At 42.3% G+C, this 72,089-nt stretch overlaps 1 protein-coding gene and 1 long non-coding RNA gene across 5 annotated transcripts; one reads left to right on the top strand and one right to left on the bottom strand.

Moving 5' to 3' along the window:
- The first annotated feature begins 17,367 nt into the window (after positions 1-17,367).
- Positions 17,368-23,488, top strand: LOC147435431 (putative trehalose-phosphate phosphatase H). 3 transcript variants are annotated; one of them, XM_086488494.1, is made up of 13 exons: positions 17,368-17,608; positions 17,719-17,766; positions 18,460-19,435; positions 20,386-20,526; positions 20,828-20,899; positions 21,163-21,276; positions 21,725-21,781; positions 21,885-21,986; positions 22,139-22,216; positions 22,452-22,521; positions 22,602-22,672; positions 22,768-22,860; positions 23,053-23,488. In XM_086488494.1, exons 3-13 carry the CDS (start codon positions 18,569-18,571, stop codon positions 23,113-23,115), a joined length of 1,728 nt encoding a protein of 575 aa, XP_086344620.1. In that variant the 5' UTR covers positions 17,368-17,608; positions 17,719-17,766; positions 18,460-18,568; the 3' UTR covers positions 23,116-23,488. The 3 variants fall into 3 exon arrangements, with proteins under 3 accessions (XP_086344620.1, XP_086344621.1, XP_086344622.1); XM_086488495.1 differs by having other exon boundaries at positions 17,368-17,569; XM_086488496.1 differs by lacking the exons at positions 17,368-17,608; positions 17,719-17,766 and adding an exon at positions 17,813-18,362.
- LOC147435432 (uncharacterized) lies at positions 23,041-30,354 on the bottom strand. 2 transcript variants are annotated; one of them, XR_015185084.1, is made up of 5 exons: positions 30,134-30,354; positions 29,593-29,809; positions 24,386-24,553; positions 23,760-24,286; positions 23,041-23,175 (listed from the first exon to the last, which is right to left on the bottom strand). It is a non-coding gene; the product is annotated as an uncharacterized LOC147435432 (long non-coding RNA). The 2 variants fall into 2 exon arrangements; XR_015185083.1 differs by lacking the exon at positions 29,593-29,809.
- Between the last annotated feature and the right edge of the window lie 41,735 nt (positions 30,355-72,089).

The raw sequence follows: 72,089 nt of genomic DNA on the forward strand, positions 1-72,089 counted from the left end.
GGGTAGCTAAGAATCTTGAGTGGACTGGACATGAATTGTCAGAGAGACTTGAAGATTTAGAAAAGCTAGATGAGCAAAGGCTAACTGCTGTAGCTCACATCTATGCACAAAAGCGGAAACAAAAACAGTTTTCTGATTCCCATCTAATTACAAAAATCTTCAAAAAAGGGGACTTAGTTTTAGTCTATTCCCTTAAGCAACACATTCCCAAGTTTAAGAAAAAGGAAAACGGACCGTTTATCATTGAAGATGTATCTCCAAGTGGAGCAGTTAAGTTGTCCATGCTAGATGGTGAACAAATGGCTAATTGGATTAGCGGATGTTGATTAAAGAAGTACAATTTGCCACTAACCAATGAATTGCTAGAAAGGGTGCATGTAGCTAAGCAAAGAACGATAGAACGACAACAGTTTATTGATGAAGCCCAAGAAGCAGCTCGGCTTTGAGTACTCAAAAGGAAAGCTGCTCTCAAGAATCAACAAATACCTATTCCCATCAACACTCTAGAAATAGATGACCAACAATGGGAATTGCAGAAAGATGCCGTGTCAACAGATGATGAATGGTTAGATAGAATGAACCTTCGCATCAAAGTACATCTAAACAATCATAGCACAAATGCATTGGTCGAAGGAGATTAAGTAAATGCAGTCATTTATTCCACCTACAAGAAAACCACGAGGCAAGTTTTAATAGCAGGAATAGCGATTATCAAAGGATGCAACAAGAATCCAACACCAACATTGGGAGTAGTCAACTTAAATGTGATAGTGCATGGATATTCATGTCCTCATCAATTTGTATGCTTGCCCGATGAACACATGAATGAGACAATGATTCTTGGAATCCCATGGATACGGACGTACAAGGCAGTACTAGATTGGGATACCAATCAGCTCAAGCTATCACCTAAAGGCGGACAACTCATTGTTCCAATTTCACCAAGCAAGGAGGAATGGAAAGGGAGTTACCAGCAAAGCAAACCACAAAACAATCAATCTTCTCCATCCTATCGACAAGAAAATGCTACAAGTAGCATGCAAGGAGTAAGGAAAATTTGGGTACCAAAAGCACAGCTTAAGGACAAGCGAATCAAATTTGGGTGGCCAAAACATCATCGGAAGTACCAAAGACGGTTCCACCGTTCAAAACACAAAGAAGAGCATCTCCGAGAAAGGAACCTAACAGGAAATGGATTTGGAAGAAGAAAGAGAACTTATTTGCTCCGAAAACTGTAAAACCGATCAAACAATGGAGAGTTAAGTCTCAGAAGACTCGACCACACCATTCTGACCAAGACAAAACAAGATATCAATGGCGGGTAAAAGCTTGACAACAATCATTATTGATACCAACAGCTCAGGAAATCAGCGTGCCAAAGCATCCTGATGTTACAATCAAGCAAAGAGCACACAAGCTACAAGATTTTCTCTTTGGAAGACAGCCAAGGAATACCTCGACATCAAAAACCCTTGAGTAATTACTCAAGACCCAACTCATGCACAATATAATGGTTTGAACTGCGTTGATCTTCAAAGCATGGTAGAGCCAACCGAGACTATGCATAGACACGATTTTTCAACCCATGCACACAATCGTCCCGGAGTACGCCATCTAGGAGGGGTGGAAGGGAACTAAGTAATTAAGGGCAATATTTGAAGAGAGACGAAAAAGTTTGATGTTAACGTGTGATTTTTTGCAAATTACCTAATAATCCCCTTATAAATCATCAACAAGGGAAATTTAACTGATAATATCTCCCCGAGAGTGTGAATAGTGTATATACTATCAAAAAATAGTCATTTTTACTGATTTTTCATCATTTTTCTTGATATTGAGACTTAAAAATGGAAAAATCCAACAAAAAACAATAAAGCTGTGTTTTTCAATGGATTTCTTAATTATTGGATTTTCACTTTTCTTTTTTAGCGTATTTTGTTATCTTCTTTGATTTTTTCAATAAACAGGTCAAAAGTTAATAATAAACAGGTCAAAAGTTAATAATAAATAGCAAATAAGTTCAGATGGAAAAACTGTAGATACGCTGATGATCAGATGAAAAAGATAGACAAACACAAAAAATTTCAATCAAATCGGCAGATGGAAGCGGGAAGCCTAAATTAGGCGGCCATACCAAAATTCTTGCAGAATGAGCTACAGGAATCCGATTGGGAAAATTTTTGAGTCTAACATAAATTTCACGGCCTAGTAGGATTAAAGGGGAATTTAGGGGAAAATGGTTTGAGAAGTCCGAGTATGGATACCCATGGTAGGCTAAAATCACCTCATTTCCACTTGTTGCCTTTGGAGAGAGAGCTTTTCAACCTTCTTCGCGTGCATTTTTTGGAGTCCACAGTCGCCTGTTTACAGCGCCGTGTCACATGAGACATGAGGGATAAGTTCTATACTTATCAATGTTCCATTCTGTACGGCCGGTAAGTAGTCTAAACCCCAGGAAAAAAACCCTAGAATCCGAGAAGTGCACGAAGCCTATGACCAAAAACTAACCATAGCAACCTGTGAGCTCAATCAAATCAGACGAGACTTGAATTGTAGGATGCCCCTAGATGATAGAACACTTCTATATCAACAATTGACCATTTGGTAAGGGTCGAGAGGGGTCCCAAGTAGAAAAGCTAGGTTTTTGGCAGATGCCAGAATTGGATTCTGACTCCACACATAGCTTATATACGAGGTATATATACAATGTATATGGTTGGTTTCATAAAATCAATCAAGCCAAGCCCTTGGAAGGTTGAAAACAACTCGAAGGCTACAAAGCGTCAAATTTGACATACGAGATCAAACTGACTCCAAATGGACCAAAACTGGATGAGTTGCGTCAGGACTATGTAGTGGACAAGTCCATAGCTTCAAAAGTGACTAACCAACTATACAGGCCACGTAGTCACAAAAATCGGTGATTTCATAGTCGACAAAGCACGAAGTGATGCCGGCAACACAAAACTTTACCAAAATTCAATTTAGGACTTGTTTTAGGTGTATAGAAAATGTTTAGGTCACGATTCTCAAGTTTTGCAAGAAAAAGTTGAGTGCTGTAAATAATTGCGATTATTTACTTTTGTAAAATTTTGGCTTGAAAATGGTATCATCACCTCACCTATCACTTGTGTACACCTATTACATGCCACATTTCAAGTATGAGCCAAAATGATCAATGATAACTTGGAAAATTGCCAAAAAAACACAAAGAAGTCCTTTCAAACCAATTTTTAAGTTATCTGTCACATTTTTTGATCCAAATCACCTCAAATCTCTTACACACAATCTACATCATGCATAGAACCAAGTTGCTTCAAAAAATGTCCATTTTGATGAGAAAGTTAATAATCGTACTTTTTGGCCAAGATGGGGGGAAATTGCAACTTTGACTTCATGGGACCAAAGCACGTGGTGTCCTAAGCCCACTGACCAAGTTTGAACAAATTTGGAGCTCAAAATCTCAAAATTCCTTTATATCTACTATTTCAGAGACGAAAAGCCTAAATCTGGCACCATTTTCACCTTGTGCACTCAAATGATCCCACACTTCACTCAGAGTATCTATTTGATATATACTTCAGACCTATAATACCAAAATTGCAAAAAGTTGTAAAAATTCCTCAGCTGTATTTTGTGCAAATTTTTGCTTGAACTTCAAGAATTTGATCTTTACATGATTTTTATGCATCTATGCATGCTCAAATATTAATTTGAAGCAAATTGGACTCAATTTGTCAGCAATTCAGACTGAAGGACATTTCCGAGTGGAATTTGCCAAATTTTCTAACTTTGACACTCTATTCACTTAACAGGAGCCATGCACGCTGCGAAAAAGGCCAAGAAGAGGGTCTCTCAAAAGGAGAAGCTGCAAGAGCTGCCACCATACCAACTGGACCCTAGTTGAGTAAAGACAGCCAAAGCAACCTATCTATCTAAAGAACAGCTTGAGAAGAACAACACAACGATTTTCACAGGTAGATTAAAAAGTGAGATCTTTTTCTAGGTGGGGAGAGGGCTAGAATTAGTAAGTCCAAAGGGTAAGTGTAAAGGGGATGGTGGAGGACTTGAGAAACTTGTTCCACATGCCCTCCCTTCACTTGAGGTCCTAGTCTTTATATATAAAGTAGTGTGAATAGTATATCATAGGACTGAGGCTTGGGGGAAGATCCCAATCCCTTCCTTTTAAAGTGAGAAATTTCTTTTTTGTTTGTTTTCAGATTTCTTTTTTGTTCCAGATATCCCGAGCATTTTTTTCTCTCTTTTTTTTTAAAAAAAACATTTTTTGTTAAAAAACTTTTTCCTGAGGATAATGTTGTCGCGTGGGCGACAAGCTCACACGCGCACACAAAAGCTCCTAACTGCTCTGCCTAACCTCCTTGTAGCTAAAATAGCTAATTACCACTAATTACCTCTGCTCACACACTGTCTAACACAGAACTACACACTCACAAACAGTCCACTCTACAACTCACTGTCTACTCTATTGTTCACTGTCTACACTAACTAACACAGCAAAACTACTCACTCACATAGTACTCAATCTAATCACAGAGAACATTACAGATTCACACCAGCTAACAGATCTACTAACACCTGCACATTATAGATCTTAGTAAATTTAACACAAAACCTGCACATTTCAACACTAATAGATTCTACCAAACTTGCTAAACATGTGCATTATCATCACTTAACAAATCTACACAAACTCAGACAAAAATTGAAAACAGATGAACGAAAGGCTTCCAGAGGTAGCATTGAGTGCTCCTCAAGCTTTAGTGCAAGGCAGTCCCTGGCAACGGCGCCAAAAAATGTGCGCTTTGCCGCATGTGTCAAAGACTGGGAACTTGCTTGCACTGTGTGCGAGCCTCGAAAGGCTGCAAGCACACAACTAGACAATCCTAGCAAGCTCAAAGAAACAATGGTGTGGTGTCACTCACCGCTCAATGCTTCCGTCCAAGGATCCTGTGCTACAAAGAAGAAGGAGCCGTTGTCGATGCCGCCGCAATGCTCTCTCTCTCTCTCTCTCTCTCTCTCTCTCTCTCTCTCTCTCTCTCTCTCTCTCTCAAGCATACACACACACACATACACGCGTGAGCACACGAAGGAGAAGGAGACAAAGATGGATCAAGAGCACTTCTTAGTTTGTACCTCCAAGAATGAGGATTTTTAAGTCAAATAGACCTTTTTTTAGAGTTTGATCCATTCACACATGGGCGCCCACAGTTGGCAGGTCGTTGCAAAACTACTATAAAAATAAGATAAGTGGTGCGCCTCTCATCGGCGATCACCTACACACCTATTGGACCGACAATCCCGGTCATGATTCAATCAAATAAATAATAAGGCGTCCGTTGAAGGTGATAGGGTGTTCGTGAGGGTTAACAACGAGCATAACATAAACTTTGTAGAAAGCATTAACTATCCCAACCCTCAGTCCCAAAGCCTCAAACACCTTCGAAGGTGGAGAGAGCTAGTGGAGAATGAGGGTAGGGAACAAGAAGAAGCTAGAAACATTTCATAGGAGAAAGAATTAGTTCCTCACTTATCATCACTCTTCTTGCATAATAGCATAGTAATAAAGATGGAGAAGATGGCAAGCTTAAGCATTGAAGCATGGCTCTTGCTTGGATTTGCATTCCATAGCCAAGAGTGTTGGTGTAGGCTTTCAGCTTCTCTATTAGCCTAGAGAAGGAGATGGAGCTCTTGCACTTTGCACTTCACACAATGAGTGTGTGTGTGTATGTATGTTTGTGTGTGTGGGAGAGTATACCCCTCAAGCAGTCCCCTAGCTTGCTTTGGTCGAACCCCCCCCCCCCCTCTCGTAGCTCATGCGTGAGGCATATCAAGCAAGCATGCTAGTCTTGGGACAAGTGTCCCCCTTTCCCCTTTGAGAGAGAGGACTTGATAAATGCAAAAAAAATTAATTAAATTAACTAATTTATCATTGGACCCCTTGGGAGGCCAACCAATAGGCTTTAGGCACACCATGAGGGTAGCCTAGCTAGGGGCTTGACATGTGTCCCACTTGTCTCTTGACCAAGGGGTACCCTCCTTTGGGGGAGAGAGTGGTCAAGAAACCACCTTCCCTACTTGCATGGCTTGCTCCCTCTTTGTAGGGATAATATTTGACTTTTGTGACACCTCAAGCCCCTCAACCTTGGGCCCAGTTCTCACCACAAGCTTTTCCATTAAGCCCCTCAAGCTTGGGTTGGGTTTTCACCTTAAGTAAAACCCTAGCATCTCAAGCATGACAAGCACCTCAAGAATCTCAGTCATCAATCACCTCAAGCATCTCAGTCATCAAGCACGACAAGCACCTCAAGCTTGGGCCGAGTTCCCACCTCAAGCTTAGCCCTAGCTTAACTAAGGTCAAAGGACTTTTTAACATTAACCTTTGGAGGTCTTTAATGAAGCTAACCCTAAGGTATTTAAGCTCCATTAGCTAGCCTTGCTCTTTGACAAACCATCTCTCATTTGGACCCCTTTACCATTGGCCACGTGTTTAGATACATCTGAAGCACATGTCTATATTCACACCCTTGTTCCCGTTTATTCTCCCACATTAATGATCAATTTAATATGAAAAAATCATTTGGGTTGGATAGATATTAGATTTTATGACACTTATTATTAAAAAAACTTACAAAAGGCAAAAAAAAATCTGGCTTTTATACCTTAGCCATAGGGTTTTAAACTGTGCAAAGTCCGAGCGTCCAAGGCCTTTAGGGCTCCACAAGTTACTGTATCTGCAAACTAAGCACACTAACTGACATATTCTTCATAGCTTGGGACTCTCATTGAGCACGAAACACACTAAAATTATCACAATGGCTTGAAATAAATTGTAAATTTACATTACACGGCTATATTGGAAAAATGTGTAACTCCAATCTTAACTGTTGTTCTGTTGACATTGGCTCAGTTAACAACACTCAATTCAAAAATTGCTAAATTTGGTTGAATCTGTGAAGGAAGAAGATCTTGTGAGGAATTCATAAGAAGCTATTGAAGAAAAAATGAATAAAAGGTGATCATGTTCGATATCAAAGAGTCTTGAACAAGTTTGGAAGAACCAATTTTGGCTTAGGAAGAGAAAAGAAGAGTGGAAAGCTTCAAATTCATTCAAAAAAGAATCTAGCAAACATTTGGCAAGGCATTAGAGATTCTACCAAGACCAAGGGTTGAATTTTCATTGTTCAAGACTCTGAAGATGCACTTTGGCAAGCTGACTTCAAGTTCATGAGGCTTCAATTACTTATTCAAGAGGCCTCAAGCTCAAGAGGGAATTGGATTCCTGATGTCGAAATAGAGAGAAATTTGCAATCCATGACATCTTCTATGTAAAAGAGGTGGGAGGCCTCTTTGTTGTTGCTAGAGATGCTTTTTTGTGTCGCTTAAATGAAGAAAACCACGTCTCTAGGGATGTCACTTCAAGGATATTGTTTAAGCGATGTCCTTAATTTTTATATGCATTGCCTAAGCGACACATATTCATTACGTGTTGCTTAAGCAATGTTATACCGTTTTTTTTCATTTGAAAGTTAGGATCTTGGAGCTCTCGACTATCGGTTCTATATATACTTACACAAGGCTCTCTCTCTCTCTCTCTCTCTCTCTCTCTCTCTCTCTCTCTCTCTCTCTCTCTCTCTCTCTCTCTCTCTCTCTCTCTCTCTACATAATCACGCTCAACAAGAAGAATTGAAGTGTAAAGTGCACACTTGGGAGCATTCTAAATACAATACAATAGAAAAAAATTTGGTGAATTTGCGCAAAAACAAAATCAAAAGTATGAATTATAACAGTATGGTTTTTTCCTTGACACTATGCAAATAAACAAAAACAATTGAAACAAACTAAACATGAATGGATAAACTTAAGAGTACTATACAAGTCAAGTAGAACTGGGTAAAGCAGACTGAATATTTGAATATATAGATCATCAATGAATATGAAGATATATATATATATATATATATATTGATCACCACCAAGATTAGGGAAGAGGAAGACCATTTTGGGTAGAGTTCTTAATGCTATTTGTTGCGAAGGAGAAGTTTTTTATTATGTCGAAGCTTAAAGAAGTAAGCATGAAGAAGTTGTTCATACCATGCAAATCATTCCAGTGCTCAACCAAGGGGAAGGTAGTGACCACTCTTTGGAAGGGTTATAATTTAGAGTATCATACGAACCCAATAACATAGCCTTAGGACACTAGGAATATGGAGAAGATAAACTATAATAGGATAGCACCAATCAATCATCAGAACTAGACATGTGCAAGAAGATCAAACACTACATAAGGTTCTATAACTCACATAGGATGATAAGTTGATCTTGCTAGATATATAGAGGTAGGTAGCCATAATGACTGTACAGCAGTAGCCAACTAGTTACAAGGAGCATCAACCAAGATTGGATAAGGTCACCTCCACAACATCCAATTCTAATCATAATTTGAATTTAGACTAGGCGAGAGACTATTTAGGAAGTCCCAAGCTAACATAATTGGTGGTCCCATTGATATAATATTAGGTGGTCACAATCCATTCATAAAGCAAAGAGAGCAAAAGAATGTGTGTGTGTGTGTGTGTGTGTGTGTGTGTGTGTAATATGAGAGAGAGAGAGAGAGAGAGAGAGAGAGAGCTAAGTTTATTATTTATGCATTATGAAAAGAGAGATTACAACCCTCTTATATAGGCATACATAGAGGGTGGCACCATGGGTACATCATCTTACCATGTGAGCAATCCAAGGTGGAAAGCTAGACATGCTATCACATGGATTATCACATGGTTTGTGCCACATAGGTTCCATCTAGATCAGAGAGTGAACATATGGTGCGTGGAGGAAATGCTCCAAGGTAGGGTTCTCCCAAGGTCATAGGACATAGTCCATCCGTTACATTGATTCCATTTGTTGTGACGTTGACAAGCAAGTAGCTGGCTAGTGCATAGTTAACGAAAAGCTCCAAAAACAACATTGAAGACTCTTAGCTAGCAATGAAACAGCAAACAATGAAAATTCACAGAAGAGTTTGTAGCATACTTCTTGGAAGAGCTAACATGTATCTTCAAATGAAGGCATCCAAACCTATTGTTTTATCATGACCCTTATGTGGGATCATTCCATGTTATGATTTGAAACAAAGACGTTATGACACCAAGAAGAATACCGATCGCAAAGTATCATCGACTTTTTGATGCATCCATGTTGGTCTTAAGTAGCTAGGTATATGAGTGTGCATTGTAAATCTTTGTGCATCAATTGACATCAATTATTTGACTTAGGATAGAATTGTGAAAGGAGAGAACACAAAAAATATATATATCTTATAGATTTGTGAGCATAGTCTTTGGATGTACATGATTGTATAACTAAGTCAGAATAAAGTTAATAAGTTAAGGACTTCCTTTAGCCTCCACAATGATGTGATTCCTCCACATGTGCTTGCACATACACTCGCATGATGACGTACTTCAATTTACTATAAAGTGCCAATAATGCATGTGAGAAGTCATTCCAAATTATTAAGGCCCTTGAAAGATCTTAGTTCTTATTCTTTCCTTGCCAATGTCATTTGATGATTTCAAAAGCTCAAAGTCTTTGGAAAAGATACATTAGCCATGTGAAGTTTTGAAACTTTTGCATAGCTATTTACTCTTTCAAGCTCTCAACTATGTATTTCATAGTGTATGCCAATTATTGTTACTTGCCAAAAACTAATTTAGGCAATGCCAACATATATATGGTTTGAATATATATGCAAAGGCACTTAAAAAGAGCATCATAAAGAGTAATCACTCTTTCAACTGTTTTATGACTTGGAGGATGCTTTAGGAGAGTAACAATATGCTCTAGCAAAAGCTATAAAGTTTGAAGTTCTTAGTAATCCATGGTGGATTCTAGGCTTGAAACATGACCACTATCTAGTCGAAGCAATTAAAATTTAGAAAGAGGTTCTCCACTATGTTGTATCTGTGAAGGTGATCTATCGACTTCCCCTTCCTCTTGTCTTAGATACGTGTGCCATCTGACATTGTGTGGTGATGATTGGCCTTGGAGAGTGCTTGTCTTGATTGGAGCAATAAGATGCATGTTCTTTTATTGGTTGTTGTGCATTCTTTTGAAACTAAATGCCATGGTTTGGACATCTAGTATGATGCCTTGTTGTGGCATGTCAAGAAGCGTGCAAGTAAGGTAATATTTTCTTGCATGGAGGAAGAGGAAAGTGTTGGTTGCATGTGTAAGTGTGAAATAAGGTGCTACTTTTTTTGGAGATCCATGTTTTGAGTTGTTCCTTTTTGTATACATGCAAAGTGGTATTGCCCCCTAGAGTATGTAGGTGGCATTCAAGTGAATGTGTACCACTGGGGTGTGCTATGTAGGAGCATGTTTATCGGATAGGGGATCAAGTCTTTGGCAGGAGAACAACACCCAGAGCATCTCTAAGAAGTGGAAGTGAGGTATGGCACGTTACCCTTAGAAAAGGTGACTAAAGACTTTGTAGATCCAAAGAGCATGTTACCAAGGGGAAAGGCAACCAAAACCCTAGTTAACATAACTTACATACAATGTTGTGAGTGCAAAAGAAGAATAAGAAAAGGTGGTGTCAAAGTGAGAATGAAAGTGGGAAGAAGTGAGATAATATGGTTATGGGTGAAGGCTCAAAATGCAAGGGGAAGAAATCCTAGGATAATTAGTACGGGTGGGGAGGGGGGCTCAAATTGTGGAGAAAGGAACCTTAGGTATATGGGTATGGGTGAGGGCTCAAAATGTGATGAGAGAAACCTCACTTTTAGGATGTTAAGTTTGGTTATGGAGATAATTGTAGCCATGGAAAGGAACCTTAGGTTCTAATGGAGGTTATGGTTATGGTGGAAAATGGAGCCATGGAAAAGAACCTATGGGTATAAAATAAATGTGGCTCAAAAAGTGATGGGAGGAAACCTTATCCTAAAGTAGTGGTAATTGTAGCCATGGAAAGGGTATGTAGTGTTTTGTTTTTTTGGGGGATAAGTAACACACATTTTCACATGCCAAAAGTGGGTATTTGCCCTAAAAAGGGTAACCCACTTATGATTATGGTTATAGTTTGTAAATAAGGCCATATTACACATATGGAGGAGGGAGAGGGGGAGAGGGGGGGAGGGGATGATTGCCTGGCAAGTTGCAAAGTAGAGGGGAGTACAATGGAAAAGGGGGGAGGGCCAATGGGGGAGAAGCCCTCCCAACAAGGTGTAGGGGGAGGAGTGCGCTTTTGTGGAGGTGTGTGCACTCACAGCTGTGTTCCAAAATGGACCACCTTAGTAAACTAGCAAAAAATTGCCCACAAAATGATAAAAGAGTACCTTCCCTCCTCCCTTTGGGTAGTTTACACCTTTAGAAGGGGAACCCAATTTAGAATTGGCCCAACTTTTTCATGAATGTGGGGGGCGGGGGGGGGGGGGGGGGTCCACGAGGCACGTGTAAGCATGCCATTTCTTGGGAAAAGGGAGGCCAACAGCAACAGAGAGTGTGACACGTGTCCTATGGGGCGTGTTGGCTTGCTATTTTGTCTTGTTGTGAATGTGAGAGTGTGTGTGTGTGTGTGTGTTGCTTTTATAAGGCTTCTACTACCTCCTCACTCTCACATCAAGCTTTTGTGTGTACTAGTTGTATGTAGTCTAAGTAGTGGTAGTGGTAGTGCTAGTCAAGACAAGTCTAGTTTGTACCCTCAAGCTCTCCATAGCTTTTGTTTATTGAGTGTTTCTTGCGTGTCGTTTCTCAACTCTTCTCTTTCTCACTAAATCACCCTACCTAGTACACACTCTCCCTCTCCCTTTCACTCACAGAGTCTCTCCCTCTCCCTTCCTTCCAAGTCCCCATTATGATCGTGCCACCTTTGACTACATGCAACTTTGGCAGGTACTCTGTTTTAACAAAAGTAAATTTTGTGCTTTTCTAAGTTTCTTTAGCAATTGTGGAAATTGTTTAGGGGAGTGAAAGAAGAGAGTGAATTTCTATGCACACATATGCCCTTTTATCTAGCGATGAAAAAGTGCACCTTGCTTCGACTTGACGCGCTTCTTGGGCACATGCGGCCCGATTGGCCGCCATTTTGCATTGACAAAGTGCAAGTGTGTTTTTACAACATTATATGCTTCTTGCGCTTGCACATGTACAATATTTGATGACTAATTATTGATTTTGGCACAATCACAGAGAGAAAAAAGAAAGGTCGTATGTGACCACCATTTTGAAAAATCCTCATTAATATCGTCAAAGGATTCCTTGTCGTCGCTTTGTGTGATCTTTCACAGAAAGGACACGTTGGCTAGCAGCATGAACACTGAGAGAGCTCACACTTCCTGCACGTAGAGCTCGAATGAATAGCATCGATAGTTGAGGGGCAATAGGAGAAGGGGGCAAGGTTAGGTCAACTTTCTCTTTTTTAAATAAACAAACCTAAGCAATAAATAGCTCACGCACGCAACCCGAATGGATAACTCAAAAGGCTTAGAAATGAGCAATCTCCACCCATGTTCAAACCCTGTAATAAGATTTTTGACTGAAGCTCAACACCAAAGGCATGTAGTAAAGGAATCTCTTGAAATTCCGAGGATTACAATAACAGTAGAGACAATATGTCTGCACCATAGCAAACATACTATGAGAAATGCATTGTTAGAAGGAATCTAGAAAGATCCTCTTGCGAGGTTTCTGAATGAAAAGAAAAGAAAAGTGACCATTCATATGCAAGACATGTGGCGAGTGGGGGAGGGAATGTGGGGCAAGTGACACGTGGTGGTAGGAGAGCGAGAATACAGAGCATGGGGCGCACGCAACCTTCACCAAGAGGAGGGAGTGGCAAGCAGCCACCAATCTATCCACCCTCCTCGAGTGCAAAGGGTGGTAGACATAGGGACAGGAGCCAATGCAACTATATGTTTTTTAGCTAAAGAAATTTCAAGCAAGAGCAGTGCACGAAGAGTGGTTTATTGGCTAGTGTTAAAGCAGTAAGGTCATGGGTGAGTCTGCCAATGTTCCAACGTCCAACTTGGATTTTGACCAACATGGAAAACTATACTCTTTGCCTTGCGAAGCTTAACAACAAACGGAATCTTGGAAGATTCCTGTGTGCTAATAAAACGTGAAACGAGCCCAATATTTTGGAGTGAAGGTAGAGAGAAGAAAAGAAGAGTTTTTACAATCATAAGACGTTGAAGTAATAAATCATTCTATTGGTCTTGACCTTGGGACTGTGCCAACCCTCGGGACTAAGTGGCACTGGCATGGGAGGGTGGGATCTACGATCGGGGGATTGTGGGCCGTAGATCTGTACCTTTTCGAATACTTTTGGAAAAAGTAATCTAAAGTACCCGAATTTTGAAAGTAATTTAAGGTATCCACTTTTGCAAGCGTGGGTTTGGAACCCGCGACCTCACCCATGAAAGGTGCATACGCCATGCGTGAATTTTGAAACGTGGGAGCCTTAATTTACTTAAAACATGTATGCACAAGGGCATCGCCATTGGGATCTACGGCCCACAATGCCCTCGTCGCAAATCCCACCCTCACATGTCCGTGCCACTTAGTCCTGAGGTATGTTGACGAAAGAACAATCCCAAGAGACCTTAGAGATCTCTACTACTAGTATTGACTCAAGACTTGTTGTGTGTGTGTGTGTGTGTGAGAGAGAGAGAGAGAGACAGGCACTTCTCAAAATGGCAAGAGATGATTGAGGAGGAATCTATGCCGTTGAATGGAGTTGGTGGGTTAGAGGTGAATTGAGAATGGTGGCCTAGTTCACCAACTTCACCCTCAATCGAACGGCAGAGACTGATATCAAACCTCAACCATAGATCTCAGAATGGGGGGTGGAGGGTCCATGTGACTTGTGTGGTTCGTGTGTAAAGGGCAGGGGCAGGTCATTGCCAGACTCGGGAGTCGGGAGTCGGGACTCGGGAGTGGAGAGTCTGGACTCCGGAGCCATGGTTGAACTAATTGGTGGGAAGGGTATCACATCAAGAGCTGCCTTTGGGGAGGAGTTTAACTGCTTCTCGCGTCCATGTCCATCCTTAAAGCTGGCATGTGGACTCCTTCCCTGCCCGGCATGTTGGGTAGGTTAGACTCTAGAGACTAGAGGTAAAAAAAGTCGTGTTGAGCCTTGAGGGAGACAGGAGGGGGCTCCATACACCGACAGCACAAAGAGGGCAGTACCACGACTTCCTTTAGGGTCTCTCGCCATTGCCCAATCAAACTGTAGTGTGTACCCTCTTATGTTCAAATCTTTGGTTGGTATGTTGTGAGTTTGTGCGTGGAAAATGTGTGGAGAGAGAGAGAGAGAAGAATTAGAGAGTTTTAACGTCGTAGGAAACTATCCCAACTTCCAAGAGACCTTAAAGATCTAGCAGACCGGGAGAGTTGAACAGAGAGAGAGCGAGAGAGAGAGAGAGTTGCAGAATCCCGACTAGACTCTGAGCTTGCCTTGAAGAAAACGGCGAAAATTCAATGTAAATACTGGCAAATTTTGGCCCAAAAACCAACGGAGCTTTGAGTGTGCCCTTATTTTCTTGGGATGGGAAAAAGGTTTTTGGCAAGCACTAGGTCCGCGACTGTGTGTGTGTGAGAGAGAGAGAGAGAGAGAGAGAGAGTACAATTGCAACCTTTGAAAGCTCTATAGCATCTACGTGTTTGCTGCCCCAGGCCTCCTATGAGTGAGGAAATTTTGGGGTAGCAGGTTGCAAGTTGCCAGGTGTTTTGTTCCTCCATCAATTGAGATGTAGATAGTACCCCTCACCAAGTAGGCTAGTTAAAATTCCTGCCCATGCTAGGAGATTGTCCAAATATCCTCGTGAATCTCCGTGATACCTAGGTCCTACTCCGTTTAGCTTTGTTCCCGGTGCTGAGTGCTCACACTACTATGAATGCAACAATCTACAAAAACACGTCCCACAACATCCGCTTGTCAATGAGGCAATTCCATGAGTATCAATCAAGATGCCATAGTTTTACCCCCATACCAAGTTTGGACATACATTCCAAACACAATTTTCATCGACCCCCAAGCTCACAAGAAGTTTTGGATAAATTCTTACATAATTCCCACATTGTGCCTTACCTCAAACATCATGAGCTTCCGTAAGGGAGGCACCCTATACCTAGTTAGCTACGATTGGGGGCAACGGACCGCCGGCCCAGTGGGGGGGCCGGTGGTCCCCTACCCCCAATCGTACCTAGCTAGGTATGCAGTGCCTCTCGAGCAAAAGCTCATAATGTTATGCATTGTATGAAAACACTGAAAAAGATTATTTTCCTACATGGATTGCTTGTGACTCAACTAGCTCAACTAGCTATAATATTTCTTTGCCAATGTCATAATCTTTTTAAGGGCCTTTTTAGAAACTGCATTTAACCATATAGGTAGTTAACAACAAAGTTTCTCAAAAATAAAATCAAAACAACTTACTCATGCATGATCTAGCAAGTCAAATAAGCTTGTTTTAGCACTATAGAGGCTATAGTACCCCCTAAGGTAGAGGCGTTTTTAATTCGCCTATTCGTTGTTGCTATGGGAGCGTGTTGGATAAAGGCCCATCTCAAAGATTAAATTGTTAATTAGTAAAATGATGTGTATAACCATATTTGGTTTCTCATGATCGAGATTCTAACCCAAGCATGTCGATTTCTTCAACGTTGAGTTTCTATGTCAAGACCTATTTTTGCTACAAAAGAGATACAGAGTTGATATGCAAAACCTGTTTCAGCTTCCCAATATCACATGTGTTCAAGAGAAAGTTTACACAAAGTCTAAACTATGAAGTTATTACATTTTCCCATATGGCATTTTAGGATGGCCATCTCAAGCCCATCTAAGAGAGCCGTGCCGGTTTTGGTGAGCACTTGTGGCTTTGGCTGGAAGAATGTTTTGGTGAGCACTCGTGGCTTTGGCCGGATTCTCGTGGGGCGGTGCGGTGGGCATGCAAGGGTTAGTTGGCAATTCCCCTAGTGTGGTGGCTTCCTCACGCTATTCAAGTTTGACTTTATGCTTGCTATTGGTATTTGTTGGTGCTATGGCTTGATTCGAGCATAGCTTTCCTTGTAACTCTTTTTGAGTTATATATATCATCTACTCATTGTTAATGAGTATTGCCTTGCCTTATAACACAAAAAGTGATTCGCATCGACAGATGTTTTATTCGCCAGAGCTAAACTTGCGCCAAAGAGCGCTTAACAACCCTAGGGCAACAAAGGTCATAAGTTGTCACTCGATCTTGTTTTTCCTAGGCCCATGAAGTTGATATTGATGCCTCTAGTTTTTCCTAGGCCCATGAAGTTGAGCTCCTGTGCCATCGCTCCCCATGTGCTCCATTCACCATTAAAGAGAAGGAAAGGAAGAGAGGACTTGCTATACGCATCACACCCATAAGGGGCCATACCAATTATATATAAGGGTTCTCCCTACTAGCTTCCCCACGTTGATGGTGTTTTTTTTTTTTAAAAAGGAGAGTCGAGAAAGCTTTTGGAAGTGTCATTTCTCGGAAATTCTCTCTCTCTCTCTCTCTCTCTCTCTCTCTCTCACTCAACCAAATCCATCGGTTATCTTAGTTCTTTGGAGCTCAACATTTATATTAGTTCCCTCCCTCTCGAGAACTAGGAGGCCTGTTTCACAGTCTAACACAAAGTCACACGTACACAATCATCAAGGGTGGTCATGGACTTAAGACCTTGTACGCCAGTCCTGTAAAAGAGAGAGAGAGAGAGAGAGAGCGCCTAGGCTTGTATTATGTAATGAGGGCGGATTATGAGGCTATGAGAGAGGATTGCAAATTAGAAATCTGCAGAAGGGGATTGGGAGGGGAGCCGCCCACGAGGTATCAATAGGAATACGTGGTGTAACTTGTGGCACGGAGGGCCGGGGGGGGGAGGGGAGGGGGAGAGAGAGAGAGAGTTATTGTCTATGAGAAGAGAGAGAGCGGTACCGGGCAGAAGGGGGAAGCCCATAGAAACTTAGAAAGAGATGATCAGTGCAAAGTGCACTAGTTTAGCTACTACAGTCTACTTGCACTTCAGGAGAAGGCGGTGCCTAAGACGCCAAACGGGGAACCATCACCCTCAATCTATGTCTTTGTCCCCCCTGGCCTCCCCCCCCCCCACCCCCCCCAAACAGTCTCCCTTCCCTTCTGAGCAGGTACGCCTCCCTCCCTTCCTCATGGAAATGACCAGCCTTGCCTCCCTCTTCTTCCCCCCCTCGAATCCTTTGTTGACACCACGGTCCTTGCGTCAGCATATTCTCTCTCTCTCTCTAACCCCCCCTCCCCACCCCAAAACCACCTTCTCTCTTAAAAATTTCTTTATATATATGGCACTATATGCTGCCAAGAATCATAAGGGCCCTTCCATTGTCTTTGGAACTCTCACTTTACATACATTCCTATCCTTACCCCACCCACAAAATCTTACATACTCTCTCTCTCTCTCTCTCTCTCTCTCTCTGTGTGTCGTGTATGGCAACCCTTGCTTAAGCCATCGCCCTCCCAACTTCGTTCGTTTGAAACCTTTAGCTTCTCTATAAGCTTGAAAAGTATGTGTTGGTTTTACTAGGTCCTTTCCATTTGAATTAGTAAGCTTTTCTCCTGTGCTTTTCGTTGAGTCTTGTTGAGGCTTCTTTCCAACAAAGACGGGGCTGATATGCTGGGGTTTTAACTCTATATTGGTGGGTTCTTTATGCAGGCTCAGGTGCTCTAAATCGCCAAGAATATAGTTAAAAACATTTCAAAGGTACTTAATTAGCAGTCGCCTACTTTCAACATAAGTCTTCTAAGGTTTCAAGTTCTATAAATTTAATTAAAGCTCACCTTCACTAGACCTTACCTTGGTCTTTTAAGGTTTAAGGATGAAACCTCTACATTGACCATGGCCTACTATGAGGATTGGTAATATGATGGGATGTTGGAATGCGACTTAAAACATCTCTCAGCTTCTACCACCCTCTTTTGTTTACTTTGGCCTTAATATCTTTAAAGAATAAGACAAATTTGTACTTTCCAGCCTTTGGATGGAGTCCATGAGGGGGTTACAGCTAAAGGGGTATAAAGCATTATTGGGCTCTTATGGAATAATGACTGCGAGCTTTTGGGGCAAGCTTAAGACGTGATTTGAAGAGACAAAAGAAGCCTGTATAGTAGCTGAAAGTTATGAATGTGAAGCCCCCCAGAGGCGCTCTCACCAAATGAGTACTAAATCAAAGTGGAGAGACAATGCAGGCTCTGATTGAGTAATCTAGTTTTTAGCATTTACATGCCATGGCAAGGCAGCACATTATGCATCCATTTCATAGCAAGCTGGCGCATTAGGCTTCCACTTCATTGCGTTTGGTGAGAAAATTGGCCTTGTGTATAGCAGGAAACTATATAAAAGAAACAAATTAGCAATGTGGTTTTCAGCTTATTTTCTGCTTTTTTATGATTACAGGCTGCAGTAGTAAGTAACTAAGCAGAGGGGCATAGGAGCTCTCAAGCATCCTCTTGGATGAAGAGCAGCTCCTGACTTATTAAGTTCCGTAAACAAACGAAATCCGAAAATGGCTACTACTTATCCTGTCGATCACATGAGCTCCACCATCGCTACTATCGACGATCTGCTTGGCATCAGCAGTAACTGTGGGGGCACTCAGCATGAGATGACAACGAGAGGTGTTATCATCACCCGTGCGTATGGCCGCCATTGCAAATCCGACATCCATGCCAAGAGTGCAGCTCCTCATAATTCCAATTTTAGGGGCACTATTGTGCCGCACAAATTTTACGTCCACAGTGGTCCACTTAATATCATGGTTGATACTGCAGAGGATAATACTATCGCCAACAGGCGACACACGGCTGCTGAGCCACAGCACAAGACAGACATTAAAATCAATAATGTGAAGAAGAATGCAGCTGCAGGCAATGATTCAGAAGATAATCATGGCCAATATGATCATGACAGTAGTGCTACGGTCCACTCTGGGGAACAGAAATGCGACCTCAATACTGCAGTTATTTTTAATGGCCCACGCAGCTGCGGAAGGGAAAGCAAGCATGTGAAGGAAGTGCAGGCAAAAGCAGCAAGCAATGAGCACGGTCAAGCAGCCACAGCAGCAGCAGACTCATGGAGTGCAAGAAGGGGTAGCCAGCGCACAGCCAAGCTGCATCCAGCACTAACAGTGGCACCATGCGACATAAACAAGAGCAAATGTGAAGATCAGCATGTGAAGATGATAGCAAACAGCAGCGGATACAACAATGATAATAACAATTATGTGGGTGCAGTGCTGCATGGGTGGTTGCAAGGAATGAGAGAGACTTCGCCTCCTCGGATGACGAGCCCCCCATGCTCTTCTTCCCCATTTGCACATGTTGATGCTGCAACGACTAATGAGGACTTGGAGCTCATGCACAGAGCTTGGATGGTATTCACCCATATCTCTTGTTCCTTGTGAAAGTATGTGAATATGTGAATAGCTCATTGGACACACATACACGTAGAGTGTCGTGCCAATTAGAAAGATAAGGCATGTGCCCCCAATTTCTTCCAAAGCTAATTGCAACTGAAAACCTACACATCACTCAAGCATGCTTTCATAAAGCATTAATGAAACAGATAAGACATGAAGGTGACTTCATGTCAATAATGGACTTAGAATATGCCTTAGTTAATGAGCTTTATTTAACAAAGTAAAGCACAGAAGAAAGGAGAGGTTCATTGTGATGATAAGCCCAATGAAGCACAGTTAAATGGGATCTCACTTACTCTAAAAACAATCGTCGTTGCTGCATGAAGACCCCTTTTGATCTCTAAGGAGGTAATGTGGGTATAGCATGTGGGTTTGATTAGGGTGTTTAATTAACCCAAAGCTACTAGTTTTCAGCGTACAAAAGGGTACCATTCACAAGGCACATTTTAGAGGTTGAGCTGAGAAAGGGTCTTCTTTCATAGACTTGAAATGCATCTCGGGGAGCTCACCTATACTATATGTACCTATCACATGGGTTCAACAGTTGGATATTTGCAATTCCAAATTGTCTTTTTTTTTTTTTTTTTGAGGAGAATTGTTCAAAGAGCTTTGAAGAAAATGGTGCTCACCGATTGAATTGGAAAATGGTGTGTTATAATTATAGCAAAATCACAGATAAAGGATTTTAATAACACCCCTTGAACGCACACAATAGGGTTGTTTTGCATAGAGTGAATTAAATGCCCTGATGAATGCATGTGATATAGAAAATTGATGTAAAATGTTATAATAGGAACACCCTGACGAATGCATGTGATATAGAGAATTTATGTAAAATGATCCTTTGATATGTGAATTCATGGGTTCAAACAAAGGAACTTAGAGATATGGTGGATGTGGTGCAGGTAAAGCATCCTTCAGCACTCGACAAGTTCGAGGAGATAGTGGAGGCAGCAAGCGGAAAAAGAGTAGCAATCTTCTTGGACTATGATGGCACTCTTTCCCCCATTGTGGAGGACCCTGATAGAGCCTTCATGTCACACCAAGTATGTATGCACTCACCTCGACAAGGAATAAACTTTTCTTCTTTACAAACAGCCAAATTCTTGAATCGCCAAAGCTTATCCTAACCAATTAACCAGAGCTTGTGATCAAGCTCAACCTTTGAATGGTATTTGGGGTGGTGGTTTTTGGAACGGGGGAATAGAGCACTCCAATACGCTATTCTAACTCAATCAATGCTTGCCATCTTTCTGCAGTGTATAGAGATAATTCGGACAGTAGCAAAAAGTATGTGCTAATCACAAACTGTGCGTGTTGAGCAACTCTCTTCATGAATTGTTTCAGATGCGAGCAACCGTCAAGGAAGTGGCAAATGTTTTCCCCACAGCAATCATATCTGGAAGATGCAAGGAAAAGGTCTCTCTAATTGTCTAATCTGCTAAGAATGTGTGTGTGTACCTGTGTGCTTCTCTAGCCACTCTTGCTTGCCATTCTTTCATAGATCCTTAGCCACAACCAGGCTCTGAAAAACATGTACCCTACAAACAAAAAAACAGAAGGAAAATGAAAGAAAATTGCAAAAAACAAAAAAAGAAATCAACAGAAGTAAGACATTATCTTTTCTTATAAACTCTTCATATACAATCTAAACTGACTTTTTGGAAGGGTGTGACTTGCAGCTACATGAGTTTGTACAGCTACCAGAGCTATATTACGCCGGAAGTCACGGAATGGAAATTATTGGACCAGCTAGACGTCGTGACTTGGAAGAAACAAGGCGGTCACACTCAAAGGTAGGCGTTGTGTTGTGTGGAGAGAGAGAGAGAGAGAGAGAGAGAGAGATGAAATGTAATATTAACATCTTCAAAAGGCCAAAATGACCTATGAGACCAAAAGGTTACATGTGGTGAATCTAATACCAGGTCTTGGTACAAACAGTACAAAGAACTGAAAAGAAAATAGTGGGTAGGGGTGGGGCGAAAGCTGATACAAGGGGGGAGAGAGGGAGAGAGAGAGAGGGGGGAGGCGGGGGGGGGGGGGGGGGGGGGGGGGGGGGTGTCTCCATGCCATACACACTGAGTATGCAAATGAGTATGAGTGCATTTGTCAATATGGTAAAATGTGTATTTACACAGATGACATACAGAGATAACAAATTCCTTTACCTTAATAAGGAGCACACACATATACTAATTGGCACTTGTCCGTTACCAAAACATGGTTATGGATTTTACCATGCAGGGAAACGAAGTAGCTCTTTTTCAACCCGCCAAAGAGTTCACCTACATCATTGACAAGGTAAGCAAACACTCTATTGATTTTGATTCCACTCTTCTGTTCAGAGATCTTGGCTGACATTAAATATGAGAGAAAACATATAACACTCACTCAACTCGCTCAGGTTTACAATTCCTTAGTGGAGAAGACTAAGGTAGTGCCCGGGGCAAGAGTTGAGCATAACAAGTTTTGCGTCTCCGTCCACTTTCGATGCGTCAAAGAACGGGTGAGAAAAGTTTGGCATCCCCAAGATTCTCATTCAAAAAAATTGTTACAACCTAGATGCCTACACACAAAGCTTGTCCTCCAACATAACCTCTATATTTGCTTTTACATATGTTGTTGGCCATCTGACACTCCGAATTTGCCTTGTTTTAGCATTGGATGGTGTTGGCCGAGCAGGTGCAGCAAGTCTTGCAATCGTTTCCTAACGTTCGACTCACCCAAGGACGCAAGGTAACCAGCTGTGGTTATATCATGAAATTCAAAAAGCTCCTTAAACCACTTCTTAACTAGGCAGATATTAACAAGAAAAGTTTGAATTACGGATTTGAATAGCAGAAGGGCTTTTAAATAACCATGAAATTTGATATACACATGCAAAGAATCCAAAAAATCTCAGTTTTACATGGGGAGAGAGCTCGTGATGTCCATAGTTGTACTTAGTTACCTTTGTCATTCTGCACATTAGGTTCTCGAAATTCGTCCGCTAATTGCATGGAACAAAGGGAAAGCTTTGGATTTTCTTCTAAAAGCACTGGGTAAGCTCCTGTGCAAGTATGGGCAAACCTCTTCAAAGAAACAGTGCGGTATAAAATGCTTCTTGATTTGCTTTCCACAGGTCTTAATGATCAGAACACAGTGTTTCCCATTTACTTGGGGGACGATCGCAGTGATGAAGATGCATTCAAGGTCAGTATGATGAATAGACAGTGCAAATCTATGAGTTAAGCATATAGATGAAAACCGGAGGAAAATCAAGTTTGCACCTTTCGCATCTTGTGCAGGTACTTAACAGGAAAAAACATGGACTTGGAATTCTTGTCACCACAGTTGCGAAAGAAACCAACGCAGTGTGTTCACTCCGTGACCCCTCTGAGGTACCCAAGATAAGCTTTGTTCGAGAATTTGATTTACAAATTGGTCCTTAGAAGTAAAGCTGCCAACTTGCATGCCTGCACATACATGCCTGCCTGACAGAGTGCTTGATAGGAACTAGTAGAACATGAGCATATAAGCATGCACAACGACATCTGAGTCTACAAATTTGATGATTTTCTTGTCATGGCAAGGTGGGTGAACTGTTGAAACGTCTTGTCAAGTGGAAGCACAGGCGCCTCAACAAGTATGTGTGAACTATACATACTTCCTGGCTTGGAATCTCTCCAGATGTAATCAAGGCCGTCATAAATTCCCTGTAAACAACCAGCAGACACTAACGCATTAAAATATGAAAGAAACAGCACAAACGCTTCTTACATTTTGCTTTCCTCCTGTACAAAGATAGCAAGGAGGCACTTTTGTGATACACCCTGAATTATTATTACTGCGGAGCTACCCTTTTTGCTGTCCTGTACAAAGCCTTCTTATATCAAGGGACCACCACCCCTATCAACATACCATAGGCAGCTTCTTCCATTCCCATTCATTAACATCGCACACGGCTGTTCTCAACACCAATATCAACGTTGTATACCCTTCTTATGTAATGAACTTTGTCAATCATAACCAGTATAATAGTTGTTTCTTGTATAATAACAAACCCTCACATCACTGTTAATGATATTAGGAAATAATAGTATCCAACCATAACTAATCACGCAGAGGATGCCAATTATCAGAAGTGATGGATCATGGAATTCATACTACTGCTTATGTGTTTTTTGAAGAGCTAATTATTGCTGTAGTATTGAAAAAGAACTCTAGAGCTTAAGGCTTCACTGATGTAGCCAAGTATAGTGCACAGCGTTTGGAACTCGACATTCCTGTGCCGACCCACCTCTGCATGACACAAACGCCTCATGTTTAGCTGCTACATGCTTCGCACAGCATTGGATACTCTACATTCCTGTGCTGACCCAAATCTGCAACAGTGGCAAGCAAAGTTTCTCAGGCTGGGGAAAAAATCAGCCTCAGAGTACAAAGCGGGTAGAAAGCTATACTGCAAGAGTCAAGACCTGCCTATCTCCTCCCCTCCGAGAGGCTGATCATTGATGCTCTGATGTCCCAAGCGTAGAGGAACCACACCAGTCCATCTCGAACTTGGTTGTGAAACTCTACTACAGTATCAGTAGGTATTGAAGGATGATGTGCTTTCTCTTTGAGTAGGTCTCATTGTGAGGAAGATTGGGAAGTATGGTTCCTCTTAGGTAGCCCTTGATCTTAAATGGCCCTCCATCAACGAACGTCGACAACTTTGCCTGATAAGGAGAGCAAAGTGTAGAGCAGGCAGCGAAGACAATGAAGGCATTATAGGAGTCATTGATTGACCGAGGCTTTGAGCTTGGGAGATCCAGACGCCCATGACTACGAGGGGCATCACGACATTGACAGAGATTACAATTTACAACAGAAGATTGGGCCTACTCTCCTGCAGCATGGGAGACACCCAGTTGGAGTACTTACCATGGAGGACATCGACGAGATCCGCCAGTGTGACTGATGTTGGACGTCCTGGGACACTGACAACGATGATGATGTTTCTACCCTCCTCAGAGTGGATCTCCATCTCCCATGCTTCCAAATGCTTTAAATCCATCTTCCTTGGTCCAAAGCAATCCCACTACCAATTATCTATAAACAAACAGCAAGGGATAGAGAAACATCAATTATGCACGTGCTAAAATTTCTACAAGAACCCTGATTTGCTAAGATTACGCCTACTTTGCTGCTAAAAACCCTAATTTTTGAAGTTGTCAAAATCAAAATCCGTTTTTATCAATATGTAGGGCTCATAAAGAGGATTAACTACTTTGTCTTTTGCTGCATCCCAAATTCTCATCCGTTGAAGAGATTTTTAGGGGTCTCTAAAACAAGGGCAAAAATGAGCTTCTTTGTTGTAATTTCTTTCGACTCCATAGCTTCCACTTGTAGCATATTGATGCGGTATCAATTTTCTTGTCAAGAAACCAAAGGACAAAGTGTGCTAGAGTCATAGCCCACAAGTCTCGGGATTGAAACCATAGTCACATGGGGGCGGGGATGGGTCTCAGGGATGTGGCGGATCCCGGGGACGAGGACGTGGCAAAACAGGGGACGGGGGAGGTGACAGGGGACACGCTTTAAAAAACACTAGTTCTTTGTAAATTTAATACTGAGACAACACTAAGAGCAAAAGATTGCAAAGAAAAAGTGGGTTTTGCACTCATATTACATAATACCGCCCTCGTCCGTCCCGCGTCCCATGTTGCCCCGTCACCGGGGACGTGCGTCCCGTCCCCGTCCCTTGTGAGGATGTGGTCTGCGTTGCAAAAACGCATCTCGTCCCCATTCCTGCGTCCCCCGTCGCGTCCTGACAGTTTAGGGCCGCGTCTCCCCGTCCCCTGTTTCTATGATTGAAACCTAGCTATGACACCTCTATAATTGGAAGGGCACCACGTGCCGATCGAAAAGAATTGGAAAGAACTTTAACAATTTAGCCTCGAACAAAAAAGAGAACTTCAAACTTCAAACAAGACACGGAGTGGCGGAGTTCCACTCCCAAATGCACTCCTCCTTAACTAGGTGCCTTTTCAGTATTTCTCTATTTAATATTATTGATCTTCACAAGTACAACTACCAAGAGGAGCCACGCACAACTTTGACTTAAAAATACGTCCTTCTAGGCATACCATAGTTACCTAGAATGGGAAATCGGAACGCGCAAAGGAGAAGGGCAACGGGCATGAAATGATTCTTTGTTAAGGATACTCATGTCTAACGCACGGAACAGGGATTCAAAACGGGAAGTTGGAATGGGAATGGGAACGAGAACGGAGACTTGAAAATGGCTATTCCCTATAAATAGGAGGCATACTCTTATAGGCCCTTGGCCTCTTGCTTTTACAAAGTCAAAAGCCCATTGCTGTTAATAACTGAAACTCCAAAAACTCAAAAAGTCAACTACTCTCATTTATAATTGATGACCAGGGGGTGCAAAGTTTTAGCACCCAAGCTGCCACATCCATCGCCGTACGGCTACCAGGTCATCAACTATGCACCGAAATTTTTGGCTATAGCCTCACCTTATTTTATAGGCAAAGAAATGTTCCCTTCTTGTGTATCCACTACTCAATTAATGATTCAAATGTGCATACCTTTGTAGATGAAAGAGATTTTCATTAAACTAGTATTGTACAATCTATAGACATAGCTATTTTATATTTTTCCATACAATTCCTTTTTTCTCAACCACCAAAAAGTGCTAAATGAGTTCTCAAAGTGGAGCACACACTCCCTCTCCATTATTGAGAGACCAGAATCACTTACAACTTCCTTTTGTTGGTCAACATAGTGGAGTGTTGAGAGTGCTTTAGGCTTTCTTTTATGATTTCCTTTGCATGCAAGTCTTCCACATAGTCTTATAGACAATGCAAAGCACAGGCTGACGATGTCCCTTTGTGGGATAAGGTTAAGTCTCTTAATGCTAGGGCAAAGCCCATTCTTCACCTCTTGGTGATCATCGATGCCATTGAGCCACGTAAATGAGGCCATGGATCAAATGATCGAGGAGATAGCGTCTAATGATAACCTCCACGAGGGTATCAAACCCTTGTGTGTCTCTAGAACTTTTGCTACATGCAACTGTATCAGTGTAACAGGGAACGGGGGGAACACAGCCCAAACGTTCCGAAACGGCGTTCCGGATGAGTCCCGTTCCCGAAACGGAGATGGGAACGGAACACTGTTCCGGAACGAGGTGTAACCGGAATGGGGGGAACGAGGCGAAACGGCGGAACGGCCGAACGCGGGGCGGAACGGGCAAAATTAGGCATTTGGGGGAAAAAAAGTGGGCTTTTGGGGGCAGATTTGGAACTGTTCGGGGAACATATTTGGTGCAGTTTGAGGGCAGGTTAGGGGGGCAATTTTGGGGTTGTTTAGGAGTTTATCTGGGACTAAGCTGAATGAAGGTAATTCAAGCCTTACTTTAGGTGGACCGTTCCGGCCCCGTTCCCGTTTCGCCCCCCCCCCCCCCCCCCCCCCCCCCCCCCCCCTCCCCGTCCCGTTCGGGACCCTCTCGTTCCCGTTCCCTGTTCCGGTTCCGGGTAACTATGAACTGTATATGTGCCCAACCCCTAGTGTCTTGGCAAATATCAAGAGAATCAGGAGGTGAGCAACAAATGGCACATGTCTAGGAGCCCCTTGTGCCAGTCCTTCCATTAGGAGTGTGGTTAGAGATTAACTCTCTCTCTTCGGATGTGTAGACACATATTGGAGGACTATGAATCAGATCCGTCTAAGTTGCAACGCTTGGTTATCTGTGTTCTTAGCCAAGTGGTGAGTGTGTTGGTTGGAGCAACTTTGGAGCATCTACAGTCACAATCTCTCTTTAAGTGGTTCCTACAACGTTAAATTTCTTTCTCTTACCTTTCTAGAAAGAGGAATCATGCTTCTTCTTGCTTTGCTAAATAAAAGAGATTTTTTCAAGGCAAAATAGTACTAAAAATAACAAAAATGCAACCTATGTGCCAATACACCGAGTATGTAGGAGACGTAGATGATTCAACCTGATCTCCAACCTACCGTACCCTGATGGTTATGCAGCTACTAGAAATTTACCAAAGCAACTATTTCACCAATTCCCCCTTGTTTGGAACACCATGGTTAGCACTCAGAGAGGCCACTTGGTTGGTAGTAGGCCTCATGTTTCCTGGGGTCCCATGGCAGAGGTCCAGCACGCACTTCAGGTGACTGGCTACAATTCTCAGGCTTGTCAGAGGAGCTACATGGCATCCAAGTATAGGGCATGAGAGGGGTGCAGAGCATGAGTCAAGACATCTCAAAGGCAATACCAGCTGAGTGGCTCGCTCCTCTCGAGTCTACAGCGCCCAGATGGATAGGGGCCTTCAAGCGATTGGAGGTTCTCATCGTAGTTCGGGCTTGCTCAGAGACTATACCCTCCCTGTTTTTCGAGCTACAGGGTGAGGGTCAATTACACCGAGTTTCAAGAGAGGCCCCACAGTTGGCAAAGTGTTGTTTTCAAAGGATTTGAGCTGTGGGCATCTGTGGGAGACTTGTGTCATAGATCTTGACCCAGCAGCTCTAGAGATTGGCCACTGGAGACTGTGGGCTTGGGAGAGTTGTCCACTGGCATGAGTGCAGTAGGATCCTGGAGAGTTGTTTTGGAGGGATCCTTTCTCCTCAACAGATCATCCAGGTGTCCCTTTCTTTCAGTACACTGTCCGACTAGGACGTCACATACTGGCAGCACTTAGAGAGGCTCATCCTTCTTGCAGCACCTCATTGGCAGGAGGAGGGTCTCACAGTCAAGTTCTTGTCAGCTTTTTGGGAGAGGTTGTGGGACTCCAGACAGTCGATGCAAGTCACTTTGTTTCAATGGCTGGTTGCACATCAAGCTACAGCAGTTGGGAGCTGGCTTGTACTTAGTGGTCTCTCGACATCATGCGTAGCTTGTGACCATCTTTGGGACTATCCTTTGGCACAGCAGGTTTGGCTTCGTGTTCTTCGGCTGATGCCAGCTCTTTCCACAGCTCGGCGGTACACTTGGGGGACAGTCGCTTGGTCCACTCTCACGAGCCCGGCACTTCAGCTTGAGCTATCCTCCACCACCAGGATGATAGTGATGCAGGGGAGTCGACCTACACTCGAGCCTATTATAGAGCTTACTCTAGTTCATCTGGCGGGCCCGCTGCTTCCTCATCTTCGAGGCTTGCCCAGTACCACCAGCAGAGACTGTTCGGGATATTTGGCTTGAGCTGATCCATACTCTCAAAGGACAGTTCGAGAGACTCCAAGGCAGCTCCGGCCGCATGCGGGAGCGCAGAGAGACTTTCCTTCGATTCTGGCATCTTGGGCCGTTTTTCACCGTGGTCTAGGGTGTGCTCAGATGGCACTACCGTCCACCTATGTGGCTCTTCCCTCCTCCCATCTCTTGATTTAGCCTCATTGTACATATGTTGTTTTTTCATTGGGGGAGTCTCCCCCTCATGAGTGTTGTAGCCCTCTCTTGTAGAGGTGGTTGTAGCCCTATGGGCAGTTTCATTAACTAATAGAAGGATCTTTTTCTCAGAAAAAAACTATTGCACCAACTCAATGACATTTAACACAACCATGCACCCCATATAGTCGCCATACAAGTGTCCTCGTTATCAAAACCAAATGTGAAAGAATAACTTTTGGCAATCACAATAGGACTGGGCTCTAGCTTTCTAAATGTGATCCAGATTCCACATCTGTCCGATATCTATAACCTTCAATATGACCCACTATCCCAAACAAATAGAAAGTTCCAAGCAAACATGACAATTAACCAGTTTAATAGCAAACTATGCCCCAGTATCATATTGCAGATAAGAAGAAGTTTGCTATTTGAGTGCAAAAATGTTCACAGAATCCAGATGAACTTGTTGTTTCAGGCCAATTTTTGCATGTTCATTACGTATTGGTCAAATGTATATACCTAAATGAATCCAGGATAAGCCCAGATTCACCCTTAAAGAAAAGTGCAAGGTATAGACCAATGGTAGTCACCTTGCCATCTCACCTCATAGCTACTTAAGCTATGGCCTTGCCAGGAGAGGAATGTCTGACCCTCCAAACATTCTGGCAGTAACCAAGACAATTTAAGCAGCCAAGAGGAAAGGTGGAACCATGCCAAGTAAACTTCTTCTTACATGGAGATAGGACTAGCATCCCAAAGATTCGCCTCAAAAATTGCATTAACCCTCAAGATCTCATGATTCAAATCAAAGGAAGGTGAAAATCCCTCCTGAAAAGAGGTGAACTTCAGCTCCATCATAATGTTGACCTTCAGCTTGGCCAGAGAATCCATCTATGAGTCCAGGGAAGTGCTCCATTACGCAAGCTCTGACCATACATTGAGTGTGACACCTATACAAAGATTTTTGTACTGAGTTTTTGTCATGGCTCGTAAGGTGCAAAGCAGACTCGGCCATAATGAAGTATTCAATAGAAAGAGTAACCTCTCTCTCTCTCTCTCTCTCTCTCTCTCTCTCTCTCTCTCTCTCTCTCTCTCTCTGTGTGTGTGTGTGTGTGTGTGTGTGTGTGTGTGTGTGTGTGTGTGGATGCCCTAATAGCTATAGTATGGGCATTCCCAGACCTATCCCTATGATACGCAGAAAAGACCCAAACTGAAATTTTCTGGTTTTTACCAATCAAAGATCTAAAAGATGCCAAAAGGAGATAAGTGCATACCTTATCCTACTCCTCAAGCTCTGCTTTTCGTCGTCGACCCTCGTCCACGTCAATGGAAGTATCTGTTAATCCACACTCTGAATGGGGGGAGTTCAAATTTCTCAGGTTCATACCAGGCCGGACGCCTCCGAAGTTGCCATAGAAGCATTGATGTAAAAGCATTAATAAGTGTCTAGTTGTGAGGCTGACTACAGGGCATTGATGTAAAAGCATTAATAAGTGTCTAGTTGTGAGGCTGACTACAGGGCATCTCTCATAGCTACAATTGAGTGTGTTTGGGGCATACGACTTTTGACTGATTTGGGTGTTGGATAGTACTCTACCACCACCACAATTTACAATGATAGTTAAAGTGCTTCACGAGTTGCGAGGAACACACTACTCCATGCTCCCACATAGCACATCAAGATGTATTATCATTATGTCTAGGAGAGACTATGTACAAGAGAGGTCAGCTTGGCTTATGTGCCTATGTAGAACAACCTTGTTGATCTTTTTCCAAAGGCTCTGCTTTGTCAGAAGCTCGAACCTTTTCGCAAAGCTTTGGGCATACTCCCCTTTATGGAGTGATCACAAGATCCGCTTAACCAACTTCCAATGCCTAGATCCTGAGCTTTGCATAATCTACTCACTTGCAAGGTGCATGCTAAACATTTGGCCTCAGAATGTATACATAAATCAAAAAACCAATAGCTTGTTGATAGAGACCGACATTAAAGTAGTCTCCAGTGTCATGAAGTGGTAAGTATGTCAGTGGGTTGGTGGCCGGTCACCCAACCGCCGCAAGCAGAGGCATAACGCCTTTACCCCAACAAACTCCCACTTAAAGGTGATGCACCGATGAGTGGGACCTACTATCTAAACTACTAGTATGTACAACAAAACAAGTGAAAAAAACTCTCAGCCAGCTTGCTCAGTCAATCTACATGCAGTCGTATTGGCTCTACGGATAGGCGAGCGTGCGTATCCATGCTAGAGCCTGCATGTAAATCTCGCAAACAAGTCTATATGGTCTGCAAATCTCCACGATGCATCATGCTAGAGTCAGTCATCATATGACTGACAATCCCTGGCAAATTCTTCCACTACATATGTTAGGTCGGGCCTCGACAGTAGTAGGTCGTACATGAGACGCCCAAACGCTGACAAAATTTGCATAAATCTGGGTGTCCTCCCCTCCCCTACGCTATCTGCATGCACTGCATTATCAGGACTACTCATCGTGTATGGATATGTCATGGTCAACACTGGGATAGCTATGTCCCTGTCACTCATATGTGGAACCATGCATCCTGGCATTAATTCAACAGCCTCTAGCATGAGCATATCAAAGAACCATTGGGCAATGACAATCAAACATCTCATGCACCTGGAATGTCAAACGGCGAACCATCGGCCAAGTGTAGACAACCAAAGCTCCCACTAGAGAAGGTGCTAAACCACTCACGATGTGGTGTGACGTGGAAAACTAAATCCTCATCTAGCAACCAACGTGGATAAGTGTCACCTCTCAAAGACATGTAAGCACAAGGACATTAAAGGCAAATGTGAGATCACCGTCACTGGCATATGAAGCCACCGCTCTAGCATGTGTCAAAACCTCATCTGCATCATGCATAGATCTCTGTTGCTACCTCGTACATCTAAAACAGTGGCACCTAGTGTGCCCTGTGTGACCACAATGCCAACAGCACATATATCGACAACTACGAGACCGACATCTCTCACGAGTCATCATTGTAGATTCTGAACTGTCACACATGTATATTATATGGATGCCAAGAAACACTGGCGAGAAATTCTAGGAGAAAATTGACAAAGCCTCCCCTGTAAATTGGCAGAGTCCCCCCTGTGAATTGAGTGAAAAACTCAAGAAAAATCTCAATCGTAGACTATGCTAGACTTGCAACAAAGTGGGAGATCACTCGACCACTACACAATCATGAAAATCAAGATCAATTGCATCAAATTCAATGCTCGCATATGCATAAAGCAACTCCACAATCTGCTATCAGTAGGCACACACTCTAGGATAAACAGCTCAACTAAGTGTAAAGCGCATAACCATATACGCAAGTAGTGAGCAAACACGCTCAAAATAGATCTCACAAGAAAACTGCCTGCAAAAAACCTATGAAACCTGTGACTACTCGTAATCTGTAGCCAATAGGAAGCCTCGACATCAGACACCCTTGAGCTATTCGCTCAAGACCCTCCTCTTGCACAACATATTCTTTTGCAATGCATTGACATTACCAGCATGGTAGAGCCAATCAAGCCTATGCATAGACATGACTTATCAACTCATGACCAGCACTACCCAGGCTGACACACTGTCATCTCGAAGGACTCTGATTAGGAAGGGGAGAGGCATTCTGAATGAGGGCCCAAGCATATAAAATCTACTAGAAGAAGGGCAATGTGTAAGGTCCCCACCCCGTCGTATCAAACGGCGGATCTGATGGTAAACCTGGTGGCCACTAGATCTAAAGCGGAAGCAAACAAAGTGGTTCAGGGTTCAACTAGCGGACGATCTCTCATCACAAGGTGAGTCGAGTTCGAGCCTACTAGCATCGAGATCTAGCTCCACCTCGCAGGGGAAGCGTACTTAACCTATCTAGCGATCCTAAGACCCACCTTCCAAGAGAAGAGAGACCTCGAGTGCCTTTTTCCCCATGTTTCAGAGGCACGTACACTTGAGACTTCGCCACTCTAGGGGCAATGAGTAATACTAACATCGATTTATAACACTATGGGGACGGAGAGTTCCCGACCAATCGGGACCACCCTTCTCATAGGCATTGGCAACTTGAGCCAAGCCCCCACTTTCCACCCCCACACTCACACTTCCTTGTGTGCCCGAATTACTACCACATTGGTTGTTCAACATAAAAGTTCCTTGGTTAAATTCCGATTCACAAGTTCGTTAAGACAGCCCTTCAATCAGTATTGCACAGCGGCACCAAGAGAGAGTTCCAGTAAAAATTCTACTCAAACTTATTCATTAAAATTCCAATGTTCTGGAGGTACAACATCCCCCCTCCAGCGAGAGTTTACTCCTCCCGTTGTCACCTAGCTGCCCATACAACTAGGTATGTCCACCGCATAGAAAGCACGACATGGACATTCCCACCGCTTAACCAGCAGACGTGGATTCAAGAGCCCTTAACCAGGAACTCTGCCCCCTGTGATCAAGAGGGGGTTCAGGACTAGTTCAACATTGGAAATAGAATGAACAGGCCGAGCTAAATTTTCCCTAGCAGACATTCTTTCCTATTGCAAACAGTATATCCATCAACCATTCTTTCCTACTTAAACTTTAATATACAATTGAATTCAAATGCGGAGGTTTCCGTCGGATTTCTCCAACATGTTTAGGGGTATATTCATTCCTAGCTAATCGTATGCAATGTTAAATTAACAAACTTGAATAAAATTGTGACCTACCTCTTCTATTTCTTCGTCAATGGCTCATGAGATGGCCGGTGCTTGTTCGTCCATGGGAGATTTTCCTTTCCCATTCACGTTGCTCGTTCCCGCCTCACGGTCGTGGGCACCACGTGATTAGGGGCTGAGAATCCTCTGATTTTTCTGATCCAATGAATCCTCAAGATGAGAATTTCGGTAGCACCTCCCTCCTTGCTTCTCCTTCAAAAACTGTGTGTGTACCGGCAGCACCTCCCCAAGGTGTGTGTGTGTGTGTGCATGCCTTTAAATAGACCTCCTCAAGATGAAAATCGATTTGTGCTGCTATAAGCATCTGAGTGAGCACTCAGTCCTTGCATGGCAAGTTTAGTTGCCTACCCACCAAGTGTCCAGTTGGTTTAGTTAACTGCTTCTCACACTTAGTTGCAAGCTTGGAAACTTCCCAAAGACTCCCACAAGGCAAGAGGGCGCCCCCTAGCTGCTAAAGCTGGCTCAGAGTGGCCTGGAACGTGCTCCCACACTACCTCGAGCCCCGGTGCCTCCCCGGACAATTTTTGGAAAATTTGGTTTGAGGCTAAAACGGGTCATACGAGTCGGAATTTGATGCCGTAAATTGCTATACTAAGCTCTAACTAAGGCGTACTGGACCGAGTACCTGCCATATTTAGCAGCCCCTCGGGGTTCGAAAATGCATTTTTTTCAAATTCGGGGTACGGATGCAGATTTTCGAGACGGTCAAAACTAGACGGGTCAGGTGACCAAAAACTTACTATATTTGGAAAATTTCACAAAAATTATTTTAATTCACATTTCGAAGCTTTATAACATTCTAAACATCATGGCACTGACAGAATTCGGAAAATTGCTAAAAATAGTAATTTTTTTCCATTATGATCATTTCATGGTACAAGGGTGCTCTTTTTGGTTGGGGTCAGAGACCTTACAACCTCCCCTACGTGAAAAATTTGAGATGTCCTCATCTCAAGAATACATCTGGATAAACTCTATGCTAACTACTTAGGTACATATATCCTTTGTCTAAAGTAAAGACATTCTTTGATATTAGAATAGTCTTTAGCTTTATGCGTCTTATTCTGTTGAACTTTGATGAGATTCTGGTGCTTGATTTATTGCTCACTAGGATTAGCAGTTGGATCATACATTGCTGCTCTCTCATCAGCTTCATCACCCACAGTTGGTTGTCTCACTGCGGCATTAGCGAAAGCTCCGCTTCCTTGTCCTATGTTTCCTCTTCCTCTGCCTCCTCTTCCGTTTGGTTGACCTCGCCCGTTGACGTTCAGAGGTACATTATTAGCACCGGATGTTTGGGAAATCGTTTTTGGACATCGACTTTTGTAATGTCCATACTCCTGGCACTCAAAGCATCTTATATTGGGAAACTCGGTAGCTGCCATAGTAGCTACTGCCGGACAATGGTCGTATGCAGGGTTGATTGGTCTGTTACTCTAGTTGTCTGGCCTGGCCCTCTTTGACAAATAGTATTCACTATCTTGGGTAGTCCTCTAAATCTCTTCAGCTAACGGTTTGGCCCTTAGCAAGGCATCTTGCAGAGTTGCTGGCCTGAGAGCTTCTAGTCGGTTGTTCAGGGGGTCGATGAGTCCTTGGCAGAACCGTGCTACCTGTTGTTCCAACGTCATCTTAGGAGCATATCTCCGAAGAGTGACAAACTTTGCATAATATTCTTCGACAGATGAAGTCAGCTGCCGAAGTGAAAAGAACTCGTTCATCTTTAAGGTTTTATAGGTGGGTGGTAAATAACGTCCGATTATTGCAGCTTTGATGTCTTCCCAGGATTGGGAAGATCCAAGTCCCTGCAATGTTGCTACCACCATATCTTGGCATCGCCAGACAAGCGGAACATCGCAAGCATAGTCTGATTCACAGGTTGGGTTCCCGCAGCTTCGAAGTAATCGTCCATTGCTTCCATCTACACTTCCGCATCTCTCTCCACATTTGCCCCCTCGCCCTTAAAGATTGGAGGCTGAGCTTGTTTAAGGAGGAGCTTCTTCTCTTGCGCTGCCGAGTATAGAGCAGCAGGCGGTGCCTATCCAATGGTATAAAACTCATTACTATAGCACTCTTCTCAATTGAACCTAGGCTTTTCCATTCTCAAGAAGAAATTTAACTTTTTGGGCTTAAGCAGCCTACTTAATCTGTACAGCTATCACAAAGGATTTAACCATTCCACCATTAGTTTAAATTCCATTGAATACATCCAAAATTGTTCGATATATAATGGTAAAAACTTTACTCGAGAGCTTTGATCCATACTTATAACATTATGTGCATCAACAGGCTACTTGCCCGTAGCACTAGTCGCACCAACGACTTCTCAAAAAAAATCATGTGGATCCCACTGAATCCCAACAAGCTCAACGAGTAAAACTCTTTACATCACTCAAGAGACAATCCACTAGACAAATCCAATGTCATTATTCTGGGAAACATCATGCTCAAGCTTTGAGTATGAGTTATCCTACTATCCCTTATTTTTTTAAAATTTCAAACAACATCATTTCCCAGTACGTAATCCTATAGCTCTGATGCCAGGTGTGAGGTCCCCACCCCGTCGTATCAAACGGCAGATCTAATGGTGAACCTGGTGGCCACTAGATCTAAAGCGGAAGCAAACAAAGTGGTTCACGGTTCAACTAGCGGACGATCTCTCATCACAAGGTGAGTCGAGTTCGAGCCTACTAGCATCGAGATCTAGTTCCACCTCGCAGGGGAAGCGTACTTAACCTATCTAGCGATCCTAAGACCCACCTTCCAAGAGAAGAGAAACCTCGAGTGCCTTTTTCCCCATGTTTCAGAGGCACGTACACTTGAGACTTCGCCGCTCTAGGGGCAATGAGTAATACTAACGTCGATTTATAACACTATGGGGACGGAGAGTTCCCGACCAATCGGGACCACCCTTCTCATAGGCATTGGCCACCTGAGCCAAGCCCCCACTTTCCACCCCCACACTCACACTTCCTTGTGTGCCCTAATTACTATCATAGTGGTTGTTCAACATAAAAGTTCCTTGGTTAAATTCCGATTCACAAGTTCGTTAAGACAACCCTTCAATCAGTATTGCACAGCGGCACCAAGAGAGAGTTCTAGTAAAAATTCTACTCAAACTTATTCATTAAAATTCCAATGTTCTGGAGGTACAACATCCCCCCTCCAGTTTACTCCTCCCGTTGTCGCCTAGCTGCCCATGAAGGAGTACGAGCGGAAGTGCGACGCGAGAGAGAGTGTGAGAAGAAGAGCACGACGATATGGTGAACTCGCTCTACTGTAATGTGTAGAGCATAGTGAGTTCTTATTAGGTTTTTACAAAAGAATATGTGTACATACCTGGCGGCCCGCCCACTTACCTGGGCGACCACATTGGGCTTTATACCCCAACAACCTCCCACTTAAAGTCCAATGTGGTACTTTAAGTGTGAGAGAAGCTACTATACAAGCTAATATACAAGAGATGTAGAGAAGTGATGTACTACCCTACACCTAACTGCTTGCGAAAATGCGCAAAGCTCTTTGAGGGAAGTCCTTTTGTAAGTAGATCAGCAGGATTTTCTGTGGTGTGAACTTTGACAAGCTGAAGTTGCTTATCCTCGAGCATTTCCCTGATGAAATGATACTTCACATCCACATGCTTTGTCTTTGAGTGATAAACTGGATTGCGAGCCAATTGTATAGCACTTTGACTATCACAATATAACACAAGCATCTCTTCTTTGATTCCCAAATCTGTTACTAGTCGATTAAGCCAAATTGATTCTTTGCATGCCTCTGATGCTGCAACATATTCAGCCTCTGTAGTAGACTGAGTAACACAATCTTGTAATCTAGAACGCCATGATACTGCTCCACCAACCAATGTAAAGACATACCCTGACGTAGACCTTCGGTTGTCTAAGTCACCTGTATAATCTGAGTCTGTAAAACCCTTTACACTTAGCTCCTGACTCCCATAGCATATACGCATACTCTTTGTAGCTTTCAGGTATCTCAATATTCCTTTCACTGCCTCCCAATGTTTCTTGCCTGGGTTTGACATGTATCGACTTACTACTCCCACTGCAAATGCAATGTCTGGGCGAGTAGCAGTCATTGCATACATCAAACTACCCACTGCAGACGCATATGGAATCTTATCCATTTCAGCCTGTTCTTCCTTAGACACAGGACAATCTTGTTTGCTAAGTTTCACATATGGTGGCAATGGAACACTCAGTGCCTTTCCCTTCTCCATATTGAAACGTTGCAAAACCTTGTCAATATACTCTGTTTGAGATAACCAAATCAACTTCTTTGATCTGTCTCTCTCAATGCGCATACCAAGTATATGACTTGCCTCACCCATGTCTTTCATGTCAAACGATTTTGCCATCTTTGACTTCAAAGCTGAAATTTCTTCCAAGTGCTTGCCAGCAATCAACATGTCATCCACATACAAAATAAGAATCAGCCAACTGCCATCCTTAGCCTTCTTTGTATATAGACAGTGATCAAACTCACTACGTTTGTAGCCTTGAGAAAGCATAAACTTGTGGAATTTATGGTACCATGCCCTCGGTGATTGTTTTAAGCCATAAAGACTCTTTAACAACTGGCATATCCAATCTTCCTTGCCTTTCTCAACAAACCCTTCTGGCTGCTGCATGTAAATTTCCACATCTAAATCCCCATGCAAGAACGTTGTCTTGATATCCATTTGGTGCAACACCAAATCTAATATGGCAACCAATGCAAAAAAGCATCTCAATGTAGTCATCTTGACCACCGGAGAGAAGACTTCATCAAAGTCAATGCCTTGTTCTTGCTTAAAGCCCTTGGCAACAAGCCTTGCTTTGTACTTTGGCTGACTATCATGAGCGGTGATTTTATACCTGTAAACCCATTTACAAGGTAGAGCCTTTTTGCCCTGTGGTAATTTAACTAGCTTCCATGTCTTGTTTTTATGCAGAGCTGTCATCTCTGACTGCATGGCCAATTGCCAATTCCTGGAGTCCTTCATTTGCACTGCTTCCTTGTAACATGAAGGCTCATTGAAATCAGTCAACATGACATAGTTCATAGATGGAACAAACCTATCAGGAGGTCGCGTGACACGTCCAGATCTACACACAATAGGTGGCTCAGGCTCAGCCACAACCTGTGGTTCCACTCTATCCTGTCCTTGCTCCTCTTGAGCCCTGACATTATGTCTTGCACGTGCAGGTCCATCTTCTTGGAAGACAACTCTTCTAATCTCCTCAACGCTCTCTGGTTTAGAATGATATTTGGATTCATTAAAGTGAACATCATTGCTGCGGACAACCTTTCTGGATTCGGGATCCCAAAGTCTGTACCCCATCTCACCAGAATTACCATAGCCTAGAAAGATGCACTTTCTACTCTTTGGCTCAAGTTTGTTCCTAAATTCCTTTGGAACGTGAGTATATGCCTCACAGCCAAAGACTCTGAGATGCTTGTATGAGGGCATTTTGCTTGACCATACCATCTCTGGCACTGAATCCTTCTGCAAAACCTTGCTAGGCGATCTATTTACAAGATGAAAAGCTGTTGATACAGCTTCAGCCCAAAACCCATTTGGCAGCTGTGCATTAGACAACATACTTCTGACCTTCTCTTGTATGGTCCTATTCATCCTCTCAGCAACACCATTTTGAGGAGGATTGTAAGGAGCAGTAAGTTCACGTTTTATACCTTTTGACTCACAAAAGTCTTGAAAGGCCTTTGAAACATACTCTCCACCATTGTCAGTGCGTAAGCATTTAAGCTTCTTGCCACTCTGATTCTCCACAAGTGTCACAAACGTTTTGAAAACACTAAACGCTTCATCCTTGTGCTTGAGAAAGTAAACCCATACTTTCCTTGAGTAATCATCTATAAATGTCATAAAGTAAGAAGCTCCCCCTAGAGATAGGTTAGGCATAGGTCCACACAAATCACTATGAACAAGTGCCAACTGTGTATCTCTTCTACTGCTTCTATGCTTATGTGGCTGCTGTGTTTGCTTACCATACAGACAATGTTCACAGAATTCAAAATCATTAAATGAAAAGCCAGGCAAATAACCAGAACGAGACAAGATTTCCATTCCCTTCTTGGACATATGTCCTAACCGGCTATGCCACAAAGAAACGTTCGGCTGCTCGGTTACATTGATTACATTTTTAGAGACATTTGATACATAAATCATGTAAAGTCCTCCAGACTTTACTCCATGTGCTACTGTCATAGAACCCTTGGATATCTTCCACATGTTCTGTCCAAAAGAGGTGACGTAACCAGCATCATCAAGTAAACCTGTGCTGATCAAGCTCTTTGTAATTGCAGGAACATGTCTCACATTCTTCAGCGTGAAAGAAGAGCCATTCTGAAACTTCAATTGAACATCTCCAACACCTAAGATCTCACATGTCTGCCCATTGCCTAGCCGAACATGATCTTTAGTGGTCACATAAGAAGTAAACCACTCCTTGTTTGGAGACACATGAAGTGATGCCCCTGAGTCTATAATCCAGTCACTCAGTGCATTTCCATCAGATGTTGTAAGAAGAGCTGAGTCCATTGTATTCTTCAAGAAGTAGATGTCTCCTGACACTAGATTGTCATCATGTGCAACAGTGTTTGTCACATTTATTTCTTGAATCTTCACTGAGGACTTGTTCTTCTCACCATGGTCTTCAGCTTTCTCTTTGCCTTTTTCTGCTTTCCATTCTTTGCAGTCTCTTTTCATGTGACCCTTCTTGCCACAATGGTAGCATTCTATGTCACTCTTGCCTTTAGCACTGCGGGACTTGCTACGAGACTGATTCCTCTTTCCACCTTTGTACTTTTCTTTGGTCCTTCCCCTGACAACTAAGGCTGTTCCTTTCCCTTTGTCCATTGTCTTTCTATTGGTTTCTTCAGTAAGCAGACTTCCTTCTACACCTGCTATGTTCAAACCATCTGGAGGTGCAGAATTACTCAAAGCTGTGCGAAAAGTGTCCCAACTTTTCGGAAATGTGATCAACAGGAACATAGCTCTAACAGGTTCATCAAACTTGACACCTTGAGCTGACAACTGACTATAGATTGTGTTGAATTCATTCAGATGATTGGACATAGGTGTCCCTTCTTTCATCTTCAAGTCAACAAGCTTCTTGAGCCAGTATACCTGTGAAGCTGCACTCTGCTTCTCATAAAGATCACTCAGCTTTAACCATGCTTGATAAGCCGACATCTCGTCTGCTACATTGAAGTAAACGCTTTCTGCCAAAGTCAGCATAATGGTAGAAAGTGCCAATTCATCCATTTCGCTCCATTCATCTTCGTCCATATCTTCTGGTTTTATCCCCTTGAGCTTTATAGGTTTTATCTGCTTCTTTTGTACCAACACGTGCCAAATTTGCTTCTTCCACAATGGGAAATTGGTTCCATCCAGCTTCTTGATATTGTAAAGAGCAGTGTCTTATGATCCAGCCATAGCTACGCTTCACAGTAGTTTACTTTTCTGGGAAAATTCGGCAGAGTTTCCCCTGTAAACTGACCTCTGAACCAATATCAACCTGTCAAATGAACCAAGAAAGCTTCAGATTCTGCAGAAATTTTGGTAGAGTCTCCCTTGTAAAATGGCTATGGTGTACTAAAAACAGACCAAAAAAACAACTCAAAAAACCAGTGTCTCTCTAACACTGTAAGCTGTGGGTAAACTTGTCCTGCACCTGTACTGTCTCTGATTGTCCTGTCACTGTCCTGTAAGCATAGACTGCGACAATGCCTCAACGGCAGTAAAGCAAAGATGCAATCCCAACTGTCTAACTCACAGTCAATACATCCTAGCTGCCTATCTAAGGGTGCTCGAGGGATCGCTCCAAGACATGTATCACCGAAAGGATCTCAACATTCGAGAATCCCCCATCTCAATAAAACCTCACTCGACCCTCAACAAAGGCTGCAGTAAATCTGACAGTACATAGACTTCCCACAAAGTCATACATGCACAAATTTCCCACTGTATGCTGTAACCGCTGCGGCGGTTGTTTGCTGCGTGACTCAGAGCCTGCAAACCCTCAACAGACATACATCATCTGTGACAATACATCCCATGTGGAAGTACCTGCAATGTCAGGATGAAATCTGGAATATCAAGCAGCAAACACAAGCTACCTGATGAACTAGTGGATGTCGCCTACAGTCTGTGTGTAGATGCGCCCGTGTCGTATGTGACACGCCTCCAAGAACTGTGAGCCGTCCTTCGATGTGTAGACATCCACAAATCAACACTCTGGGAGTGTCGATATCCTCAGCACCTGCAGTCGTAGGCCGAAAACCCCAAATTTGCAGAGTCGGATCTGCACCCTTCGAGACCACATAGTCGAAAATGGCCTGCGCAGACCTTTGTCGAAGCCGAACGGTGGCCGAGATGACCTCAGACTGAAATTCTGAGAACACCAAGCCCTTCGCGCTGTCCCTGAGGATTTGGGGCCGTGTCTTCGCCTGTCGAATTTCACTCCAATCTGAGCTGGTGACTCTAGCCTCCTACAGTGCTGCCCCGAGCCTCGATCTGAGCTCTGATACCAGTTGAAGGAGTACGAGCGGAAGTGCGACGCGAGAGAGAGTGCGAGAAGAAGAGCACGACGATATGGTGAACTCGCTCTACTGTAATGTGTAGAGCATAGTGAGTTCTTATTAGGTTTTTACAAAAGAATATGTGTACATACCTGGCGGCCCGCCCACTTACCTGGGCGACCACATTGGGCTTTATACCCCAACATCCCACACAACTAGGTATGTCCACCGCATAGAAAGCACGACATGGACATTCCCACCGCTTAACCAACAGACGTGGGTTCCCACCTCTTAACCAGCAGACGTGGATTCAAGAGCCCTTAACCAGGAACTCTACCCCCTGTGATCAAGAGGAGGTTTAGGACTAGTTCAACATTGGAAATAGAATGAACAAGCCGAGCTAAATTTTCCCTAGCAGACATTCTTTCCTATTGCAAACAGTATATCCATCAACCATTCTTTCCTAATTAAACTTTGATATACAATTGAATTCAAATGCCGAGGTTTCCGTCGGATTTCTCCAACATGTTTAGGGGTATATTCATTCCTAGCTAATCGTATGCAATGTTAAATTAACAAACTTGAATAAAATTGTGACCTACCTCTTCTATTTCTTCGTCAATGGCTCATGAGATGGCCGGTGCTTGTTCGTCCATGGGAGCTTTTCCTTTCCCATTCACGTTGCTCGTTCCCGCCTCACGGTCGTGGGCACCACATGATTAGGGGCTGAGAATCCTCTGATTTTTCTGATCCAATGAATCCTCAAGATGAGAATTTCGGTAGCACCTCCCTCCTTGCTTCTCCTTCAAAAATTGTGTGTGTACCGGCAGCACCTCCCCAAGGTGTGTGTAGGTGTGTGTGTGTGTGTGTGTGTGTGTGTGTGTGTGTGTGTGTGTGTGTGTGTGTGCATGCCTTTAAATAGGCCTCCTCAAGCTGAAAATCGATTTGTGCTGCTATAAGCATCTGAGTGAGCACTCAGTCCTTGCATGGCAAGTCTAGTTGCCTACCCACCAAGTGTCCAGTTGATTTAGTTAACTGGTTCTCACACTTAGTTGCAAGGTTGGAAACTTCCCAAAGACTCCCACAAGGCAAGAGGGCGCCCCCTAGCTGCTAAAGTTGGCTCAGAGTGGCCTGGAACCTGCTCCCACATTGCCTCGAGCCCCGGTGCCTCCTCGGACAATTTTTGGAAAATTTGGTTTTAGGCTAAAACGGGTCATACGAGTCGGAAGTTGATGCCGTAAATTGCTATACTAAGCTCTAACTAAGGCGTACTGGACCGAGTACCTGCCATATTTAGCAGCCCCCCGGGGTTCGAAAATGCATTTTTTTCAAATTCGGGGTACGGATGCAGATTTTCGAGACGGTCAAAACTAGACGGGTCAGGTGACCAAAAACTTACTATATTTGGAAAATTTTCACAAAAATTATTTTAATTCACATTTCGAAGCTTTATAACATTCTAAACCTCATGGCACTGACAGAATTCGGAAAACTGCTAAAAATAGTAATTTTTTTCCATTATGATCATTTTATGGTACAAGGGTGTTCTTTTTGGTTGGGGTCAGAGACCTTACACAATGTCTGAAGTGTTTGCTTATTAACGTGTGATTTTTTTGCAAAATCCATTGAAAATGCCCTTCTAAGTAAAAATGATGGGAGAAGTGTAATATAATAACCCCTACGTGTGTGTGTGTGTGTGTGTGTGTGTGTGTATGTGTGTGTGTGTGTGTGTGTGTGTGTGTGTGTGTGTGTGTGTGTGTGTGTGTGTGTGTGTGTGTGTGTGTGTGTGTGTATAGTGTAAATATAATGAGAAAAGGTATTAAAAAAAGTGCAACTTTTTCTTGTTTTTTGCATGTTCGAGCCAAAAAATTACCCAAAAGGATGTAATTGACAAAAATATGGCAAGTATGGTAAATAGGTGAATTTTGCTAATCATTGGCCTGGAATTCTTTTTTTAAGTGAGATTTACTATTTTCTTTTTTATTTTCTTAATAAAAAGAAAAATAATGATAAATAAATAGCAAACATGCTCAGATGAAAGAATGGAAGGTGACCTTGATGATCAAGAAGGAGAGATGAACAAGCATGTCAAATCTTGTTCAATTTCGATGACGGTGACGAGAGGCCTAAATTAGGCCCAAAATGCTTGAGTTGACAACTTTTTTGGAAATTGGGAAAACAGAGACCAAACGACAAAATTTTTCAAATGAAAGTGCATTTCATGACATACTGGAACTACTTGGAAGGAATGAAATAAATTGGTTTAGGAAGCCCAGGTATGTATATACTAGGTAGACTAAAAATAGCCTCATTTCCACTTATCATCTTTAGAGAGAGCTCTTGGAGACCTTCTTGCACATGCTTTCTGCAGGCCCTAGTAAACTCTATGGTGCACAGTCTCACATGAGACATGAGGGGTAAGTTCCTAACCTTCTAACAAGTTTGTTTTATCGTGGGAACGTAGAACAGGTGGCCATTAAACCCTAGGTCATCAGGGCTAGCGACCAATTTGGTGCACCAAAGTGAACCAAATTTGAAGGAGACCATAGAATAGACTTATAGAACACTCATATAAGTTCATAGGACTATTTGGCAAAGGTCCATGGGAGGCCATATATAATAAGCCCAATTTTGACAAAGCGTCGGAATGAAGTTATGACTTCACAAGGGGCTTCTACATGAAGCATATAGGCAATGTGTCTATAAGGGACCAAAGAAAAACATCAATTGGGGCCTACAATATCACAAAATGGCTTGGAGGTGCGCAAAGGACCATTTTAAGAGACTGTTGTACAAAATGTCCGAGCAAGGCTTGTTGCCTACTCAGCCATTGAAGAACAAGATAACCATGTAGTTTATAACAATCATGAGAAAGAGATCCAAATCAAATATTGCAAAGCCCAAGAGGATCCACAAGTGCCATAAGTGAGACAAGCAAAGCACTACCTAGCCATCGAGTAGTTGTGTCATGGATGACCCAAAATTGGAGGGGGGGAAAAGTTAGCTACATAGCTAATGTATGAGCCCTTGTATAAGCCTACAATGTAATTTTCCATTCTTTTGAGCAATCTGGACGTTTATAGCTACATGCTTTTTTAATTGATTGATTCTCGACCCAAGCATGCAAGTGATGATGTAATTATGAGCCAATCTGAGTGGGGCTAAATGCTTCTAGATTGTATCAATGAATCTTGAGGATGTAAAGGAGTTAGCAAGTTATTCATTTTTTACCTAGAACCTGATGGCTAAGTATAAAAGCCAATTTTTGTAAAAGAGTTGTTAGTTTTGGATAATCATTAAGAAGAGAATGGACTCTAAGAGGGCCTCTTTATTTGGCAGTTTAAGGAAGACAAACCTTTAGTATTAGGAAAGCAATCAAAGGATAGCTTTTGAATTCAAATAGGCGAAACAGATAGATTTCTTGAATTTGAATTTTCTTCACAAGATGAAATTCAAAATCTAGTGGCTAAAACCATATCATGTAACATATCTACGGAAAGAGCTTGGCATGTAGATTGCAAATCAATAATCTTCCCTGAAATCTAAGATTATTGATTTGCAATAATACGCAACAACATAAGTTTATCATGTTGTTCCTATGAAAATGATGTTGCTTAACCTCTTGTTATTGTATTTATAACTATAGAAGAGATATTAGGGCATCATTGCTAAGCTTTTAGGTGCATTTTGGACCAAAAATACTTAAGTCAAATGTGCCACGTAGATAATAAGCGTGAATTTGAAAAGTTTTCAAGAGGGAGATTTGAGGCCACCTGCATATTTCTTTAGTCACTTTTTATCCATCCTATAAGTTTGGTGCAGTTTGGAGCTCGAAAACTTAGTGAAACATCATGATTTGCTTGTCGGTGTGATGGTTAGCTTTTATTGTTTGATGAGAAACTGAGTGTTGCATTCAAGTGAGAAGGAATTGTGTGTGTTCTCCAAGATATTTCCAACCTCTTGTGCCTCCATGCATTGGTTGTGTCAGCTACATCCCATGGATTCACAATTCTGCTCATGGTTTTTTCTATGTCTACAATAAGGTAGAGTGAGGCTTGATAAACATAGCCCCCAACACAAAACCTGAGGATACATTGTCAAATGTCTTAGAAAAAATTGATTGCATTAGTACACTATCTTTTTTAGTATTCTTTAGATGGCCAACTATCAATTCCATAGCCGATATATTATCTAAAATAGCTTTGCTCTTGATGAATCCAAACTACAAATTAGGATGCACAAACTTGTTGAGCAATGGCTAGACCCTCCTTTCAAGCATTTAGGCCAACAACTTATAGATAAGTCCCATCATAGTAGTAGGTATCCATTGATAAAGTTGTGTGGAACAAGGCCTTTTTGAAACAAACTTGACTATCCCTTGCCTCCAACATGAATTCATGCATTGGGAAATCCATATAGCTTTAAGAAGACCAAGGAGTATGGGTTTGAGTAGATCCTAAAAATGTATCATGAATTCCTTAGTGATACCACAAACTTGAGAGGTTTTGGCATCAACTAAGAATTTCAAAGGCCAAGAGATTTCTAACTCATGGAAATCGATGTCTAGACTTAATGCATCTACCTTCCCAATGCATGGATGCACCTATGCTAGCATAAGGTCCATAGCTCTAGACCTTTCAAGAGATATATCAACTTTCTTATTCAATATACCCTAAAAATATATGGTATATTAATCCATAATTTTCTTGCTCTCAAAAATTGTGGATCCATCCTCCGGATTTAGTTAATTCATGCATTCTAGAATGACACTTTAGAGAAATCATGTGGGTCAACAATATCCTCTCTCCCAGCCAAGAATCTCATCGTGATCAGTAAATTAACCTCATTCTCCTTCAAAATACATCTATCTTGTCTCAACATCTCGTATTCTTCAAAGTGAGAGCACCCCCTAGGGACTCTAAGTATTAGTATATTAATGAAAGCCTAACCATCTAGTTGTTTAGCCCTTTGACTAGAAGCTTTCTACATAAAAGTGAGAGTACTCCCTAGGGACTCTAAGTGTTAGTTTATTAATGAAAGCCTAAGCATCTAGTTGTTTAGCCCTTTGACTAGAAGCTTTCTACATACCACACTCTCTAATACACCTTTGCAGACATGAAAAAATTGTTAACCAACTCTATAATGAATTAAAGAAGTGTTGCCAGACATTATCATACAATCTAGTAGCAAGAGCTCTAATTTGGTTCTTAAGCATAATATTAATTATCATAAAGTTTCTCTTGAAGACAAGTCAATTCATGTCAAGAGTCACACAATCAAAAAAAGGTAAAGAAACAGGCCAATGATTAGAGAGATCACACAAGAATGATTAAATTGGTATTTTGAAAATATAATGCTATTTTTTCGAAGGAGAATTTTCCTAGGCCTTAGAAGATGGTTTTATACCACATTTATACATGTATTGATGACTTGCAAAATGATGGGCCACGATTCATGTAACCCTCAAAAATGAAGTAATAGGGTCTAGATAGGTTCTATTGGTCCTTTCTCATTAGGATATTTTGGGGATCATTTAGAGCACCTTCTAAAAAATTATATTCCTCTCCCTAGAAAATCTCATTAAAAGGTGCTCGTATTTATTGAGTACATCCAAAAAGACAACTAGATGCTCTGAACAATGAATCTAACATCTTGTAGTTTTTAAATTTCAAAAAATTAGTGATCTTTGTAGGCAATTATAGAAACATCATTTGGAGCCTATAGAGTTTGACGATTCTAACACCACTACTGCGTTTGGAATGCATAACCTAAGAAACAGATGTCTACTTTCCTCAATCAGACACCTAGAGAGGACAAAAAGGCCAAAAAACACTTCTAAGAGTGCTTTTTCCTCTTGGTGTGTAGAGGGCTTTTGGCTGAGGTGCACCATGAGGAAAATGCCCATTTAGCGGCTCAATCGAACACCTAGAGAGGTAAAAAAGGCCAAAAAACACCTCAATGAAACACCCAAAGAAGTCAAAAGGGTTGAAAAACACCTCAAAAGGGGCTTTCTCCTCATGATCCTCTTTAGAAAAATTTATTTGGCTTTTTTGCTCGAGGGGTTCACCATTCAATACCCCCCATATAATGTGCGTTCGCAGGGTATTAAAAAATTTCCTCTTTTAACATGTCTGAATTAATAAAGTGACCCCTTATTTTAAGATTTTTTTCAAAATTGAATATATATAAAACCCCCTTATTTTAATGTATCTTTGTTAAATTGTCTAAAAATTTTGCATTTTAAAACCCCTCCTATCAAAGTCATGTTATACATTAACATGATTACATAGAGCACCCCCCTAGCTTTTTTGACCTCTCTGTGTGTCCAATGAAGGTGAGTAGATACCTATTTCTTAGGTTTTTGGGCATTTTGAATGCACTAGAGGTGTTAAAATTGTCAAATTTCAACTCAAAATGATGATTCGATGATTCGAAACAAAGTAATTGATGATGCACACCTTATCAAGTGACTACCATATGAAAAAGACCCTTTTATTGAATGACAAGGTGCCCTTTTCCAAAAAGGTAGTACTATATTCAATGAGTAGGTGGCAATTTTAGTCTTTTTCCTTATTTTTCCCCTTGCATTTTCTACATAACATAGCATTTATAGTGATTGGATTTTTCACTCTCTTCCAAATGGCTCTACAAATGATCTCCAAAATCTTCTAATGTTGTAGTCTAACAAAGTTTCGTTTAGCGTTTTGAGCTCATATATTTGAGAAACCAGTGAGTAATCAGTAAGCGCAAGGATTGAGCATTTACTTGTTGATAGATTGTATAGTGTTGATTCGTGATTGCAGATGAGTGAATCTTCTATAAACGATAACTTTGTTTGTGATAATCCAGCACATCTTCATAACCCATCCCACTTGCTTATAGCGACATTAGATACATTTAGTGCCAGAGAGCTATGTTATAGACATCCATTACGGTGGTCTGTTAACATTGGGATCATTGCCAAGGAACCAATCTTATGATGGTTGATTAACCTTGTGACCGTTGGTGCAACTAAAGTTGGTTGGTGCTATGAATAGTGCAAGGCAAGTCTATGGGTGCTTACAAGTACATGCTAAAGTGGTAAGACCGATATGAAGGTCAAGGACCAGCAAATATGTATGCTTTATGTGGTTTTTTGGCCAAGGTACTCTGCTATGGTGCCTATCAAAGGTGGCTGGTCAAAGGGTTCAAGGTGCAAAAATGGAAGTGCTAAAAGTGACCCATGAGGTGTTCTCCTAGCTGGTCTAGATGGCTCCTTAATCGGAGCTACAGAGTGCAAGTTGTGGCAGTTTGAAGTAAAAGTGGTTTGCAGATCCCCACGGAGATGGATAGTTACAGATGGGTGCTCAATGTAGATGTGAGTGCATGGATATTAAGTGCTTGGTTTATGGTGCATATCAGTCTTCTTGGATTGGCAATCGGAGTTCAAACGGCCAAGTTATGGAAAGTTAAAGTTTTGATAGGGGCTAGGTATGTGCCAGTTTGGTTACCTCAATAAGTGTTCCATCAAGTATTTTCTCGAGCTTGCTAGGGTTTGCAGAGGTGATATGCACCATACGAAGTCCATTTGAAGTTAGAGCTCATTGATCGGAGATGTGAGTGCGGAGCTAGGACCAGTTGAAGTTTGTGGATAGTGGTGGCAGTGGGGGATCATATGATTTTTTTCCAATTTGGGGGTTGTCCTTGGAGGTCATGTAGAGGCAAAAAACAAGTAGGATTTTTTTCCATCAAAGTCTACAACATGGGCTTCCTTTGTGGTTTTACAAGAGGGGAATCTAACAAGGAATCACAAAATGAGGCAAGCTCAAAAGTGACAATAAAAGAGGATTTTTCTAAAAAAACATTCTACACATGTTTTTGGAGGGTGTGGAGGAGCAGTCCCCCATGGGTTGCCATGTGGCATAAGGTGAAATCCCACATGCATTGCCGACATTGGGGATGTGAGGGAATACATAATGCATCGTGACACTACCATAGATCATCAAAGGGAGGAGTGAGGAGATATCATGGCGCTCCCTCCCCCCTCCTCGCGGGTGATGCACAGGGGCGGCTGTCGACAGCGTTCGGAGTGTGGCATCATTTACAACAGTCTTTTGGTGCCTTTGTGCCTCAAATGGTGATTCTGGTGACATTTTGGTTGGAGGTTGTTAGGGCACGTTTGTATAAGGGGTGCCCATGGGGCCCCTCCCCATTTATTGGAGGCAAAAAAAAAATCTTACTTGGGACCCATGGTGCCGGGCACCATTGCTATGAATACGGACCCTTCCTGTGTGGATTTGTGATCAAGGAAATTTGGCTAAGGGATGGTTTTCATGCATGCATGCAGAGTAAGTGTTGGACAAGTATCCAGATGAGAGCGAGGTTGCTAAATAAAGAAAATTCGCCCCAATAAGCCCCCTCCCTCCCCTTTGCCAATTGGGAAATAGTTGCCTAGAGTTTTGAAGAGAACGGAGGAAGCCTTGTACACATTTTTTCCTCTTGAATCAAGTGCCAATTCCTCTTGCTATCAATCCGCCCATCCCCCTTCTCTTCACCATTGCTTCTGCTCTTTGGTGTGGGTGTTGGTGGGTGTGATCTTTGGGCCGTGTTTTGTGATGCAAAGAGAGAGAGAGAGAGAGAGAGAGAGAGAGAGAGAGAGAGAGAGAGAGAGAGAGAGGTGCTACATATTAGTGGTGTGGGTGATTGAAGTAGTCCAAGTACTGTACAGGTGTTGATTCATTTGAGGTATGTATACACTTGTTGGTGCGCAGTGGAAGGAGTGTGTCATAATAATCAATATCTAATTCTCCTAAATGATTTTCTCATATTAAACTGATCATTTAATGTGGGGAAGTGCCAAGGGAGAAAAAGCTAGAATATTGGTTAAGTTAGCAGACCGGCCACAGTAGGGATCCAAAGGAGGGAAAATAGGGATCCAAAGGGGGGGCCATCTGCAAAAGAGCCATGTGAAACAATGGGCCAAAAAGACCCTAAGGTTCAGCCCATTAAGACTTCCAAAATGCTAAGGTTCCAAAATTCAAAGGTTGTGTCCAAAGGTTAACCCTAGGGAAAATTGGATGCTTAGTGTGAGCTCAAAAAGTCTTTGCATATCCCTACATGGGAGGGGGCGAGCCCCAAAGCTAGGGGATGAGAGAGAAAGCTACACACACACACACAGGCTCCCTTTACACAAAGGGAATGAGGGACACATGTCAGCTCCCTAGGCCAGATGCCCACAAGGTGTGCCCAATTCCTATTGGAAGACCCTTGAAGTGGACCAATGAGAATTAAGCTAGAGTAAATCTAGTTTAATTAATTTAAAAACATTTAATAAAAGAAACCAATAAGAATTAAGTGTCCTAGAAGACTATTGGGCAGTCTCCCAAGGGGTCCAATGAGCATTCAGGAGCCCCATGGCTTGCCTGATTCCTATTGGCCAGGAGGCAAAGGGGTCCAATGAGAGTTTAGTTTAATTATTTAATTACCTAAAGCTCTCACAAAAGGGGAAAGGGGGACACATGTCAGAAGGCTATCACTTATGCTGCTTAATCCCTATTGGCTTGAACTGGGGAGGTCCAATGAGGCAAAAGCCAGCCTAACTTAGCAGCTAGGGCTCGCCCAAGAGAGAGAGGGGGCTGATTTTTGCTTGGCATTGACACACACACTCTCACACTTGACCATGTGTGAAGGGAAAATACTCTATCTCCTCCCAAGCTTTAATGGAGAGCTCATCACCTACTCCAAGCTTGTGAGATAGAAGCCTACATCAACACTCTCTTGGCATGTGGATGCAAATCCAACCAAGAGCCAAGCTTCAATGCATGCTCATCTTCTCTACCAAGCTAATTACTAAGCTAAGCTATGCTAATATGAGTGATTATGTGAGGAGATGTACTTCTTTCTCGTAAGATACTTCTTTTTCCTCTCAATCTACTCTCATACCCTGCTAGCTCTCACCATCTTCGAAGGTGTGTGAGGTCTTGGGTCTGAGAACGGGGATAATTCAAGTTGTGTTTGATTAAGTGTTTTGCTTGGTGTATGAAGCTTCCATCTTCATTGCACTAGCTCGTCTTGAAGGAACACAAAGAATTGTATTGTACAATGTCTCTCTTGATGGGAGAAACCATAATACAAAGCCTTTTGGAGGGGGGACCGGCTCCATGCAAATCCGGTCCTCAACTGTTGTCAATAGCTTAATTGCTCTCTCTTTTGAAAGTATTGTCGATGCTATCTAACTAGGTGTTATGCTTTTTGTTGCTCTCTCCACCCAAGCACTCTTGTAATTCTCATTAGGAATCTATTCTAATGAAATGCCCACTATGTTCATGCTAATTTCCGCTACACATAAGATTTTAGGCCATTAAATGTTACATTGGTATCAGAGCTCAAGGTTTCTCTTTTCTTGCTCAAGAAGGGAGGTCCTCAAGCTAGCTACAAATGGTTGGTATTATTAATTGCCTGTGAGTAAGTAGAATAGGGATTTTTCAGCCTTGCAGTGCGCCTGCCTTTGTGCAGTTAACGGGGCATCACCGTCGAGAGCTATGGTCTTAATAGTGGAGTCCTACGGGGCTTGCCTACGGCTTAACCACTATTGAGCTATTAGAAGCTTGACAGGAGCCGGTGCTGTTTTGGTGTCGAAAGACCCTCTCTTCTATTCCTTGCAATTAATGGTATTCGAGCCGCGGGTACAGTAGCCTGAGTGCTTTTTCTAAAGGGGTAAAGAGGAGTAGCAACTAGGGCTTGAAGTGCCAAAGTACACCTAAAAAGTTTACACCTAAAAGTTGTTAGAATGGCTGACAATATTAAAGAGAGTGAAATTAATGTTGATAACTTTGATTTTGCTCATGAGCAAGCTACTAATGATGCTTCAATGCTTGTTAATTATCTTGTTTCTAGGCTTCAACAAGCCATGGGCAATCCATCTCTCCAAAGTGAAGTGCAACGGCAGCTCCGTGCTCACGGGATTCTCCAAGCTCATCACCATGACGAGAGAACACCTAGGAAGCCTCCTTGTGAGACTACCAAAAGAGGTCTCTCTCCGATTCGGGAAGAAGAAGAGAATCCATATGAAGGGATCAAGAACTTACTTCTTGATGATGCATCTCCTTCCCAAAGGAGAACTCAAGAGCCCCCACCGAAGGAAAGAGAAAGAAGCGAGTCTCCCGCCACCTCGGCGGAGATGGCTCCACGAAGACGGCGGGCTAAACGCTCTCCATCACCACCAAAGCGGAGAAGACCATCACACTCTTCTCCACGCCATAATTCAAAGAGGGATGATAAAAAGCAAGAGAAGAAAAAGGCGAGAAAGAGGACACCCTCTTCTCCATCTTCTTCATCCTCTTCCTCTTATGAAAGCTATGGTGAAGACGACAAAGATCAAGACAAGAAAAAGGCGAGAAAGAGGTCACCCTCTTCTCCACCTTCTTCAAATTCTTCATCTTCTGAAGAAAGTGATGGTGCAACTTTTGAACCATCAAAAAGAAGAGGCCATAGGAAATCCTATGCCGCATGGAAGAGGTCGTCCAAGCTGAAGAAATTCAAAGAGGGAGGGAAGAGCATCTCTTTCCTTACCTATGATGGCACCTTTGGTGCTACATACAAAGTTTTGGCCTTTATCCAGCAATTCGATGCGGCGTTTGGAGATGAGGGCTTCACGGAGTCCTCTAAGCTACGCCATGTAGCTATGCACTTTCAAAAGTCCGCCAGACAATGGTGGTCTAGCTTACGAGCCAACGGTGAAGCTCCACGAACATGGAAGGCTTTAAGAGCTTCCATTATGAAGCAGTTTTTGGCCACCGATGCCAAAGACAAAGTACTCACCGAATGGCGAAGCTTAAAGCTCTCTCCCAATGAATCCATCCACAAATATGTAGACAAGTTTTGGGACTTACAACTCAAAGCCACTGTCTTCAAAAGGTTGGATTTTGGAGAGCAAAAGCAACAATTTTGTGCGGGCTTAACCGAAGAAATGGCGGAGTATGTCAACTCCCAAAGGCCACGTACCATATCGGCGGTAATACACCATACTATGGTGGCCTCGCGAATCAATTTCCAAACGGGGGATAAAAGAAATAATAAACCCCCGGAAAACAAAGGTTCCAATGAGCCTAAGGGGAAGGACAATGTCCAAAAGTCTCCTAAGGGCAATTCCAACAAAGCCAAAGAGAAGGGAGTTTACAAAGGAAAGAATAAACTCTCTCCTGAAGAGCTTGAGAGTTATCGTAAAGATAACCGGTGTTTCAAGTGCGGCGAACAAGGGCATGCGTACCGCGCTTGTCCCCAAAAGAACAACCGCCAAGATCCTCCTAGAGCTTCTTTGGTTGAAATCCAAGAGGAGGAGATTCACCAAATTCACCACAAAGGATCTCCTCTATGCCATGCTTGGGGAAAGGTAAGAGAACATGATGCTTTTATTCTCTTTGACCCTGGTTCTACTCACAATTTTATATCTATGGAGTTAGCCACCAAGCTAGGCATACAATCCTACGAGATGGGAGATATCCTACCCGCAGACAGTGCCTTCAAGGGGCAAGAAGCTTCAGTCACTCCCTTAATCGGGAAATTGAGGCTTCATGTCCAAGGCTATGTGGACAAAGAGGACTTCTTTATCTCTCCTCTCAAGCATGAGGATGTAATCCTAGGGGCACCATGGTTTGACCGTCTGGCTGCCCATATTAAATTTCCTGAAAGGAGAATCTCCTTTAAGTTCAGGGAAAAGGACATGTATATAGATGCTAGGGAGATGGGTAACACCATCCCCATTGTACATACACAAGCTTTCAACAAGTCAATAAAGAGCTCTATTTCCGTGTACATGATTTTTGTTAAAGATTCTCAAAATGAACCTAATGCTTTAGCAAAAGAAAATAAAAGCAACCAAAAGGAATTAGAGTTATCCAATTTTCTCAAGGGGTTTCAAGATGTCTTTATTGACGACATCCCTTGTGAGCTACCTCCTAAACGAGGTAATGACGACCATGCAATTGAACTCCTTCCAGGAAGTTCACCGCCTAACAAACCTCCTTATAGAGTTTCTCAAGCTCAACAAGAGGAGATTATGCGGCAAGTGCATGAGTTAATTGAGAAGGGCATGGTTAGGCCTAGCTCATCTCCATTTTGCTCACCTGTGCTATTAGTGCAAAAGAAAGACGGCACATATCGTATGTGTGTCGACTATAGAGCACTAAATAGGATCACTATCAAGAATAGGTTTCCCGTTCCACAGGTAGAAGACCTATTTGATAAGCTACAAGGATCGACCTACTTCAGTAGGATTGACCTAAAAAGTGCCTATCATCAAATAAGGATAGTTGATCAAGACATTGTAAAGACCGCATTTCGTACTACATTTGGTCTTTACGAATACATTGTCATGCCTTTTGGCTTGACTAATGCACCAGCCACATTTAACCGCTTGATGGAGAAGCTGTTCAGACCTCATCGAACCTTCACTGGAGTGTTCTTTGATGATATTATCATCTACTCTAATTCATTGGAGGAACACAAGCAACACCTCCAGGTAATATTTCAAGTTTTAAGAGAGAATAAACTTTATGTTAATCGAAAGAAAAGTGAATTTTTCTTGCAAGAGATTCAATATTTAGGTCACATTATCTCTCAAGATGGAATCCAAATGGATCCATCCAAGTTAGAGGTAATAAAAGGATGGCCTAAACCAAGGAATCTTCATGAACTAAGAAGCTTTATAGGTATGTGTGCATACTATAGACGCTTCATAGAAAAGTTCTCACAAATTGCGGGACCATTACATGACCTAACAAAGAAAAATGTTAGGTATACGTGGTCTGCTAAGGAGAACAATGCTTTCGAAAAGCTTAAAGAAAAGCTTATCTCTCAACCTGTGCTTACACTACCGGATCTATCAAAACCATTTGAGGTCCAATGTGATGCTTGTGGTGATTGCCTTGGGGCTGTTTTGCTCCAAGAAGGGCACGCCATAGGCTATGAGAGTCGAAGGCTCGACCCTGTTGAGCAAGCTCTAGGCATATACGAAAAAGAACTCCTTGCAGTTCTACATGCCTTAGACTCATGGAAGCACTATTTATTGGGGACTCCTTTCATTCTGCGAACGGATCACCAAAGTCTTAAGTACTTCATGACGCAGACCAAGCTCTCCGACAAACAAATGAGGTGGGCAAATTTCCTTTCGCAATTTCATTTTCATATTGCTCACATTGCTGGCAAGCATAATCAAGTAGCCGATGCACTCTCAAGACGACCGAGAGTGAATGCGGTTTCCATAGCAACTCACAATGATCCATCTTCAATGATAGATGAGTATGCTATTGATCCCGATTTTAGAGATGTGATTTCAGCCCTTGCATTAGGGAAGAAAGAAGAACCATTTACTTTACAAGATGGTTATCTTCTCTATGGCAATAGACTATGCGTTACTAACTCACTACGTGAGAAAGTAATGTATGAATCTCATGCTCCCCCATACGCGGGGCATAGAGGGATTCAGTCTACCCTAAAGGGAATGGAAACATATTTCTATTGGCCTACCATGAAAGTGAACATACATGAGTATGTTTCCAAATGTGTGGTATGTCAAAAGACAAAATTTGATAGAGGGAAGCAACTTGGATTGCTTCAACCCTTGCCAATCCCTAATTCACCGTGGGAGAGCATATCCATGGATTTTATCTTTGGATTGCCTAAGTCTATCCATGGGAATACGGGAATATGGACGATAGTAGACAGGTTCAGTAAACAAGCTCATTTTATACCTGTCAAAAAGACTATCAAAGCCCATCAAATGGCAACCCTCTTCATTTCACAAATTTTCAAGTACCATGGCTTGCCAATGTCCATAGTGTCGGATAGAGATCCTAGAATGACCAGTAATTTCTGGAAGGGTCTCTTTGAGAATTTAGGAACAAGGCTAAACTTCTCTTCGGCCTATCATCCACAAACTGATGGCCAAAGTGAAATAGCTAACCTAACTATTCTCGATCTACTAAAAGCCTATGTAACGGAAGTAGATCAAAGATCCCAATGGGAGAAGTACTTACCCTTAGTAGAGTATGCTTACAATAACACTGTACATACTTCTACAGGAAAAGCACCTTTCGAGGTAATTGAGGGAAGATCAAAAAGTCCCTTGCTACTTAAGGTACATGGGAAGATCTTCGCTGCAGATGAGTATAGCCGAGACCTACAAGAATCTTTCCAAAAGATTAAGGATGCTATCTCTATCTCACAGCAAAGGCAAAAGGCTGCTGCTGACAAGCACAGAAGAGCCCAAGCCTTTAAAGAAAACGATTGGGTCTTGTTAAAGTTTCCCAAGGCTCGATTAAGGCACACGACGGGCAAGAATCCTACGGGCCACCAAAAGTACTATGCTAAACTAGCAAAAAGGTACTATGGTCCCTTCCAGATTCTTAGGCCAATCAATGAGATGGCCTATCAACTTAAGTTGCCCAATCATTGGCTCATACACAATGCTTTTCATGTGATCCTTTTAAAGCCTTACAAAGGAGAGCCACCTCAAGAACCAACTATTGAAGACCCACCGGAGATCGAAGACCACGAGGAGGTGCTGCAGCCCGAGTCCATTCTCCGACATGAAGACAAGGTATTAAGAGGCGGTAAGACTATCAGACGATATCTTATTAAGTTTAAGAATTATCCTTTTGAAGATGCTAGATGGATGCAAGGCATACAATTAAAGGATAACCTAAACCTTGTCAATGCTTACAATGCTTCCCAAGAGTAAGCAAATGTACAAAATGTTAAAAATGAACAAAAAATTTTGTCTTATAAGACTCTCTTTTTCTTGATTTGTGCACAAAAATGAAGTAGTATGCATGCTTAGATCAAGTTTGTGGAGACGACGTCTCCCAAACACCAAGTAGAGCTTGTCACTCTACTATGGACGACTGATAGGACTAATGTGCAGACATGCTTGCGGCAGCCTCAGGCTCTCAAGCGCCAAATGGACTAATCATCCATTATGGAATGATGTCGTAGGATAACATAGGGATCCTCTACCCGCTAAGAAAAGGACTCATGCATATGCTTTATCTTCTCTACACCCTAGTCGAGGACGACTATGATTTCAAGAGAGAGGTAATGTCATAATAATCAATATCTAATTCTCCTAAATGATTTTCTCATATTAAACTGATCATTTAATGTGGGGAAGTGCCAAGGGAGAAAAAGCTAGAATATTGGTTAAGTTAGCAGACCGGCCACAGTAGGGATCCAAAGGAGGGAAAATAGGGATCCAAAGGGGGGGCCATCTGCAAAAGAGCCATGTGAAACAATGGGCCAAAAAGACCCTAAGGTTCAGCCCATTAAGACTTCCAAAATGCTAAGGTTCCAAAATTCAAAGGTTGTGTCCAAAGGTTAACCCTAGGGAAAATTGGATGCTTAGTGTGAGCTCAAAAAGTCTTTGCATATCCCTACATGGGAGGGGGCGAGCCCCAAAGCTAGGGGATGAGAGAGAAAGCTACACACACACACACAGGCTCCCTTTACACAAAGGGAATGAGGGACACATGTCAGCTCCCTAGGCCAGATGCCCACAAGGTGTGCCCAATTCCTATTGGAAGACCCTTGAAGTGGACCAATGAGAATTAAGCTAGAGTAAATCTAGTTTAATTAATTTAAAAACATTTAATAAAAGAAACCAATAAGAATTAAGTGTCCTAGAAGACTATTGGGCAGTCTCCCAAGGGGTCCAATGAGCATTCAGGAGCCCCATGGCTTGCCTGATTCCTATTGGCCAGGAGGCAAAGGGGTCCAATGAGAGTTTAGTTTAATTATTTAATTACCTAAAGCTCTCACAAAAGGGGAAAGGGGGACACATGTCAGAAGGCTATCACTTATGCTGCTTAATCCCTATTGGCTTGAACTGGGGAGGTCCAATGAGGCAAAAGCCAGCCTAACTTAGCAGCTAGGGCTCGCCCAAGAGAGAGAGGGGGCTGATTTTTGCTTGGCATTGACACACACACTCTCACACTTGACCATGTGTGAAGGGAAAATACTCTATCTCCTCCCAAGCTTTAATGGAGAGCTCATCACCTACTCCAAGCTTGTGAGATAGAAGCCTACATCAACACTCTCTTGGCATGTGGATGCAAATCCAACCAAGAGCCAAGCTTCAATGCATGCTCATCTTCTCTACCAAGCTAATTACTAAGCTAAGCTATGCTAATATGAGTGATTATGTGAGGAGATGTACTTCTTTCTCGTAAGATACTTCTTTTTCCTCTCAATCTACTCTCATACCCTGCTAGCTCTCACCATCTTCGAAGGTGTGTGAGGTCTTGGGTCTGAGAACGGGGATAATTCAAGTTGTGTTTGATTAAGTGTTTTGCTTGGTGTATGAAGCTTCCATCTTCATTGCACTAGCTCGTCTTGAAGGAACACAAAGAATTGTATTGTACAATGTCTCTCTTGATGGGAGAAACCATAATACAAAGCCTTTTGGAGGGGGGACCGGCTCCATGCAAATCCGGTCCTCAACTGTTGTCAATAGCTTAATTGCTCTCTCTTTTGAAAGTATTGTCGATGCTATCTAACTAGGTGTTATGCTTTTTGTTGCTCTCTCCACCCAAGCACTCTTGTAATTCTCATTAGGAATCTATTCTAATGAAATGCCCACTATGTTCATGCTAATTTCCGCTACACATAAGATTTTAGGCCATTAAATGTTACAGAGTGTGTTGTAGAAATTGTGTCATTTTGAAGGTGTTTCTAAGGGGAGTGGGGTGATTTGACTACCCTAGGCCATAGAGAGGCAATTTGGTGTGTTTCTCGGTGTGTTTTTATTCCCCCTCTCCATCTTTTGGTGGCCCCACTGAGAAGTGATGGTAGCACAAATCTAAGGGCCAATCTTCATAGGCGAGAAGAATTTGGAGGAATGGATAACCGATTTTAAGTTGTACATGTTGTCGTTGCATATGTTGAATGAAGATAGCAAGATGCAGGCGGTTCTATTGTTTATGTGGGGCAAAGCAAAGGTATGGTTTGATGCTTTGGAGGGAGAACCTAGGTTGAGATGTAGTTCCATGCGGGCTGGCTTCTTGCAAGATGAGGTGTCGTCTGTTGATTTGGATGCAAGGTTGAAGGCTTGAAGGAAATATATAAATGAAGAATTCAATGTTTTTCTTAACCGTTTTGAAGAGTGTTGGGCAGAGTTTGCAGCCACTATGCCAACGGGGAGTACTTCAAATTGGCGAAATTCATGGCATGTCTACATCCCAAAGTTTGAGAGAAGGTGGATTTCGAGAGCACAGAGAATAACAATGGTACAGTTGTGATTGCACGAGCGAAGAGCAAGAAAATTAAGAAGAAGATTAAACAAGGTGCGTTGGGGTTGATAGCATGAGGACCTAAGCGTGTCGGGTCATGCTTAGGAGACGGTTCTGTTGTTGGATGATGGGCTGGAGGTTAAGGAGAGGATTGTGTAGTGGGGGGCTCCTCGTCCTCTGTAAAATTAGGTATAACAAAAAGACTAGAGGTGGAATGATCAGAGAGATGAGAAGAGGTAGCTTCAAGAGCTTGTTGCGATACTTGAAGCACCACATCCTACCTCCAAGGTGGAGCCCGTGGTTGTGGCCTTGGTTGTGGCGGGAAAAATACATCAGGGGCTCCATCACGATGTGTCTCCATAAGATTGATCATATTTTGGATCATCGTCTTCTTGAATACCTCGACGTAGACATTGAAAATATATGTCAAGTTCCTTGCCTGCAAACAAAATTCCTACCTTAAGTACATGTATGTAGAAATCGTAAAAGGATTACAAAAGAAAAAGAGTGCACTTACACTTCTACGCTCCCCAGCATAAATGCGCTCTAATAGAAGCTCTGCATTTGCAAGAACTCTCCATCCACAAGAATGCCCGTCGTCTTGTTTGGGCACCTTGTAACTAAGAATCAACATGTCTTCGCAGATATTTCTTTGGGTCAACACTTCTCAAGCAGTCAAAAGTTTCTAAACAGACCTGAAGGACATAGTAGATGGTGATGACATGTTGCATATAATTTGCAACATTGATCAAGAGAAAACTACCTTCGGACATTCGCATGAAATCCATGTGCAAAGTTTGCAAGGTAGCAATGCTTCCGCTCGATGTTCAGTCCAATAAGGCTCCATTGTGAACTATTTGTAAATAAATAGGAATAATATGACTATTCCTAGATAAAACATTGAAAAAATGATTAAAAAAAGACAAGACTTACTCTTCATTGTAAGCTAGAAGTAAAACCTTGACTGCATCCATGTTGATTGATTGAAACAAATCAATGACATTGATTAAGAAAGTGCCTCCAAGGTCAGCACCACTAAGAGCTATGCATCTAACACAACTATCTTGGATTGGCGATTCCACGACAGATTAGAGATAAGCATGCTGCAAATCTGTAAAAACTAATGAATACCACAAACATGTTATAATCACAAGAGAAGCTCTGCAAAACAGAATTCACCCTCAGAGACCAAAATTTATAATTTGATTTGTCAACTCCCTCATACCATCTTGCAATATGGTTATCTTCTGAGGTCCAAAGGCAAAATATATCATCCATCCCATACGAGCAATGCAACATCGAATCTAGGACCCAAGGAAAGCAAGGCTTTGCTATCGGCTTCGTCAATAGCCACTAACATTTCCAAGTTGTTGGACTCTGCAAAAATCGCTTCCTCTTTTTCCACTTGTTCTTGGACCCGTTCCACATTGAAACGTGTGCTATATGTGTGCTAGGTGGTGCTAACATCCGTCACCTTCACTTTGCTAATTGTTGGGATGGTCAAAATGTTATTTATTCTCTTATAAAAAAGAGGGACAAGCGCTAGTGTCCCATCATACCTGAAGTGTAACAATCTAAGGGTGTTGATATCCCAGGGCATGACGATCACTCTATGGACATGCATTGTAAGTATGTACCTATCTTGGAATAGCTCAATCAAACATTCTTCAATTGCCTCGTGAAGGCAAAGCATCTTGCTTCTAGCCCATCAAATTTCAAGTTTTCTCTCTCACAGATCTCGTGCACAACCCTCTGAAAAGGTAGCTTAGGGATAGCTAGAGATATATGCATTTGAAGATTCCAAAGCTCAAGCAGTACGCTTTGGTTCTGCTCGTACCTTTGACTCCGCATTGTTGCCCATAAATTGGGCAAGGTATTCCCTACAACACGTGGAGCTGAAGGTTGGCTACCTTGGGGTATACCTTCCTAGTTGTCTACTTCGTTCAAGCCATGAAAACCTAAATTTCTCGTGGAAAACAAAAGGTTGCAGGAAAAGGAGAAGAACGAGCAATCAAGTAGAAAAATTCAAGGGCTGAAAAGAATCTTTCACAAACATGACATTCAGTGAAGATACGCTTTGTTTGTGGATCGTACAACCTGTAACCTTTGCTTTCAGCACTATAACCAAGAAAAATGCATTTGACAGCCTTATCATTTAATTTTTTTTGTTGCGTTTGTGGCACCAAAGCATAAGCCAAACAACCAAAAATGTGTTTTCTATCATGCCATGCTTCATAAGTAGTCATAGACCGCAAAGCTTTTGTAGGAAACCTGTTAAGTACATAAGTGGCACACATGATATTCAAGCCAAAACAAATGTGGCAAAGCTTGACTTTTGATCATACATCGTGCCATTTCTGTAAGTGACTTGTTTTTCCTCTCAGCAACACCATTTTGTTGAGGTGTATACGGCATTGTCGACCATTGGTGTTTATCCCACGACTAGCCAAAAACGCATTGAATTCATGAGGCATATACTCCCCCCCTCGATTGGAACGTAGGGTGTCCATAGTACATTTAGACACATTTTCAACCATAGTCAAAAATTGCTTAAAGCGCATAAACACGTCAGACTTCTCTTTAAGTGGATACAACCATGCATGCCTGGAGTACACATCGATGAAATTCATGAAGTAAAGGTAATTGCCCAAGGACAGAGTTTGCATGGGCTCACAAACATCACTATGCACAAGTTGCAACTTGCATGTAGCCTTAATTGAACCATATTTTGGAAACTTTGAACGCTACTTCTTACCCACAATACAATCTTCACAAACATGATTCACATGTTCTTCAAGAGGTGGCAAAGAAGCAACCATATCAGATTTTTGCAAACGCAGCAAACTGGAAAAATTTAGATGCCCAAAACTTGCATGTCAAAGTTTTTCATTTGAAAGAACCTCTGAATTTGCAATTGGATTTGCAAAATTCTGCCCACTTGTCATACAAAGTGAGCTTACATAGTCTACAACGTAAAATGCTAGATGCAACAATTTCATCAACCAAAACTGAAATCATGAACAGTATATATGTCATCCACAAATTTGACAATAAGACCAAGTCTAGCAACAAGGGCAGATACAAACAAAAGATTCGTTTTTCTCCCAGGTACAGAAAGTGCATCAACAAGTTTGAATGAATTACTATTTGTAGCAGTCAGCACAATCTTTTCAACTCCCTTGATCGGATAAGAGGCATTGTTGGCACAAGTGACTGAATTCCCATGAGGGACATTGTTTTAGGGCAAAACTACTCCCCTGTTCATACTCACGAGCACGACACAAACAACATACTTATCATCCGATTACACAACTAACCCGTAGGTGCACGTAGGCAATCTCGTTAGCTTGTCAGACTTAGACCAATCTACACATACGCACTTTTATGATGCATCAATCACTAACCGTGGTAGAATGCAACCCACTCTATCCCTAAACGCTCACAACACCATTTACACGTCCAATGAACTCGGAATCGCATCAAACTTACTAGGCATCATCCTCTCACTAGGACATACTTACCTATAAGTCTAATCTCACCAGATTTGCACCCTAGCTATCTCGAATACTGTCGCGATAGACCAACAGGTCATAATCCAAAAGTGGGCGAAACTTAAGTTTATCAGTATCTATGTGTAGCTAATCTCTTTCTCATTCCATGAAGCACTTGATTATTGAAAACAGACACCGTTTGTGCTTCTTACGAGCAAAACAAGCTCGAGGAAGAATCGATCGCGATCAACTCGAAACGACGAATGCGTGGCGTGGGCGCGTAGCTCTCGGAGAGACTACCGCGATGGTGTGGTCGCATCGTGAATCCAGTGAGGGAGAAGCACGTAGCGAAGAGGATAAGACACACTCACTCTCTCTCTCTCTCTCCCTCTCAGACTCGTACGACATAGGATTAATATTCAAAAAAATGTTGTCCAAAAAATGGTTCTAAGGTGACTTTTATACTTTAGTCACCTTAGCTCAAAAATGTACATGGGGTTCTCTTGCTCATGATTACAAAGTGGGAATAAATCTAAGTCCTGACTAACTGACTAATATTTACATAATCCAGACGAATGGATCAAAATGATAAGACGTCTTTGACATAAAAAATGGAATTTGATATGCTTTACAAGATGGGCTCATTACAACAATTGGACCAATGGGGCTCCAACACTCCCCCTCTCCTAATTCATGTCTACCACGACATGATCGTCTTTGTCTTCATTGTCATTGTCGCCTTTCTTGGGTGATTTGATGTAGAAACGCATCATAGCGTATAGACTCACTTGCCATTAATGGGCCAAAAATTTTTGACTTGTACATGAAGAAGCCCGTGTAAAATGCTTCTTCAAAGGTTTGGAGATGGTAGCTTGGCAGAAACATCAGCCGTTTGAAATAGGCATACAATATTGGCTTTGTCGGTGGCCCACTTAGATCATATGACAACTCTGAGATGCTTCTTTCAGTATTCATATACTCTGATGTCCAGCTTTCTGAGAAGACTGTGAGACAGACCAAAAATGTTCGAGCTATCTTACATAGCATCTTGCAGGATAGGTCAGGAGAGCCTCCGAATTCTGCTATGGCGCCCTGCAGGGTTTTCACCATGTAAGAACCGGATATTCTCTCTCCCTCTGCTGGCCCTGGCATTACTGGATAATTCAGCCATGTCGGATTTCTGCTTTGTAGTGCTTTATGTTGGCTGTAGGTGTATGTTCGGGGAGTGGGGCAAAACGTTCTGTCATTCCTCAGCTCAGGCGGTGCATTGACTAAGTGGATAAGGTTATTAGGGTGATCCAATAGCCATTGACGCCTCCACATTGGCTGGCTGTCCACTATTCTGTTTTGTTGTTCCCTATCCTGTACTTCTCCTTCAAACACTGGCACTTGTTCTTCTTTTTCGAGCTGTCGTTGATGTGTTAGAGTTTCGTACTTTAGCAGAGCATAGGGTAACATAGGTGCATTCCATTCCTTCCGTAGCTCTGCTGCTATTTTGCCCGATCTGGAAAGCCCTTGTAGCAACTCCTTTTCAAGTTGCATAGCCTTGTACCATATCATTTCTGTTTGTTTTTCCATCTGCTCGGCCAGCCTCTGCTCTTCCAATTTCGTGACTGAATCTTCTTCTGTCTCTTGGTCTTTGGAGCCGGTTTGATTCGTCTGCGTATCTGGTGCCTCCTGTTCATCTGAATCATCCTCGTACTCATCTTGACCCCCATATACTTCGGCGAGTCCAGCCAAATTCGTTGTTGCTGGCTCCATGTGCACTCGTACCTGTCCTTGGTGCTGCCCTGCACTTTGTAGACTTGCGATTTGTGCGGCCATTGTTCTACTATTGATTTGTAGAGCTTGAAATTCCATTTCTTTTTTAGCGGCAGATTCCTCTACTGTTTTAACCTGATGTGCAAGTTTTCATTTTCTTCTCTGAGTGATTTGGAAACAATGCTTTCCATTTCACTGTCAGGAGATGGTCCTTGTTGTTGTTCACTTTGCAAGTCTGAAATTTGTCTTTGTAGTTGATCTTCTGCTCTAAGCGCACTTTCAGCAATCATTAAACGCTGTTTTCTTTCCAACTCCAGCTCCCTCTTTAGTGCAGCCACTTCTTCTTCTGGGTGGACTACTGGTGTTGTTGGTAGCGACGTTTTTTGCTTCTTAGCGCGTTCGATTTCTCTTGCTTGGATATCTGTTACTGCTCTCAAATCTTTGACTTCAATTTGTAAGTCATCGATGACGCCTTGCAATTTTTTGATGGTCTCTAGCGCATCTTGCTTTTCCTTTTCCAACTTTTGGATGTGTTCGTCTCTGTCACTGACATCTTCAAGGAATACGTTTATTGTATCTTCACATATGGCATTGAAGTCTTTCGACTCCTGTAAATTGTCTTTGAGAAGATTTACTGTGCCTTTGAGCCCCAATATTTCAGCATCTTTGATGCTGATCAGCTTTAGAGTGTCCTCCCTTTGCTCTTGCAGTCTCAGAACTTCCTCATCAGTTTTTTGTAGCTTCATTTTGTTGAACCGGTTCTGATCAGCTAACCATTGACTGTGCAGTCTTGTTCGGTTTAGTATTGTCGCCATTGACTGCAAATCTTCATCTATAGTAGCTTCCATCTCAATTTCTTGAGAGGAAGAAGCTTTATCTTTAGTCTGATCCACCTCCTTTTGCTTGCCTTTATCACTTTGTGATATGGCTCCAGTGTTTGGGTGTCTATCTGTTCCTTCTTCTTCTTCTTCCTCTTCTTCCTGTTCACTGGGCGGTGTGTGAACTCTGTCATCACGATGTGAGTTTTCTGAATGCGAAGTAGATTTAGCAGATGGGCTAGATTGCCTTTCACTTGTATCTGGCCTTGGAGATGGCGGCGGTGTTTCCTGATCATGCAAAGTTGGCCTCAGCTGATCTCTCAAAGTTTGGAGATCCTCCTCTTCTAGTAGCAATTCTGGTTCATCCCTAACATTTCTTTCTTGGATGTACCTCTCGAACCAGTCCAGCTCAAAAGCTGGGTTGTTTCTATTCTTCGTTCTCAGTGTGAAAGTGCTACTAGAAGGTTTCCAAGTGGCGCCTACATCGCCTCGTAGAGATCTTTCTAGAGCAAACCCTTCTAGCATCCTTTCCATTTTTGCTATCTTCTGCAACCTGGTGTTGTTTTCCATTTCCGCTTTCTGCTTCTTTAGTCGGGCATCTTCCTCTTCAGTTCTTTTTTCTTCTTCCATCTTTTCTTGTGTACTTCTTGTCACTCTTTCCAGCTTGTGTCCTCCAATGGTGTTAATAGATGCCGGTACTTTCCTTTGTGATCTGTCTTCGCTATTTTCCCTTAATACCAGCCAGTCGTTTTGATGAGGGGCAGGTGGCAACTGATCTGCCGCGCCTATGGCATGGTATATTACTCTGGTTAGGACTTCTCCTCCTGCAATGTAATTGGGTCTGTCCTGCCTTAGCTTTGTCATTTCTTCAAACAGATATGACGCGTGATCTATATAGAACTCACGGGTCATTCCCATAGCCCATGTCTATGTGGTTGAGATGCTCCCGTGCGGTGTAGTGTATCTTGGCGGCCTTTTGCTGTAGTTCAACAAACACTGACTGTAGATCTGTGTCAGTTCTCTTACTTCCGGGTTTGCTATGAGTTCGAAAGAAGGTAGTTTGGACTTTTGCAAGTAAACTGTGAGGTTTTTCCTTCTTTCTCTCATGTTTGCTCCTTGATCTGACAATTTCAATGCCTCTTTGATGATCTCTTTGGTGATCTGGATCTCCATCACTTCATTATCCATGCCTGCCACTCTGCAAGTTCCATCTTCTTGGATAGTCTCTATTAGATGTTGTACCCTCTTGAAATCTATCCCTACTGGTGGTAGTGATACGAAGTTCCACAAGCCGACTTTTTTGAGCCATGACCTTTGCGGTGATCTTTTCAAGTAATTCTCTGCCTCCTTGGGAATCATCACTGTATCCACTAAGTTTCTTTTGTCATCCACATATGAACCTTGATATATCTGAAAGGCCGCTGCCTGTTGCACATCTGCAGGTATCCAGGTGGCTGCTGGCTTTAAAGAATTGGGTAGAAGTGCATAGGGTACTGCCCCTTCCGTTGCCAGGTTCTTGCCTTTTCTTTTTCCCAGAGAAGCCTCCATTGATCCTGTCATCACAATTATCAGTTAATGCACAAACATAGTACTACTCTCCTAAATTGATTACCACTTAATCATGCATCTAGATGAGCCTTCTTAATCCCAAGATTAGTTAAGATAAAATGTTAGCAGATAGACAAGCTCTTCCATTGTGCGACTTTGGCGGCTTCAAATTGATGCTGTTGGTGAAGGAGAACAAGTCCAAATGCCTTGAAATTTTGTGTGGTGTATGCTCTCATGGCATGTAAGGTCACTCCATAAGCCAAATCTGTCCATTTGCTACTTTTTCTCAGTCTATCGCGATAGACTAGCATTTTTTTGATCTGGGTCCTTTTTTACAGTTGTGACTCCACCAATTGGTTTCCCATACCTTGCACATGATCTGACCCCATTTCTACCTCAAATGAATGTCAAGTGATCCCTTTTTGGATCAACTCCCATTTTTCCAGATTCCCTTCAAGGAGATGTTGGTCTATCTCCTTCATTTTGTGTTGTTTTGGGCTCAAACTTAGTGGGTGGTCATCTTGCATCATGTTGAAGACAACTGCTAATTCAAATTTTTGATAAGATGGTCCAGTATTCCTCTGCTTGGTCTATCGCGATAGACTAGGACTTAGTGCCAGTTTGTCATTTTTTTGGCTTTGTGACCATCTGTCTGCCTTCTCCCAGTTGATGCAAGGTTTCTTGACCCCTCACATGTAAATTTTACATGTCTGCCCTTGAGATGTCATGTTCTGACTCTGAGTTGTCTGCATGTCTTTCTCAGCTTGCCATATGAGTCCATATTGGCACCAAATTTGGTGTACTGCCTTCATTTGCTTGCCCAAGTCTAGCTTGTAAAAATTTGTAAAGTCTTTCCCCCCAATAATTGTTGTAGCAAGTCTATTGCGATAGATTGAGTTTTTGGCCAAAAAAGATTTTTCTTGCACTTTGACTTGATATTGGTGGTTAACATTCCTTGTTAGCACCCCTCATGAAGCCAAAGTCAAAGTTTCCCTTGTCTAAGTGTAAGTTCAAGTCTATCGCGATAGATTGGGCACTTTGTCATTTTTACCAGTTTTTTGATGTTAGTTAACAATCATGGTTTTAATAGGCCCTCCTAGACACACACATCAAGTTTTAATCAATTTAGCAGAATGTACTCCCTGTTTGCAGCACTTAGCTGGTCTTGAAGTCGAAGTAGACCACTTAGGTGATGGTCGCGGTTCCTTTTGGTCTTTGTATGATTCCGGCTGTCTTTTACTTCCTTTTGACCTTCCATCCAAGCAGTCAGTTGTTGTTTTGGTGTTTGAAACACCAAGAATGACCATTTGGACGTCTTTCTGGCCTGTTGCCGGCATTTGCCCTAGTGGAAGAACTTTTTTCCTGAGTGGACACATTCCATCTCGTAGTTGACCTCCTTTGGATGTTCCTTGTTGAATTTGGTGTAATTTTGTCACTTGGTCGGCCCGTTAGAGTATCATGACGCTTTGTGCGGTTTTCGTCAGATAGGGACTTTAGGCTCCGTTTTGACGAACTTTTTCATAGTCTAACCCTTCAGTCGGTTTGTCGAGGTTATTGGCTTGCTGTCTATGAATTTTGGCTCATTTCCGATCACCTTGGTGTTGTCGCCCTTTTGCAAGTCCTGCTAAATTAGGGTTTTTTTAGCAGCTTCCTTCACGCTTTCCGAGGTCATAGGCTCGATCCCTAAGCTATAAGCATTGTGCCTTTCACTTTTGGTCCCATTTGGTGGCCTCTAGGTCTCCCTAACAACCATTCTACCGTATGTGTGCACAGGTTGTGATTGTGATGCCGGCGAGGTTTTGCGACTAACTGAAGTAAACAACACTTAGAGTTAGTGTTGACGAGCATACCTCTCATATCTGATGTCGATCTGGTGACCGTGCGCGATGGATGAGCTCCTGGAAGTTTCAACTGTTGTAGGGAGCTCTCTCTCTCTCTCTCACTATGGAAAATGACTCAAATGAGGGATTTCTAGCCTAGCCTCTCTATATGTAATCGAGACTCCGACACCAAATTTTTCCATCTTTTACCTGTGGCCATAACTTTTTGCGAGATGCGGTTTAGGCTCGAAAATTTCCTGATTTGGATTTCGGTTGCTTCAGTTTTACCACTTTTGCAGATTTCTCGAGTTGGAGGTCCCTTCATGACGGTGGTCATTTTGCCCTGTCACCTTTGCAGTCCTTATTTTTTCTGTGTCTTCTTTACCTTGCTCTGATCAAGCGTCTCTTCTTTTGTGTTTCCATCTGGATTACGGATTTTTTTCTATAATTTTTGCTAGAAAATGGTTAAAATAAAGCAAATAAATCCCAAAATAACCCGAAAATAGAAATTCTAACCTAGAAAAATACCAATGAAAAGCAAAACACTTTGTAGCTCACTTTTCTCTCGTCTATGTACAATCTCGCTCATTATCGTCAACCTTGGCCTATTTTTTGCTGTTTTTAGACAGTTTTTGACCAGATTTGACTCTCTTTATAGTCTATACACATCCCTAGGGGCTCATGAATGATGATTTGGTCCCCAATTCTAATTAATTACGAGGACATATTCTTTTTCCCAAAATCACACAATAAAACGCAAAAATGGTTGAAAAATTTCTCACAAACATTGCCCTCTAATATATGACATGAGTCCGCATTGGAATGCCTCCCCCCCTCCTAATTGGAGTCCTCCCGGACGACAGGGTATCGTCAAGGGTATGTGTTGTGCATGGGTTTGAACTCGTGCTAATGCAGGCCTTGTAATATAGCCCTATATGCATGTGCAGTCAATGCATGTAGAATTTATGCGGTGCAGGAGGAAGGTATAAGCGATGCGCTTATTGGCATTTGTCGTTGAGGTTTCCTGTGGTATCTTGAATTGGCTGGCAGATTTTCTTTGCAAGTAGTAGTTGTAACTCTGCCGCTCGTTGTTTGATTGTTTTTCACTGGTTTTGAATTGGCGTATGTGGTTCCTTTGAAGTCGATATTATCGTATCTAGTGGAACATTCTTTCTTTCTACCTTGATGACTTGTGTCTGATACATCCTTGTAATTTTTGTTGTGGATTCTGTTTGTTTCCTCGTGCTGTTTGCATGATGTTGCTTGACCTTGACAGTTGTAGATAGCTGCACGATTGTCATCTTTGTCCACCCTTCTTATGTTGTTGGCTCGTTTTGAATTGGCAATTTTGGCCGCCATACCAATATAGTCCGTTGCGTTTGATAAGACGTTGCTGGACTTGTAAACTTTGTTTGTTGTTGGGCAGATTTTTGCGGTTGTATTAACTTTTGTTTCCTCCTTGACATGAATTGGTTATATGATAAGAAGGGTTCTGAAAAGTTTTCTTTTCTGAACAGTGCCTCATTCGTATCCAAATCAATGAATACCCTGTTAGCTTTCATTCATGGCACTGCTAAGATACACAGAGTTGTTGACCTACTTGGTGGCAGTACATGGAATTTTGTAGTGTACGGGTGTGCCTGCACTGTGATTGGTATTATAATAGACCACAATGTGGTCACCTCATCACCCGATGCTACTTTCAATCCGTGTGTCTCTGGGATCGTCTTCATTGGTCCAAGTTTCTGAAAGAGCTCAAAGCTGATGACACTCATTTTTGCCCCAGTGTCAAGTAATGCATAGATTTCAACTTGTTTTGTGCCTGCATAAGCTTTTATGTAAGGACTACACCATGTATCTTCCAAGTCGTCGATGATGCTATCGTCCTGAGCCCTAAGTTCTGTCATGGTCTTTTCTAATTCATCGCTTTGTATATCCGCTTCGATTGTTTGGGATGTTGAAAGAGGATATTCGTCAGTCATCATTGGGGTGACCATGTTTATTGTCCTGAGAAACTGCTTTCGTTTAGCAATCCGTTCCTTTGCTTCTTGTTGTGCCTGGTCCTGAATTCTTTGTTGTTCCTGTCTATAGGTTTTTCCATAATGCAGTTGAAACAACATTTCCGGTGTTAAAGGTAGATGATATTTTTTTTAACGACATCCACTAATCCAGTTGGGCATTTCTTTTCCATCTAGTGTCGACAGTTTTACTGCTCCGCTGGACGATATTTCTTGGATCAAATAAGGCCCCATGCCCCT

This window comes from Adiantum capillus-veneris, chromosome 18 (assembly GCF_014529385.1).
Source record: "Adiantum capillus-veneris isolate H3 chromosome 18, ASM1452938v2, whole genome shotgun sequence".
Lineage (NCBI taxonomy): Eukaryota > Viridiplantae > Streptophyta > Polypodiopsida > Polypodiales > Pteridaceae > Adiantum > Adiantum capillus-veneris.

Excerpts from the sequence above, each read along its gene's own strand:
- LOC147435431 (XM_086488494.1), top strand. The coding sequence starts at position 18,569 with ATGGCTACTACTTATCCTGTCGATCACATGAGCTCCACCATCGCTACT. Across the intron at positions 20,527-20,827 it reads GAGCCTTCATGTCACACCAA|ATGCGAGCAACCGTCAAGGA; the intron begins GTATGTATGCAC and ends GAATTGTTTCAG. Across the intron at positions 22,673-22,767 it reads GTGATGAAGATGCATTCAAG|GTACTTAACAGGAAAAAACA; the intron begins GTCAGTATGATG and ends CATCTTGTGCAG.